Source organism: Falco cherrug, chromosome 3, assembly GCF_023634085.1.
Source record: "Falco cherrug isolate bFalChe1 chromosome 3, bFalChe1.pri, whole genome shotgun sequence".
Lineage (NCBI taxonomy): Eukaryota > Metazoa > Chordata > Aves > Falconiformes > Falconidae > Falco > Falco cherrug.
In genome coordinates this window covers 40,300,067-40,372,155 of record NC_073699.1, presented here as the reverse complement: position 1 = coordinate 40,372,155, position 72,089 = coordinate 40,300,067, and the positions used below count along the sequence as shown (strand labels likewise).

The window sequence follows — 72,089 nt, the reverse complement described above, 5'->3', positions numbered from 1 at the left end:
GGGCCACAGAAAACAACATGAGCTGTTACTGTTCAGGACTCCATTGCTGAACAAGAGCAGGTCAGGCTGTTTTCTGTGTAAATGAGAAATGAATAGTCTCACACGTGGAGGGCATTACCTGTCTGGCATGTAGGCACTAACTTACCTGTAGTTTAGTTCCCCTTTCTGCAAGGTGAAAAGAGTTTTACTTGATTATTCTCAGGACTGCTTTATGACTTAACAAATACAGCATTTTGAAATCATCACGTAAGAACATTCATGTATGTGTTAAATATTTTTTTACAAAGCAGCAATAATTAGTTACAGAATCATATCAGTAAAATTTCAGCACTGTGTAGCTCTCCAGTTTATCAGTTATTTAACTATGAATGTATCAGCAATAAATAGAATACTGAAGCCGATGGGTTTTGACATTTTGAGTAGAATTTTATTTAGCTATTCAAATAAAATCTAAATGTTGCTACTTTCAAAAAAAACCACAAAAAAAAAAAAAAAAAGGAAGCACAAGCAAACTGTTTCATCATACAAAACCAACTGAACTGCAAAGTATAAAAGTAGTTCATTAAATAGAGTGTTTAGTTAGCTGCACATTTTTTCTGGGCCTGGTAATATTGAGAAATGGCATATTCTCATCCTTAGATTCTCTTTTGTTTGCTTTGCTTTGAAACAACACATGAACAAAATGGCAGTGTGAGCTGATAAGGCAGGCTTTGTTTCACCAAACTAAGTCATATATGTGAACTCAAGGAAACAAGAAGTCTTCTCCGTTTCCCAGTATTTTTGTATACTTTCACAAGCACAACTTTGTGAGATTCAATAAAATAAACAGTTTGTTTTTAAACAGATGTTCTTGTGCTGGTCTGCTTGGGAACAGCTGATATATGAGGGAATCGTCTAAGACCCAGTACAAAAATAATATTTAAATTGGAACAAGCGCTCTTGTGATTTACACCTAACATTGCTCTCACTCTGACTGACAGCCAAATGTTAGAGAGAAAATATCCAATGTGTGTTCTCATTTTGAAGCAGCACAGACTTGTAGAGAGAAAAGCATGAAGGCTGAAAGACATCTTACAGAGTTATCTTTAAGATGCACTTCAATGAGTTGTAATGGGTTTGCTGACTACCAGCTTGCTACAAACAGCTGCTCTCAAACTTTTTAAAAAACATATATATTTTTGGTAATTAGTCTGGCTTTAAGACTAGGAGTTTCAAAGATGTCTAAGAGAGCTAAATATTAAATTCCTTTTGAGTTTCACTCCTGAGCTACCAAAGAACCTGATCCAACAGGGCCCCTGGGAGCTCAGAGCAGAGTACATTGGTGGATCAAATTTTATGTCAGCTTCTAAATCTCTCCCACACTGTGCTAACTGCTAAAGCTGCACCCCAAAGACAGACCAGCTTATCTGCTGAAAGCACTCTGAGTGTTCAAAAAGCAGAATGAGAATGTGGGGGACATCCTGTGGAGTAGTGAATCAGTGATGGGGGACGTGAGAAAGAAAAGTTTGTCTTACAGAGGACAGAAGTGCAGGTGAGCACAGGACACATATAGAGTTTTAGTGGGAAGACAGGGTAGCTGCTCCTGTGGGTCTTCTGTTCAATTTGAGGAAGAAAACGTGCCCCAGCTAGGGCCATGCTAAATAGAGGGATACACCAGTTCCCCACTGGCTCCAGTTCATAACATTGTGGGGCTGCCAGTCAGCATACAGGAAATCTTATTTCAGGCAGAAAGCATAATTCTCAGATTTGGGATGGGCTACAGACTAAATATGATACATGATTTGGCAGAATTATTCAGACTGGCCCACAGTGCGGAGGAGGAGTAGTAGAAAGGAGTTAAATTCCCCTAAAAAGAGGATTTCAGCAAGGGGCAATCTCTAAAATCCCATCGTACAGTTGGTCATTAAAGTACTAATAAATAAATGAAGGTGTAACCATGCAAGTATTTACAGCTTTTATTTTATTTCAGAAGACCCTGCCATGTGGTATATATATATATGCTTTGTCCACATATGAGCTTAAAGTTTGATGTGATGGGTGGTAGTATAAGTGCCTAGAATAATCAGAGAAAGAAATGGCCTGCATTGATGCAAAGGAGAAAATGTCTTAGATTTATTTTATGAAGCCAGACATTTCTTACAACTCTGCAAGGAGCTTTTATAGAGGTTGACTTAGTGATCAGGTCTGGTGGCCGGCCCTAGATTCATTCTCTAGCTGCTGCCAAATGCCTCAGTGGGTCACATCATACAGTGACGGCTACCCTGGACTCTAAAGGAAATATTTTAATAATGTTTCTGGAGTGGCTAGTGCAGTGCATGACGAAAATGCCTGTGCCCCTGCCAATATGGAGCCAAACCAAACATACATAAGCCTGGGATACCCTAGAGTTGATCCTATTACCAAACTTCCAAATAAAACTCAAAATATTACAACTTCCTTTTTCCTTACTTTTTTTAAAAATTGAATGAAATTTTTAGAAGTGACAAGGGAAAATTATAAGTAGAGAGAAAATGTTGCATGATCCCTTAGCTAGGCGTCTGGAAATCAGTCAGCCCTGGAGACAATCTTGGACTAGAGATCTGATTCCTTTATCTTCTTTATCCACAAGTCCAGTTCATATAAATACAAATCAAACCCCAAACTCTACCTCTGAAGACCCAGAAATATATTCCAAATATTTTCATTGCTTTTCTTGTTTGGCAGGAGATGGCAACCTGGGGTGAAATTATCTTTCCAGTTTGTGCTAGTCTGCAGTTTGCAACAGAACTGGGGTTTTGGTTGTTTTTTTTCCTTGGTGGTTTGTTTGGTTTTTTTTTTCTTTTTTCTTTTTAAAGTAGGGATTTTTCAGGAACATTGGTGATTTAAATGGCAAAGTGTTTGGGCTCATTCTGCTTCCTGCTTTCCCCTCCTTAGCCTATAATTCCATAAGATTGCCACCAGATGGCCAAAACGTCCAAGTACTTTCTGGACACAGTTCTCCAAAGTGCTCTCAAGAATGAGAGAGAAGGTAGAATGTGCCATTTGAGCTCTGTGTCATAGGCTTTCTCAGCGCCTAGGGAATAGTACAAAAGGTTTTTCAAACTTCTAGCATTCAGAAGTTAAATAATGATCCCATCTATGAACAGTGAGGGCAAAAATGTTATTGAAGAACTATATGTCATTCATATGGACATAATCTTTCCACAACATTACCCCAGAGGACAGAAAATGCTAGCAAATTCTTGTACTCATTCGGAATTCTTTCTCTGGACTAACTTGGTAATCCAAGTGTTGTATGTCATCTCAGGTCACATAGGTTTACGATATTTAACATGTTGGGTGCCAAAGAGATATTACATAACAGCAATACTTTAATGTAAAGTGATATACCAAAAAACTTACGTTTAAGTTCTCATACAAAAAGTGTAAGATCCTTTAGGTACAGTTATGAAATACAAAATAAACAGTATTTGAAGATAAATTTTATTTGTATATGCAAATACCTCTTCTTTTAGTACTGGCTAAAACAAGCCCTCCAGTGAGAATGCAGTTAACTGCTCTTTGGGGTTAATCTATAACAACAAAACTGTAGAAGAGCAAAGTAGCAGACTAGGAAGAAAATTGTCAATGCAAATAGGTCTTAAGATTCAGCTCTACTAATATTCTCAGATTGTCTTCATTTGGCATTGTGACCAGGAGTGTGAGTATATGCCATGCTTCATGATGGAGTCCAAGCTCCTGAGTCACCCCCACCTGAGACTTGGGCACAGTGTGCTGCAGGTTGCTTCCAGGCCACTTTCCCAGTGGTCCTGTGGAAACAAAGAAGCAAAGAATAGGGTTAGGGAGGGCTTGTGGGCTCCTGAGTCTCACCCTCACCTGGAATGAGCAGAAGGAGAGAACATGACTGCTGGTGAAAGTCTCATTAGGTGCAGCTTGAAGAATTTATGTTTCTCTGCTGAATACATTGGGAGTCTCAGGAGACTGAGAGGATGGGGAATTTTACAAAGGTTCCCTCTCAAGTCACTGGTAATAAATTAGATTCCTCTTCTGAAAAACTACTCTCTATTGACTAGCAAGGGAAGCCAGGGCAAGGAGTCTCACCAGACTATGTTACTTTATGTGAATTACCTTCTAAGCCCCTAGCTGACTGGGTGATACTTCAGTGACACTGAAACTGGGTGATATAACTATCCCATGTTGATATGGTATATGATACTCTTTTTCATTCATACATGGTAGAATAATATTTAGAGCTCTATGTTTTTAAGGTCAAGAGATGTGTCTTGCTCTCCTGGCAGATTTTAGTGAGCTACGTAAAAGACAGGGATGACTAGGTTAGTTCTCTGGGTGGGTATCACTCCCATGCTTTTGAACCAGGAAAACATTGCATCCGGTGCAGATGACAAATAGCAATAAAGCAATAAAGTTTCAATTAAAATACTATCTTTCTTTGAGTTTAAAAATGGTGCTTTAGTCATAGGTCTAATTCCTGTGTTTGCATTTTGAATCATTTCTACTTGGTTTACTGACAAAAATAACATTTTGCTACATTTTATTTTCTCCGGAGCCAGAAAAATACAAGATAGAGCTGCACATTTGGTTCTGCCTTTTCTTTCCAAATCTGAGATTGTAAGGACCCTATTTTTGTCATTAAAAGAAGCAGCAGTTTTAAAAGAAAACTCAAGATTTACCCCTTTCTTTCCTACAACAAAACTGAAGTACTACAAAAGTGCCTCTGATCACTTAATTTCACAGAAAAAGTTTCATTACCAGTGATGATGCTGGAAGAAAACCAGCATAAGCTGAAGATTCCATCTAGAATCTAGGGAGTATCTAGAGTGCCAGTTAGAGACAGTATTTCTGCTAGGAAAGTAGTATGCTGGCTTCAGAGGTCATTGATATTTAATAAGCCTGGAGTCTCATACTCTTTTGCAGCAAAGTTTTACCTTAAAAATTAGGGATGGTATAATTTTTACTATTTCATGATTACATTTCCTGCTACGCTGTATAGACTCAACATTTCTGCTACATAGACATGTAATTCATTACAAGTATGATCACTTTTCTGTTCCTGTATAATTTTTTTCTTAAGTTTAAAGACTTAAATCTTTAGGTCCTATATAAATAGATTTTCATCTGAAGAAAAATATTAAGAAATTAACATTGGCAGCATAAATCCTAGGGATTTATGCATCTTCTCTTAGTTGGTGTTCAAAAAGCTTCTCAACATATGCACTTTTCTTATAATATCAGAAAGCTATAATGTCAGAACATCTTAACTGAAAATCATTGTAAAAAGCAAACTTTTGAGGAAAGCATACTTGAAATGAAAACACAAATTGCAGAAGGAGTCCTTAGAAATAGGTCTCAGGTCCACTCAGAAGATTCATGAGCTGTTTAATAAATACAATCTCAGTTTCAGGATTCATTTCCCACAGGTTCATGATCATGCAATAGTGGTTTTTGTTATTGTCTACTACCTGTACACTCTTAAGTTGTTCACCTGACATGCAAACTCTGTCAGTGGCAGCGGCATCCAGTAGTTTCTTTTGTATGGAGCCAAAGGATACTGAAGTAGGATGTGGCAATTTTGTGATGATGTCACTATAGGAAAAGAACAACCAAATAGATGGACTAGTTAAAAATACCCAGATGTTGATGAAAAATGTTTCTTCCATAATAATTCCCTAGGTTTTAGTGGGTAATTTTAAATAAGGAGCTTTAGTCATTTAAAATATCATTCAGCATAAAATTAAATGTCATTTGTGTCACAGGAATACCCAGCTTTGGAAATCTTCACTTCAGACTGCTTTTGCCACTCAGTTTCTCCTTGTGGATGGTGTTTGAACATCTCAAAACTCCTTCCAATTGTCACTTGGCAATGTTAGTGTTAAATCATCATTTTCAAACTATTCACTCAATGCTGATGTAATTTACATATGAATATGGCCCCAAGTTCTGGTATTAGTTTGGGATAATTGTTTTTTCAGGTTTTAGTAAATACATGTGCTAAGCTCATTATAGAGTGTGTTTGAACTATCTTGTCAAGCATTGTTCATCTTTTGAAGCAGCAAAGTTGCAATTAAGCACCAAAACAAGAGCAAAAAGACCTGTTTCTTAGTGGTGCTAACCCAGTTGTAAAAGCAACAGCACTGAACTTCAATAAGGTAAACCGATGAACTTGCTGAAGGACTCAGGTTTTATCTGGTTCAAAGTGAAATGAAAACATGAAAGAACAGAAGAAATAATTTTCAGTGCAAAATTTGGTTTGACACAAATGATATTTCTCTGTTTTTCAGCTTGTTAATACCCTTTTATTATCTTAAAGTACTATTTAGAAATATTTTAGGATAAAATGACAAGGGGTATTTCCAGTTAATCTCAGTAAAAGGTTGGTGTTTCTCCTTAAGCCAGTTCATGCGTCATACTGCTTTCACTTGTCCAGCTACTAATATAAATGATGATCTGTTGAAGCGCATCTCTCTTGGCAATATATAAAGCTGGCAAGGATTTCTGGACAGTTGTGTGCATTTACTTTATGAACAAGTACACCATTCTGTGTACCAGCACTCACTGCATTGCATTAAATAGTCTTGCAAATATAGAGTGACTTTCTGAGAGTTTTAACTAACAAGTCTTTTGTTGCAGGGATCTAAGACTTGCAGGAATTGTGGCTTCTGTTTTGTCAGGGCTGGTAAATTTCTTTAAAGATTATGAGGGAGAGAAATTAAGCTAATCTGAGAATGAACAAGGGGATGAAAGGCCTCCATCTTCTTTGCCCTGTACCATATCTACACTTACCGTAAATACCTGGAATGAAACTATGGACACATTTAACGACAGACATCCTTTGACTTCAGTGTATCCCAGATGACACCATTAACATACGGTCTTCTCTGCTCTTACAGCAAAAAAAAAAAATAAAAATCTGCTATGACTGGTTACACTGAGATAGTAACCAGTTTCAGGATAATGTCTTGTGAGTATGGCTAAGGGACAGCAGTAGTATTTTTTTGTGGAAAATCTTCTGGAATTCCTAATTTACCTTGTCTGATAATCTGCTCTACAGGGTGGAGGTGGATGCAAGATCAAATCCTGACTAATAAAGATTGAGGCCTGTACCAGGAAAGCACTGGTATGCGGGCTGGAGTACCATGTTTGCACTCTTTTTAATCTTTGAGCTGATTGAAGACTATTCTGTGAAAGCTGGGCCTTTTTTCATGTGTTGGCAGCTAAAATGTTATAGCATATATTGGAGTAGTCTGTGTTTGCCTGTGCAGATTATTTTCTTAATGGACAACGCTAAAACTGTGAAGAAAATGCAAAAACGTAGTTTTGCATTCTTGCTATGTAAGTCTTTGCATTGTTGCCAGCCCATCCTGTTCTTCACCTATGCTGCAGCATTTTTATAGCCTTACAGAATCTGGCTGAAAGTCTAGACATGCTTTTTACAATATTGATATGTACAATAACATAATTTCATATGATGCTTTAGAATGTAAAGGTTTGTAAAAAAAAAATAGCCATAAAATCTCATTTGCTGTGTCACCATATTTATGGCACACAATTCGCTGATGGCACAGCGCAGGGATTATAAACACAGCAGTCAGAGTTTAATCATTCCCATCAGCAGTGATTTCACTCATCCTCAGACATCCTTAAATGTACCATCTTTAAGCTGACATAATACAATCTGTCAGCGTTGTGCCTTTTTGTTGAAAAATAAGGCCCTTGACTCTAAACTTGTAACCCTAGAATTTAAAATAACTAAAGGAACCTGCATGGTCACCATATAACTCCTGGTACAATGCTTTTTCACTGCTAGAGAGAGTGCACAGGCATGAAAAAAAGTTCAAAGTAAGATTAAGTGGAACATGAAATGGTGATTTAGCTAGCTGCATTGTTCTTGAAAGTCAGTAATGAATCACTGACCCTGCATCATTTTGCAGGATCAGATTTTCCGATAAAATTTGAAACTGAGCATTTGACTAAGTATAGTCATTAAAGTTCACATTGAGCTCTGCAGAACAGTGGAGGTATTTTCCTGGATGTTTTAGCTGTATTATAACTTGGATACTTGCATTCAGCCTTCTTATATTTCCCCTGCTGATTGACAGGAAATGCTCTAATTTTTAATCTATTGGGTTTTTTTGGGGGGTTGACTTTTTTTTTTCTGTCTGCTGTATTCTGCTGAATGTATTTTGTGCTGACAGGGGCACACCTGGCTTTTGCAGAGAGGAAAAAATCAGTTCAAGATAATGGTAGTGGATTGTCAGGTTTGTATTTGAGTTTAGCAGTCTAATGAAAATAAGATGCTCATCTTCCTATTTGCATCTGGAGTTTGCACCTGCAAGTAACTGTTGACCAATAGCTGACTTTCTGGCAGATCTGGCTGTTATGGTTTATACTGGTACCCAACTTAGGGGTTTTAGCCTCACTAATTTTCAGTGCAACTCAGGTGATGTAGACACCTTTGATGGTCAGTCAAGAGAAACTGCAAACAAAGTTGCAGGTGAAATAATTTGTCTGAAGGGTTAAAATATGTAACACACCCATTGAGATGACTTTGTAAGAATGAACAAGACGCATTATCCCTGTTCCTCTGAAAACTCTCCTTAATTCCTGTTGACCAGAACTGTTTCGTACTATTAGGGTAAGGCAACATAGTTAAGTTTGTGATATGTTATGTATTACTAAAAGTCCCTCTCAGATGCTGAAGAGTATGAAATTTGGCTAAATAAAGCCTCTGTCTTCTCTCTAGTGTATTGATGCTGACTGTGATCCATACCATTTGAAGAACTGGTAAAGCCCAGTCGTAAAATATTTTTAAGGTGAATTTTTCTGATCTGGGGCTCTCCTTTTCAAAGACTTCTGTTGAAATACAGATTGCAGTTCTTAACATATGTTGGGATAGATAGAATCACCCTAACTTCAGTGTTCCTTTCCAATCTTAAATATCTCTTGAGGGTGAAAGCAGATGAGAAGAAAATAATATTTGTTTTAGATAGGTAAAAATTCAGTTACAATTTCAGCTAGCCTTGGAGCTTTGTTAGAACATTTTGAGATTATGAATGGTGCCTATGGCTCTATGGTACCGTCGGTACAAGATGAGCAAGTGGTGTCTCTCAGCAGGTCACAGTACCACTGATTCTTTAACATCTGCACCAGAATTTCTGTTATTTTTTCTAGCATTCAGGAAACACTTGCTCTAATTTCTCTTTCAGAAGAGAAAAGATGTTCTGTAAGACATAAAAAGTGTATGAGTAGCTCATTAAAGAGTTATAAGTAACCAAGGAAATTCAGGTACAAATGGAAGCTGTTGTTACATGTGGATTAAACCACTTCCGTTATTTAATATGCCAGCATAACTTTCAGCCTTGCTTAGGTAGCCTAGATGTGCCTTTCCATGTTCTTTACAGCACTGTGTTCTCTAACATATGCACTGTTGGCTGTTAAAAGCCTAGAGTTTCACAGTCAATAGAAATGTCTGACTTTAGGGGCCAAAAATACCAACAGGAGGAGGACTGAAATAAGAGTGGCAGCTTTTCAGTGCTGAGAAAAACTATCCTGTATATAGCTTGTAAAACACTTTATAATCTTCCCAGATTAGGGTCATTATGCAGTATAAAATATTTATTAGCAAATTAATAAAAAGAACACACACAGTAACTAAGCAAACTTAGAGGCCAAAAGAAACCCCAGTGTAATCAGTGGAACTTAATTGATTTCATATGAGCTGTTTCTACCTCCACTTTCGTTGAACTTAGTCATTTATACAAGTGCTTAAAAAAATTCATGAAAACACCCTGATTAGCACTATGTCAAAAAGTCTGATGAAACAATGGCTTTGTTTTACTAAATTAAAGGGTTTTAAGATTAGGATTAATTGCATTTTATGAACTTGAACTCCAATCAAGAAAGGAATGTCATTTTCTTACCAAAAAATCAGCATTGTTGTATACAGCTGGAAAAAAACATTCAGAGGGGCATCAAAGAATAATATTGTGCTGTGTCTCTTGTTAATACAGAATGTGGAATTCCAATTTGCATTTGCATCACTTGGCAAACCTGCTGTAAAAACAAACTCAACACCACCATTCCCCTTTTTTAAAATATTTTGTCTAGTTGTATTACCAGAGATCTTTGTCAGAGATCTTTGCTTGAGGTCAAAGAGGCCATTGTATTGCCTGTATTCATAAAAGTGTAAATAATCTAACAGGACATAGAAGATTGACATGAGTTGAAGGTATCTCCCTTAGTCTTTTTCCAAATTGAATGCAGATGTTTTTAGGGGAAAACTACTGATGACAGGAGTGATCTCAAAATGAAGCAGTAAAAGAATTACCCTTCCAGTGACAGTATTTTTAATTCAGGTGATATAAATAATTGGAATGGATCTCTCTCCAAATCTTTTAGCCCCAAGGACTAAGTGTTACAAAATTAGTTGAAACAAAGCAACTATAAAAAAATACACCTTTCCCCAAGTCCAAGATTTTAATTCAGGATCAAGCGTGATAAAACCATTGCCACCACTTCTGTTTAGCAGTACGAAATCCTTTTGCCCATCCCGTCTACCTCATAAGGTACGGTTTCCCCAGAATATTTCCAGCCAGTGGCTCAATGGCAACTAAAAAATGCCATTTATCCTTCTTCCCTAATAAATGTACACATCAAGATACTGCTAATTGTCTAAGAGCCAGTGAGTCCCACATGCTTTGCCTAAAATTGAGCCAGTTTCTTGCAGTTTTCTAAGCAGATCACAGGACTGAGCTTCATTTCTTCTATCAATGTTAATAAGAAACATAGAAACAGATGTGAAATTTCTTTAACATGAAAGGACTCTTAGTTCAAATGCAGCACTACACATTGTTTGCTTTCTACACGGTGTGCTTTCCACCTCTTTGTTGAAAATAAGGCTTTTATGTATTTAAGAAAACATTTTGTGAACCACATTTGGTCCACTGGCTGCATGATTCAGTTCATACATAAAATATGAAACACATAAAAAAAGGTCATTTACCCAGGATCCGAAGTGATTGGGGTATCTGCACCAAAAATGTCAACACTTGGGAACAAATTCATGTAAGGCAAAAATTCCAGAGGGAACCAAAATCAAACATATGTCAGATACTAATGGCTTTCTCTTTCTCTCCATGTCATTAGGGTTGGACTTGCTTGAAATGCTTAAATCACCATTTCTTAACAGAAGGCTACATATAACCATAAGCACGTTTCTTCTGATGTAAATCTGATACTTTACTGAATGTTGCTGTATTTTTCACTTCACAATGACTGTTGAACCATAGGGAAGCAGAAGAAACGAAAGGGGAAAAGTAGAGTAAAAGCTGAAACAGCTGTCCTTCACACATCTACAATGGGGGATTCCTCACCTGAAAGGCCTGTGATTGCTTACCTTATCCTTACACAAGAGTAACTGAAGCAGGGACAATATCACTTCAGAAGCAGACAAAAAACTGAAAACTTTTTGATTACTAATCCTTCCTTGGAAAGAGGAAGAGTGAAGAAAAATTACCCAATTTATTTAGAGGGAAAAAAAAATAATACACAGTTTACATTAATCTGCTTTTTAGCATAGAGTATAGAGTATACGGTAAAAGTATACTTAAAAGTTCACATTTCTCACCATCTTTGTTGCAGGCTAAACTATAGTCACAGGAGTCAAACCGAACCTGCAGAGTTGCTTTCTCCTCTATAAAAAAATAGTCCTTTAGATGGCAACTTCACAGAATATAATTGTAGCTGGATAAGCAGTCTATATTTTCTCACTGTCAAGTAGTAAATGCGAGCAGTGTTTTAAATTCAGTGGTTTAAATGAATGGGTTTTAATGTCATTTCACTACTTTGCCTAAGGACAAAGCTAAAGTATACCATGTTGTGAACAAATAATTCTACTCAGTCTAAAGCACAGCCCTGAAAGCATAGCATAGCAGGCTCTTCAGAAGTTTTGGGAACCAAAACATTAAATCATGTCAGAAATCAGAGTAACTTGACCTAGGTACAAAGACAGTTAACAAGTTCTTCCTAAAATGGGAAGAAGCTTTCTGTAGATAGAGGGTTCTTTCCCCTGGGTTCTAGTGTCAGAGGGTTGAGATGAAGTTCAAAGTCAGATAAAGTCAGTATCTTTGACCTTATTTTAGAAAAACAAACACTAATACTGAGTGTCAGTAACAGCTCAATAGCAATGAAGTTTTTCTTAAAGGATAGCATAGGGGCCTCTGCTCTCCCTTCCTTTCTGAGGGTGATCTTGTTACACTGCTGGAAGACTGCACTTCAAGTCAGCTCAGAAACTGAAGGATGTCAATGTATTAGTGTGGTGAGAGCAGCTCCATGGACACGGACAAAGAAGGAAGGATTTGGATCTCATCAGTATTGTAGTTACTGAACACAAAAGCCAGGGACTTGCTTTATGACTGTACATCCTGAATGAGAAGAAACTTCCAAGAAGCTGTCATTCCACAATGATTCTTAGTCCACCTTTTCTTGATCATGTACTTAAACAAATGTTTCTTCATTTTGAACTTTTTTCCGAGTTTGTACAGAAGTTTAGCATTGACATTTTCTTCTATGGCATCTGTCCTTTTGGCTTTTCACTTGCTACCTTTAATCAGTTTTATCTGCCTTTAATGACACGTTTTGCTCCCTGTCTTCTTGACTTTTTATTATAAACCTTTCAGGTAGGTCTTCTGACACAATTCTAAGCCTTGCCTTTTTAAGATTTGATTTACTTTTATGTTTAGTAAGTAGGAATCATCTTCCCCACATATGACTACATTTTAACGGTGTTCCAGGATTTTGGATTTTTTCAAACTTTTTTTTTAAATTTCATATATAGTGGTGATCTGTGATTGTGCATCTCACTTATAATGTATAAGGGCTTCATCAAAGTGTTGTTTCAATCTTAGAAGGTAACTGTGCAATAATTCTTGACAGTTGCAGGAGAAATTATATTGGTTGCTGCTGCGTTCAGTTCTGTCCAGTATTGCAAATGCTGTCTTCATGTTTAGAGCATTTCTAATCTTATTTCTTCACAGCTGCAGTCTAGACTTTTCCAAAATAAAACCTCTGTCCAAAAGCAGGATACAGTTTAGGGCTATAACTTGCTTCTATACTATATGCAGTCTTTGCTGTGTCTCAAAAACAAGAGTTGTTTCCTGCTTCACTTTGATTTTGTCTTACAGTTTCTTTGGAGCTGTCACTTTTGACTTCATGTTAGATATTCCTGTGGGATATTGCTTTACAAGTCCATTCTACAGTACTATTGTCTTGCTTTTCTTCCAAGAAATTGATCTGGCTCTGCTCTGCAATCATAGAACAACACAGATTGGAAGGAGTCTCAAAGCAGGGGCAGCTCTGAGCTCAGACCAGGTTGCTTAGGGATTGTCCCTGTTGGGTCTTAAAAGTCCACAAGAGTGGAGATTGTCCAAACTCCCTGGGCAACCCATTCTGTTGCTGGACCAGCCACAGGAGGGAAAAGCTTCTTAATAAATTCCAACCAAACCTCTTGTTTCAATTTACATCCATCTTCTCTTGTTCTGCTGTGCACCACTGTGACTATACTGGCTCCATCTGCTCAGTTACCTCGTCATAGCTTCTGCCAGACTGCTGTCAGGTCTTGCCCAAAGCCATCTGTCCTCCAGGCTGAACCAGGCCTACTCTTAGCCTCTTCTCAGGGCAAATGCTCCAGCCCTTGATCATCTTGGTAGCCCTCTGCTGAAGTCACTCTATCCTATTGGTGTCTTTCTCATATTGGTGGGATGTGTCTGGGGAAACTGGATGCTCTACAGTATTCTAGATGGTGTCTAAAACTTCCAAGTAAAAGTGAATAATTGCTTCTCTTAATACATCCCAGAAATCTGTCAGCCTTTGATGTGAGGACACACTGCTGGCTTATATTCATTTTGTCTACCAAAGCCCCAGGTCTTTTTCCACAGAGCTGCTCCCTGCCAGTATCCCAGTAGGTCCAGCTTGTATCAAGGGTTTCTTCCCAGCTGAAGGATTTTACATTTGTCTTTGCTGAGTTCCTGTTGGCCCATTCCTCCAGCCTGTCTGTCATTTCTCCAACCTTTTTCACTTCTTTTCCAATCAGTCAAGCATAGTAGGACATTCCCTCCTTCTGTGAAGTTGGGTTCCAGCATCTCATCTCTGCTGGGTCTCTGTCATCTTCCCAGATGATGTGTAGTCTGTTCCTTGTCCCACATCTCCTTAATGCAGTGATCTGACTCCTCAGCCAGCGTACGGCTCCTGCAAGTGAGGACACAGTCCCCCGCCATGTCATCCTGCAGGCTAGGATGTGGATGGCCACAGCCTCCCTCCAGAGCTCTCTCCTGGGTCAAGGCCTCTGCTGTGCCAGAGTTAGCTGCTCCAGATAGGACAGGGGACAGTGCCCCATGGTTACCAGTGCCACTTTGTCCTCAGTTACCCATCTCCCTCCATACACCCAGCTGCACAAATAGCTGTTCTAGGAGCTGCAGGCAGGACCTGACAGTCAGTGTGGGTCTCTTCCTAGCACTAGCTGAACGGCTGCTTGACACTCCCAAATCAGGTGGCAGCTGAAGATAAAAGATGTATGCACTTTTGGCCATAAATAGCTGACAGAAGCATTTAGAAACTGCTAGATTTGGTAGAAGAAAAAAGTGTGGAGTAGCTACCTTTTCCCAGCGATATCAGTCACTCCAACGTTCCTAGAAGACTTTCTAGAAGTCCCCAAAGATATTAGAAGGCCTCAGAAGATCTAAAAGAAGAGCCTGGAGACTACTCTGCATACTATTGTGTCTGTTAGCTTCACTTTGGCATATTTTTGTAGCTATCATTTATGTTAAAGTCTCATTCTCCTAGCAATCTCATTCTCCATTTTGGGTCTCTGATTCTTACTACAATTTAGTCTTGAATTAGGGATTCCATAAAACCTCAAAATTACATGTTTAACTCAACAGTCTCAAATCTGTTGTAAATGTTTGAAGAGTTTCATCCTTTGCGTTTTGATAGGAAATTGATATATTTCTATCTAGGAGTTCTGTTTTCCTAAAATATCTGTAGTGGAGTCTGATAGCTGCCTTATGCCATTTCAATTTTCTGGAATAATAAATGGTCCTCCTACCTCTGGCCCAACACTGTGTTTGTGTGTGTGTGTGTGCATGTGCATGTGCATGTGTGTGTATATATATGTATAAAACATCTTTTGCTTACCTTTTTTATTTTTAAGTTGATTTGTTCATCCTTAAGAAGAGATGAAATCCATGCTCAACCTTTGTGCTGCATTTCTGAGGAATTTTTACTGCACTGAAACTTTAGCTTATTAGTTATTAGGCATTTAATAACTCAGCACTCAATCTTTCATGTTTTAAGAAAGTGTTCTTCCATTTCCTTAGATGGTGGTCTGTGGGAAACTTGTGTCAGAACGTCTAACAATACAATGCTGAGCAATTTAACAACATAAAAATAAAAATGTTGTGAAGGTGAGAGAGATCTAAGCACACCTCTATCACCATAAAAGAATGGTTAAAAATCACAATGCTCACACAATACTGTATTCTACCCCAGGCCTCAAAAGCTTATCTGTTTACTGCAAATAGATGAGATGGAAAGAAGACAGAAGGGCATTTAGAGACACAGGTTTAGACCCTTCCCTGAAGCTGTAAGCAGTAAAGTACATTGCCCAGAGTAACAGAGAAGGTCAACAAGTGGTCCAGAAATTGATGTTAGACTTTCTGTGTCCAGTACAGTGAACTGGTCACTAAACCATATTGCATTCAAAGTTAATACCTAGAAACTGTTTCAGGTTTAAATTTAATTTCCTTAAGCAAAGTTCATTTGGGTATATTCAGGTCAAACACCATTTAGAAGGTTCTTTTGCTCACAGAAGTTGCATATGAAGGAAGATGAATTCTCTAAAGGTCAGGAAAAATACTGCAGAATATACACACCCACTCCTCAAAACCGATGCCAAGTTTCTATGTATCTTTCCACTGAAAAAAAAAAAAAAAAGAAATATTTTAAGTGATGAAAATGACACAATGCTAGAATCAGAAACTGATTTGCAGTTGACAGATGTTGAGCACCCACCCAAATATTCTTTTTCACTTCAGTACTCTTCAAGTGAATTCTTCAATCCAGTGGAAATGAAACATGAACTTCTGCACTTGGAATGAGAAATGTTGCCTTTTTTAGTATTGGTATACACTGGATTTTTCAACTGCATTTTCAATTATAAAGATGCTTAAAGCACCATATAAAGGAACTACATTACCAAGGAACTATGAGATAACACAAAATAGTGCTTAGGTTTGGTCACGATGAGCCCACAAGGCAAGCACTGCAGACACTACACTGATGGTTAGGGAGATTTTGTTTTACAATTTATGTATCCAAAGAAGTTAAGCACTGATGCATTTATGCTAGTTATGATAAGATTCCTAAGCAATGCCCAGAGTAGTGAAATATGACACAATATCCAAAAGAAAGTCTGGAAAATGTATCCTTAATATGACAAGTACACAGCCTAGAAAATTCTTAACCCTTCTACTTCTCTGTGGCCAGTGGTTTCTGCTGAAGTATTAGTGAAAAGAATACTGATTTTATCAGTGCCTCGAAGTGTGCTAATTACCTCATTTCTAAGAAATGTTATATTATGCCTGGAACAGCTCTTTAGCATCCACTCTACTCAGCAGTAATTTCTTGGCAAAGCAGAGTTCTTGCTACATGTAATTAGCATTTCCTCCCATTATAAATAATTGTTCCTCCTTTTCTACTAATTCTTTTCTAGGCCGTTGATATACTTCCAGTAACAATAGACAAACTGTTTCATGAGCCTTCCATATGCCAATTTTATTACTGTTGTGACCCAGTCCTGTGCCATTGGCTCCACAGTATATTAAGAATAATAATGATTGTGCTTGATGGAAGTTATATTCTAAACTTGTTTGGAAATTCAGGAAAAAAAATTAATACTGAGAATATGGTTGCCCATATTGTACTTGTTCTATCTTCTTTGTTTAAAGCTTTGATTTCTGGGTGGAATTTGGATCTAGTACATGTCGATATATTGGATAGCATTCAGCTGAAGATGGAGAGAACAAAAGTGGTGTTTCTGTATAAGCTGAGTGCTTAAGCCTCCATTGTAGTTAACAAAGATACAGTCAATACAGTCACTGATGTTCAAGCAGCCTGCCAGGGTGGGTGACTGATGCAACTTGAGATGTCCTCATCTGGTCACCTGCCGTACTTCAAAAAGGCACAGATCTTCTTAAGTCCCACGTCATATCTGTGAAGCAGGTATCTCAAATGTCTGTGCATCTTAAATGAAACTAGAAGTCTATGTCTGGGCAATGAAAAATCTACCTTGGTGAGCTGAAATCGTTACTAGGCTCCACTGTTCATCAGCCACCAAACTGAAAACTACTACTACAAGCCTGATTGTCTTGTGGTTCAGACTTCATCTACGATACTGCTGTAGTCGATGACATTCCTGTCACTGTACTGCCAGAAGGAGGTAGATATTGCCAAAGCATTCTTGAATGAAGGATTTCTTTCCTATTCTCATTTCACTTTGTGATAAAAAGGTCATCCTTTTTTTTGTTTGTTTGTTTTTTGGGTTTTTTTTTTTGTTTGGTTTGGTTTTGGTCCTTGAGGTACAGTAGAAAACTTAGCTTCTTTCCCAGGATGATCCAGAGGCAGAAGCAGATCTATAGTCTAGGACCTGGCAGAGCTCAGATCAAAGTACCACCCCCTACGTGATTCTTGAGTAACTACAGGTATGCTACTTCTCAATGAACCATTGTCTCTGTGTGATGGCTATCAGTATGATGAAGTATCAAAAGTAAGGTTTTTTGAGAAATTTGAATGTGTGAGACTTTTTGAACTTCACTATGCCTGGAGATACAGAACAGGAAAAAATACACACTTTGTGCTTTGATTTTATGAATGAATTCTCTGAGAGTAAAGTTATAATATCAAAAGTATCTGGAATCCCACAGGTATTTCTAAGGTAGTTAAAAATAAAAGAAATTATACTAAATGTTTCAAGCTTAACTTGCTTAACAAGCAACCAGCATAAAATTAATTTGGTGTAAGTATGCTATTCTTAAATGATGACAACTCTGCTTCTATACAGTCATAACTCATTTACTAAAATAAATGTCAGTCAAAATGATAAAGTGCGTACTACTTTGTTGAGTAATGGAAGATTAGAAGATCAGAATTTATGTTTTTAATCCAAGGAATACACTGCAGAAGAACCGTAAGTGTTGTAAGTCATCACTTTTATTGTGCAATGAAGGTAAAGATGGTGTATTTCATAAACTTATATCCTATTCTTTCTGACCCAAGCCTATCTTCCAGATAAAATCTTGATCTTCTGCTGATATAGTGTATTGCCATTTTTGCTTTTTGCCTATTTGTGAACACTGTTTCTGTTAAAAGTAGGTATTTTCCAGTGAAACCTTAAAATCTAGTCCATTTCCTAGAATTGAGAGAGTCTTTCAGAAGATAAACAGAGTTATTTTTCTTTCTTAGTTTCTTCTACATTCTTTCTCATTCTTGATTGTATAACTTTTTTCATTGGTAACATTTGCCGACATTAAATACAAGAATTATTGCCCCCTTTTTTTTTTTTTCCAGGCTGCTCAGTAACAGTGTTGTGGCTGCCTCAGCTGGCACATTCTGTTCTTAATTAGGTTTACAGATATTTTGACTCATTCCACAGTCTCACTAATGTCTCTCTCGGGCCTGCAATAATCTTTTGTCACTAGTCTGATTGTTCTTTTTTTGTATTTTTTGAGTGGGCTGAAGACTCGGGAAATAGTTCTTTTTGTGTATGTTGCAGACAGTTCCATCCACTCCTCACTTTTCTCCTTATGAGCCTGCAGACATCTTAGATCCTTCTTTGCTTCATTCTTCCTCATTTTATCCATTCCTCTCCTTGGTGTGGACCTTCATGAAGACTTTAGTGTGGCTTCATTGGTCTTGCTTGCCAATTTTCACTGCATGTCAGGCCATTGACTCATTTTTCAGAAGAAAACTGAACACACACATGCACGTGATTGTCTAGGGTTCCTAAGTTGTCAAGTTTGAGAGTTACTATTGCTCTTTCACTATTTGCCACTGCTTCTTATTTGAGAACTTCAATATAATAGGCTTGGGTCGAGGCACTCTCACGCCCTAAGGCCTCTCCCGCTCATCATGTACTTTTTGCTCTTGTGCTTGTTAGTATTGCTTATAACCTTTTTTCCTACATTTAGGTGAGTAGTTACACCGACTGCCTGTTAGACATGGAAACAAATAATTAGGCAACGACCACAAGCAATGGAAATCAAGGAAATTTCATAAGCTGGCGTGTTCTTAGGGAAGTACAGCTCAATTTTACAGCTGTGAATGTTACAGCTATTTTACATTTGCTTGTCTATCCTAGCTGTTCCGTGTACAGCCCTATGTCATAACAGCCTCCAAGTACTGCCACAGTGTGAGTATGAGGAAGTAATTATAGCAATCTAAAATGTGACTAAGTAATAAAATCTACCCTCTGAACTTCCTGAGATGTTAAGCTCGAGTCTTCCCTTTGATAACTTATTGCAGCTCAGATGAAATCAAAGGACCTGCGGCAATTCAAAGGAGCAGAGAATTCTTCCCATTGTATTCAAACAATGGGGGAACAGTTTTTAACTGTTTATTAACATTAACAAATAAGCACTTCATTTTCGAAGGAGGAAAATTGGATTAAATGAATCATCCAACATCTAGTCCTGTAGAGATAAATGACATTACATGATTCTTGTACAATCATGTAAAGCAATACCTGTAGCTGCGTTGCAAGGAGCAGTTTTGGACAGGCTGGGTTTACATATGGTAATATAACTAGTGATGATACTTTATACTTACTTAACACCTTTCATCACAAAGCACATTATCAAACATTAGTGATTTGAGCCTTATAACATGTCTGTAGAAGGCTGGTATACCATTGTAGAGATTGCACAAAGAGATTAAATGGCTTGGGTTAGGCCACACAGCGAGTGAGCAGCAGAGCCAAAAGGAAAGCGTGAGTGTTGGCTTCCAGCCCCGTGCTCCAACTACTGGACTTCGCTTCCTTAATACTTAATTCCCATATTGCTTCTCTAACAGAGCTACTGAAACTTGTGGGTGTAGTATCAAACCGGTTGTGTTTCTCCCTCCTAGCTCCTTTATGATGTCACAAAATCCTGTAATTACATTTCTACGTGTCTCATTTTACGGGTTGCCCCAGGTCGCCGAGCCCTGGTGGGGGATCAGCCTGATATTGTGTTGCTCCTATCCCGTCTTCAGTACACAATTGCTGGCGGCGGCAGCGGCGGCTGCTGCTGCTGCTGCTCTCTGCTCGCTTTCGTCATGGCCTCAGTGTTATGCCCTCAGCTCTGCTGTGTGAGTGGCTGGGCCATTCTGTGCTTAAATAATCCCAGCTATATGCTAGCTAATGTGAAACAGATGTCTCCCACGCACCGGCGAGAGCTTTCTGTCCTGCTGCTCCCGTAGTTTCTCACGGGCAGCCAGACGCCCAGGTAACCGACACCGGCTACCCACGGCCTGCCTCCGGCGCCGTTCGCCCGGTGCCTCCGCGGGTGCGCAGCCGAGGCGGGGTGTGTGTGGGGGGTGGGCAGCGGGCCGTCCCGGCGGAGCGGCTCCCCGCGCATCTCGGCGACGGGTGGCGCGGGGGCCCTCCCGCTGCCCGGCGTGGCCCAGGGGGAGCCCCCCACGCCGCAGCAGGGCAGGCTGCCCCGCGGGCCTGGCGAGCCGAGCCGGGCCGGGCCGGGCCGGGCGCCGCGGGTTCCGTTTCCTGTGAGTGGGGCAACCGCGGCGTGCGAGCCCCGCGCCGCTCGGCGGGCGCTGGGGGAGCTGTGTGAGACAGCGTTCGCCAGGCCAGCACGCCGCTAGTGAAATGAGGGGCGAAAATCAAACGCGGGGAAGGGGAAAAGGTAGGAAGTGCCGAAGAAAGAAAGTCCTGCATGTTGCCCCTTTGTACTATAGAAACCGGGGGTGTGACTGACTCCCCAAACCACCTCCGCGGCGGGGATGCCACCCAATGGCCGCCCCCGCGCTGCGCAGAGCTCCTCCCTCTGCCGGTGGCTGAGCGAGACCTTCAGGGAAACTGCCCGGGCTGCTGCCGGCTGTGACATATAAAGGCTGTTAGCAGCTCCTGTGGCCAGAAGCTTCAAAACCAGCAGAGTTTTGTTCTTTGGGGGTTTATAATAAGAGACACTCCTTCAGAAAGGCTCATATCATCATATAGGAGAGTGCTATATGTACTGGGAGAACAATAGACTGTATTTTTTTTTTTCTTTGCTTTCCTTTTTTTCTTGGTATTGTCCAGAGGTAAGCCATTCAGCTCAGTAAGTTTGCTTTGCATGCAGTTTTATCAATGTTCATCACATTTTGCTGAAGTTAAGATTTGAATGCTATTTCTAAGATGTCCTGCTTTCATGCTTCATGTGTTGTCTTTTGCCTACTAGTTTATCTGTGCCACATTGTGTCAAAACAATCCATGCATATGGGATAGGCATAGCCTAGGGTGTCTTTTTAATTTTCAGTGGAAAACACGCTGTGAGGTTTTTTTGCAGTCTCGTGGTTCAAGATTTAATAGTGTGGTTTATGGACTGATCTGGTGTGATAGCACTGTCACTATTTCAGGAATACTCCTAGCTCTAATCATGTAATTAATGGTATAATGATACTTCTTTTAGTGTGTTTGTAGTAAGACCATAACATTTCATGTGGTTATTGAAAATTGCTTAGAAACATGTGTTCTGACTGTATTGGTTTTATGACTGAGCTGATAGAATAATTTTTCTGATCACAGCCTGCCAGTTCACTTTGTCTTCCTACCCAGATGTACAGAATCACATCTTTGACATCTTCTCTTCTACAGATTGGTTTCCTACTGCCCTAACTTAAAGCAGAGTACTTCTGTGGCCTGTCTTTCTCCTTTGGCCTCAAAATGACAGTAATCACTGCAATCAGTTGTGCTTTCTTATTTTCCATTCTCTGTGAAACAAGTGCATTAGTGTTACCCAACTCCAGTGACCTACTCCTGTCAGACAATAATTTTACTGACATTGAGACGGCTTTGGCAGCTCATCTGGACTCTGCAAAAATTCCCAAAGCTAGGCGGAAGCGCTACATTTCGCAGAATGACATGATTGCCATTCTTGATTATCATAATCAAGTCAGAGGCAAAGTCTTCCCACCTGCTTCAAACATGGAATACATGGTAAGTGAACTTTGTTTATCTCAGAATAAAACAAACTGTAAGTCAGTGATTTCATTTTCTTAAACAAATTGTGAGTGTTTAGTTAAGTAGATAAGTGATTTTAAATTATTATTGATTACTAGGATGTTCTTTCCTGAATTTTTTAAAGTTGCATTAACTTAAGCAAGCAAAAGCTAAATACTGAACTCTCAACCTTTTACTTGCCCTGTTGAATTTTAATTTCCATGAGTAGTCCCAATGAAGCTTCTGGGACCCAAGAAACGAAGCTGTGAGTTAACGCTTGTGGGCCTGAGGAATAGTATGTGATCACCTGTGTTTAAAGTGCTAAGCATTAGTAGCCCTGTTGCTTTTATGGAGTACACTGAAAGTCATTGATGAAATGTATGCAAAAGGGTAGCCAATGACCATTTCTAGTTTTTTTCATATATACTGCTTTTGGAGACTGTATGGTAAAGTGGTGTTTGCAAAGTAATTCATCTGGTGCACTGTTTTTCTCATGCTCATGTGTTTTACTTGTGGCATATTGTTTGTGCGCACCTGATACGTTTATTTTTCCATCAAATACAATGCTGCTTTTAAATGTTTCTCTAGTGTGTAGGATTTTGTTGTGCTCAAAATGTTTTGTTTGTGGCAGGCACCTTTTCCCCTCATTGGCAAATACTCATTATGTGAATTATCTGTTCCTGCAGGTATGAGAGATGTTATTCATTCACTGTGATTTCATACTTGGCACTACTAGCTAAAGCAGTGTGGTTGCTATTTTGTGTTCCAACTTTGAATGCATGCATGCTGAGGACCTCTAATGTTAAACATAGGTTGGCCAAACAGATTTTTTTTTTTTTGCCTCCTAAGTAAGGTACTCACACTGTTTTGAAAGCACAGACAAGTTGTGTCAGCACCATAATATCTGCTTACAGTCACAGAGTTTCTTATATGACAAGAGATTTAAGAGGTTTGAGAAACAGGACACCGTCAACTTGACATAAAAAGGGGGGTAACAGTAATTAAAAACTCCTCTTTTTTTAGCAGCTAATGGCTAACAAGTCAGTCATCTTTCTGTCGCAGATGTTACCTAAATCTGGATTTGATCATATAATCTGTTTAGCACATCCCAGCAGCACCTCAAAATGCTGAGTGCTCTCAAAACACTGCAGGATGAAGACCTGTTGCCATACCATAGGCTGAGTTTGAAGTTTGGTTAAGTGGAAAGGTCAGAGACAGAAAAAACAGAGAGGTCAGAAGTCAAGCTCACTCATCGTTTTCATTGCTGGGCTCTCCACTGAAGTTTCCTTTGATTCTGCATAAATAAACTTTATTTTAATGTCTGAGGGAATGGCAGCCTACCATGCCCATCCTTGACTTGTGTGTTTTAGAAATGTGCTCCTGCAGTTTGCTTAAGTGAAGCCAGCACCCTGTCATATTCTCAAGAGTGTTGTAAGTGCAATGTTCTTAGCCTGTTCAATAAAAAACAACTTCAATAGAGAAAGCAAGCTTCCTTGATTAAATCTAATTTAATGCACTCGTATGCATAAACTGCCAAGATTTTACCTATATTGGTCAGGTATTCAGTGTTGCTCTGCAACAGCACTATGCAAGAGTTGGTACAAAATCAAGACTGAAGCCATGCTCTTTACAGCTTAGATGCTATTCTTTTCCTTGCCCTTCTTACTATTGCTTTTACCAGTACCAACCAGCCATAGGATGTAGCTGTGTTCCTGTCAGCATCTGTCCCATCAGTAATCTCAAGGGCAAGGTCTAAGGCTTTCTTTCATGTTTTGTTTCCCAGTCTGAAAGTACTTTGGGACTTCATACTGCAGAATTCAGAGCAGCACCTGAAGCTACATAGGTAATGATCCAAAGCACCACTTGAACTTGGATGCCCAAGTGGCAGGCAACCCCTTTGCCACCTTTGCAACTCTTTCAGAGTTTAGTCAGTCTGTGCGCGTCCCATGTAACTTTACAGAGCAAAAAAACCAACAACCAGTAAGCAACATCGTACATAGCTTGCTCTGACATCTGCTTTGTAGCCATGGCAGCATCTATTTAAAGTTTTACCTGTGTGGCTACAGAAAGGTTTTGGTAGGAAGGTCTTGAAGTTAACATGGTGCTGTAAGCCATACCAGAACTGGGGACCCCTGTATCAGTAATGCCCACTTGAATTTACTTAGTCCGTTCTTCAGTCTCTGTGTAGCTTCAGTGTATGGCACCGTATCCGTTGTGTCTTACGGGGACATAAGTTTGCTGCTGTTATATATAAAAGATGTGTCACTCTACTCATTTTCATAAATAAGACAATCGCATTGTTACCAGCAGACAACATGCACTGTGCCTGAAAAAAAACTTACAGAGTATGTGTGTCTGTCTTGAATACTATGGAAAGCTGCAGTGGTAGTGGTGAAAGTGGCCTTTCCCATTTCTCCTAATGATGACTAAAAAGGATGTCACATGTAGAGAGCTGGAATTACTTACAGATGCAGTAGATTGTGGAAATCTCTTGTAAGTGTGTTGAAGCAGAGAAGGACTAAGCAGTTTGGAAGTAGAAGAAAAAGATGTTTTCTCATCTTTGTCCACAGTCCTATTAAATTGTGTTTTATTCTTTTTTCGTAATTCTGTTGGGAACTCTGTTCTTCTCATGAATTGCTGTATCACATTCTCACTTCTATACAGTTCCATTTGCTTTTTCTTCTCTACTGGTAAGAACTCAGGTTCCTGTGATTCCAGTTTCCCACACCTAACCTTTTGGGGGGCTTTTCTCCTGGACATACTCTGTTACTTCCCCTGATGCAGTCTGCTTCTCACGCATTTAGTGCTTTGAACTCCTTGGACTATTCTGTCTGCTCTTACTGTCTGGAGTTTGGGTGGTATAGAACTTTGGATGAGGGGTCTCAAAGAATGGCTTTGAATGCACATGTGTTAGGCAGGGGAGGTTCAGATCAACACTGCAGTAACAGAGCCCGGGGAGTGTTTTAATTCTCTTTGAGAGAGGTGGGTCGAAGTGCTGCTCCAGCCTGTTGTATGCAGTCCCCAGTGAGTGTGGATAGCTGGGGAGCCAAAAGCACTGCCGAGAGGCATTGTTTTGCTGTCAGTCCCTAGTGAAAGAACTGGTGTGTCTTACGTCAGACTTTGGGAAATTTTTCTCTTGGCACATTAGCACCCTATGTGTCAGACTTTAAAGCAGTCCTCCTTTTGGTTCTGGTTCTGGTACTGATGATGGCTTCAGTTGGAAGTTTTTCTGCAAGTACAAAACTACAGTCAGTGTGTGTGTGAAGGACAGTGAAAGAGAAACAAGAACTTTCAGGCCTATAATGCAGAGGTAATGACGACTTTAAATTTGAGTCTTAGGACATCCTTCATTCTTTCTCATTCTAAGACTGTCATTCTCCTGTCTTTACTTGTGCTCTAAAACCTGATACCTTACCTGCAGAAAGAAAGATGACACCATACTTTTGACCTGGCAGAGGGTGAAAATCATCCATTTGGCTTTGTATATTTTTTTTCTGGAGAACACAGAAAGATTCCATAAAATGAATGATTTAGAAAAAGTGAGGTGTAGAATTGCCTGCAGCTCTCTAGTTTGAAAGGTATGAAATCTGCAAATGCAGTTGAAGTCTGTGAACAAACAAATCCCTTTCTCTGAATACTAATTCTGTACTACAGAGGCCTGTGGTGCCTTTCTGGAACATCTCATCTACTTGGTAGGCCAGTAAAGATTTGCAGTATGTTGTCAATTGAAATTTGAGTCTCATAAAACATGCCATTTAGTATGCATTGGTACTATCTTTAGGCTCCCAAAAACATTCATTAATGAAATATCTTTTTGTATGAGAATCAAATGTTATTTTTACCTTCCCTACAATCATTCCTATTTGAGGCCAGTTCCTTAAAAGTTTGTGTTGTAGCCTTTGTTGTAACCCACATCACTGTGTGCGTGCAAAACCTGGTGGAGTAGGTACTTACGTACAGGCATGCTTTTTGCAGTTTGCACGTACCAAAAAGGAGTAACTCTGATATAGCTGGGCCTTAATGAGCATTTAACATTGTCTCCATGGCATTCCTCTAGGCAAAGAGGGAAAATCCATTCCAGTTAAGAGCACTCTAAGGTGATCTGAAAACTTGTTAAAGAGCTAGACTGAAAGAGGAGCTGTGAGCAGTTCACAGCTGGCTCTGCAAGGATGCACCTGAGCCCAGTGCTGATCAACGTAGTCATGAGCAGACTGGCATGTCTGAAGTATAATAGATGGGGCAGGACTGCACACTCAAAAACATGAAGCTGAATGTTTGTGGAATGCTGCCTGAAGATTTTAAGAGCAGAAAAACGCTCTAGATAAACTTGACCCTGCTTATGTATAGAAAATGTTCTGATACAGGTTCAGGTCTTTTTTGTTCAGATTGCATAAATGCGCTTTTATATTTGGGAAAATCTGCCCCTTGTTGAACATGTCACTTTGTAGGACTCAGAATAAAAGATTGCCAGACTAGCCTGAAATGGGTTAGTTTGGATACCCAGTTATTTCATGGCAACGTAAAGGTAGTTTCTCATGAGCCGCTAGCAGAGGAACTGGGAGGGAATGGAGAAACAGAGCCTATTAATTTGTAGTAAATCCTCATGAAAGACTGTGATAAAATGGACAAAGGAAATGAACTATTGTTCTAAAAGAAAAGTAATTGTGTTGCAAAAGAAGCTCTTGGTAGTTGTATGAGGGAGTCCATGTGAGTCATGGGGGAGATCTGCGCACTCCGTATGGCCCAGGAGTGACCCTCTGCTGAGGTGATGACTTTGGAGACTTTGCTTCCTGTGCATGAACATCTGCAGACAACTTACAAAGTCAGGTCAGAGAAGCAAGAAAATAGCCCACTTGGTTGTCACAAATGTAAACAACGGCATTATTATTTCACTCCTAAATTTGAAAATCTTGATAAAACTTACTTGCTGTCAAGGTGATCTTAAAAACACTGTGCAATGTGTGACGTGTAAGACAAAATGAAAAAAAACCAACCAACCTACTTCAAGTTATCCAAAGTCCTATTTAATACCTAAAGCCTTTTATATGGACATGGAAAAAGTGAGTTAGTTTGGTTTCCTCTTAAATGCAAAAGCATTTCTGATAAATAAGCTTCTCAACTTGTTTACCTATTTTTTGCTGTTGTCAGTGTGGTTTCTTACAGACCGTTCTAAATCTTAGAGAATATTTTGTTCTTGCGTTGTTTGCCCTGGCTCATCTACATGGTCCCACTGAAATCATCCATGTCTGTGAGTAAGGATTGCAGGGCTAGTTCCTTCAAGATTTATGTCTAATGAGTTGGATAGGATCTCTTAATTCATGTAATTTATCCCTGTCTTGTTGCAGGACTTCCTTCTGCTTTAAATACATATGGTTTTCATCTTGTCTACTCCTGAACACATATAGTGATGCTGTCTCAGTCACATCTCTTGGCAAATATTTTACCTTAGGAATAGAAATTATTTCCAAATGTCTAACCTAAATATTTCCCTCTAAAATTCAGATAATTAATCTTTTTATACACTTTTTCACTGCCCAATAGAATTTATCTCCTTTTTCATTTCAAACATTACCCTTTGCATATTTACTGACAGTTTTTTTGGCATTAATTGAGATGCATGCTTGCATATAATCTTTCCGTAATTTCCATGTGCATGTCTTACAATACTTCTGCAGATTGGAGCAGATTACAGTTGCACTCAATTTACAGCTCCTTTGTTAAATCAGTGAACAGCACCCTTAAATGTCAAAGCAGATTAGGCCCATCATTTTAACTGTGCATGTTTAAAGACACAAGTGCCATAATGCAATGGAGAATTTACTCTAGAAGTTACTGGCAGCCTTCTTTTTCCATTGAATAGCCCTGTTATCTTAAATCCTGCATACACAGAGAAGGTTGCAGTAAAGTAATCAGATGATGAGTCAGGGTACAGAGATCTTAATCTGCTTTTCATAACGCCAGAGCACAAAGTAAATCTAAGTACAGTCCACGCCAGACTTCTGAGGGGAGAGAGATGGAGGAGTCTGGAGCTTTCTCAGTGTCGTCCACTTATCGCATTCTGCCATAGCTTCCAGATTGCTCTGTGCTGGGAATTCAGAAGGGAGGTGACAACAAATGAGAAGCGTTGCAATGGTGAAAGGTGTCCAGTGGTTCCAGTTTCTCCCTGCTACCACTTGTGTTTCTGTTCAGCCAACTGAGTATGTCCCTTCTGCCTGGTGCGCCTGCCAGCACCAGGAGTGTCTGAATATCACGGGCTAATGAATTCTGGACTATCAATCCTTTCAGAAAACGAGAAGGGTACAGAAACAACGGATATGGTTTATATGGTTACAGTTAGGGGTGTCTGCAGGACAGCTTTGAAAGGCAGCAGTCGTTTCACAGCATAGTCGGCCTTTTTCTGCAGTGGGAGCAAAACATGGCAACCAGCAGTAGGCTGAGAGAAAGCAAAAGCAGATGGAGCTTACATTCTCTTAATTTTGGCACAATAGTTACCTAGCTCTCTTGCCTCACAGGTGAGATTATCCACTTATCTATTTCATACTGTCAGTAATGCAGCACTGTACTAATCATTGGCTATCGGTGAGATGCAGGATGCTGCCCGCTGTTCTAGCAGTTTCATCTACAAAAGGCCAGGAAACTCCATTCTGTCTCAGTAACTAAACTGGTGTTCATCTACGGTCAAATCAAAGTGGATGCTAGCTATAAGAAGTATATCTCTTAAAAAGCCATCAGTTGTGTTCAGAGTGAACGACAGAAGACCTGTTCAAAAGTTGAACAGAAAGGACCTTTGCTGGAAAGCACTCCTTGAAAAATATGGAGAACTTCCCCCAAAAAGCTATTGTTGATAAATATACGTTGATAAAGCATGACTGTGATAAACTTGCTTTGGTATTAGAGCTCCTTTCCAAAGTTTTATGCATAAGAATTTTAAAACTTCCATCTTGATAGTGTTTTAGAAGAGAATATTTACATTATTTAAATTTAGTATTAGCAGAAAGCCTTCTAGGAGTTTAAGCAAACAAAAAACAACCTAGTAAAGTCTCAGATAGAAAAGCAACTTGCCCAGAGCCCTCAGAATTAGACATTCCTTTATTATTAAATGTAGCACCTCTTGAACTTCTTGGCTAAAAACAGAGACAGGGCATTTTTCACAAGAATCTTGATCCAAAGTACACAGTACTTCATTTCATACATGAATGGAGATGATAGTAATCTTAAGCCTCTAATCATTTTTATCCTCTTTCCATACCTGAAAAGAAAATCTGAAAAGAAGAATAGTCTGTCCAGGTCTGTGGAAATGTGTGACCTAAAGGCAGCAAAAGATGGAAACCCCAGGATAACCACTTGATAGGGTTTAGTACACAGAATGCTGTCTTCAGCACAGGCACCTCCACCTATGAACGTGTCTGCAGGTGCCCTGGGATGCGGTTTGAAGTCTATTTTAACTCAGCCAAGAATGAACTGGGTTTGCACCTCTATCTGTGCAGTGATATATGCTAATCTGCATCAAGAGAAAGAATCTTAAACTGAGCTTTCTTCTTCTGAGAATAAAGAACTATTGTTCTTATTCTTTATCCTGCAGAAAGAAGAAGCTATGTGTTTTCTTTTGTGTCATGCTGCCATGTCTTTCAGTTAGAGCTACTTGGAAAATAATAAGTATTTTCTTTGAAAACTTTTAAAGAAATTAAGAACATTTTTTGTTTTAAGGAAAAACTTCAGTGGTTAGTAACAAAAAAAAAGTTAAAAGTGTAGATTTTTTTTCATATAGAAGAGAAACAAAACACCACAAAAGAAATACATTTTTCATTCACATTTTGTGGTTGTGAGAAAAAGCAATTTGTTCTGATCACATTTAAAATGATAGAGGTCAGACACCTTCCTCTTTAGACTCATGACGAATTGTCAGGGTAACGTGGAGCTAGACAAAGTTTGGTCCTTTTTGTTACCACTTCTGAGATAAGCTCTTGCCAACTAAAATATGTCTTGCAGTAGGTTAGGAAAGCACTGAATATTTTAAGATACGTAGTTCTGATATTTAACTTTTCAAAAAGCTAAACAAATAATAGCATATCAGGGAAGCTTATTGTTATTAAATCTGACAGCTTACCAATTTTCTTTTTTTCTTATTGTTTAAAAGCCTGGTGCCAAACATGAAAAGAAGCGCGGACAACATTTAGAAGAAACAAATTGACTATTAGCAGCAGTCAAGCTTCAAATGTTAGCACTTTGAATTTGGACCAAATAGGCACCTAGGAATATAAATTTCTGTATAAAATATAGACTTGAATTTTCATAGGAATTTCTGGCAATGAGGTTTCTTGGACATCTGTCTGGTGATGCCCTGATTACTACAAGACAGACTTTCTAATACTGAGCCCTTCAGAAGTGCGAATCAGATGTTTGGAGGTTTGGTTTTATGAGAGTAAATTGACTATGAAACATTGCACAGTTTTACTTTGAGTTGCAGTGGAGTATTGGACAAGCAGCTTGATGTATTAACCCTGTATTTATTTGCAAAAGAATGAGGTACAGAACTGCGATGCCCATCAAGATTTTTTTTCTCTGCAGGGCAGACTTCAGCAATTGTATGTGTAAACTTTCTACTTATTACCTAATGCATTTAAGAAAGGTCTTGCGCATGTGGTAGGCATGAATTACAGTGTGCACAGTAAAATTTCTAACAGGTGGCAGCTGAGAGCAAAAAGTATTCATATTCAGAGAGAGAGAGAGACAGCCTAGAGTCCAAATGATCTCAGAGCCCAAATAAATACATGATGTTTGCCAAATCTGTCTATAAATTCCAATGAGCTCATATGTTTTCATCACACAGTATGTATTGAAAAAAGTGAAGGCAAAGAGACGAGGCTCTTTCAGTCACTCTGCTGAAAAAGCATGCAGGTGAAAGGGCTGGTGGGTTGTTTTATTAAGCTTTGTGCCAGGTTTGGGATAGTGGATGTGGTGGGGGGTCCTACAGAAAGTATCTGAACCTGAAAATGCTACAGGTTTGGCTATACAGAAAAGAAGGGGAGAAGTTGCACAAGGGACTCCTGCATGGGATTTCTGAGACACGGCCACCACATGTGCAAGTGACACGGCCGGTGCAAGGCTGCATGGCTGAATGACCCGTGAGGACAAGACCTGCATGTTGGAGGGCAGCAGCCTACATCTGCTAATCCACTCTGGGGCTTGCACGAGCAGCTGTGGAGTGCAGCTGTGCAGATGGGCTGGACAAGTCAAATTTCATCCCTCAGCTTCCCAACGTTTTTTTCACAGGAAGAAACTGCTTGAATCAAAGTTTTCTTCTTTCCCGCTTGCTTCCATTCTGGAAGTAAGAGCTTCTGATCTTCAGCTGGGCAAACATGCGGAATTACAGGGCTAATGGAGAACAAAATCAGAAGTCTGAGGTAGAAAGGTGAATTTTTTGATTGGTCACTGCTAAAAGAAGGTCCTACTGGCCACCTTTCTGAGGTGTGCAGGAACGCACCATGGATTTGTTCTGAAGACACTAGTGTGAGTCCACAGTAAGCATATATGAATAACAAATAAGATGCCAAAACTGGAATACAGATTGCCACTTTCTATTACTGCAAAATGTAACTGTGTTGCCATGGAACTATATTCTTATTACGTATCCCCACATTTCATTTGCAATCTCATCACATAACTGCAGTTGTGTAAAGAAGGTGTGGAAAAGGAGAGTGCTTAAACCAGCATACTTCACTTGTTAGCTCTGGATTTGTGCTCAGACCTGTACCCGGTGCTTGTCACTCCAGCTGTATAGCTGCTGGCAGCCAGCTGAGGGGCTGGTCACACCATGGCTGTTGTGGCATTACTGGCAGCAGCCCTCACCTGATGGGCACTCAGGGAATTCTTAGGAGGGTACTGAGTGACCAGGATGTGTATGCTTTGCTTAAAGTACTTGTTTTACCACTAAGAAATATGCAGAATATTATCCTAGCTGATACATCATAGTAAAACCAAACCAGTAAAATACTGAGGGCTGCTACTGGTGTTTAATATTATAGAGCAATGCTCTGCTGAAGTTCTCTTGTACTCATGCAAGTGAGGGGAGCTTTCTTGCTACTGGCAATAAGACTAAGCCAGTAAAGATCAGGGATTACGATGGCGAAAGAAGAATTGAAGCATGGTTGTGTGTTGCTTGAATGCTTTAAAATGATCATTAGCAGACCCCCTAGGCTACCGGGTTAAAAACATGTTCGATTCCCCAGTTAGCCCCTATCTTCTATCTAGCAATCTGTCTGCTGGCAATCTCAGAGAAGGAGCGCTCCTACTGCTCACATTTTTTTCATATTCTCTTTGTGACAATGAGGGCTGTAAAATTAAGTGCTTCTAAAAAACCTCCAGTTCACACACAGATATCCACATGGAATGAGAAAAGCATTTATATGGTGCATCACTGTGTATTCTTCTCCCTTTGTATTTAGATCACAAGTTCTTGCTATGTGTTGCTACTAACAACCATTTCGGAGTACTTGCAGAGAAGAGGAGAGTTCATTGCCGTTTGCTTTGGTAATGATGTCTCAGAGCTCATGCAACAAGGCACAATACAGATATAACAATACTAAGTCACATATTTTATTTTGTCACTGGAAATACGCATTCTGAAATTCAGGGAAGGTATCTGATTAATCTGAAAACAGATTAATTTTTGTCTCTGAAAATCAGGAAATCAGGAAAATTAAATTAAAAATGTTTCAGCTTTCTCATGGAAAGTCATCATCCTTGCATAATGAAGAACTAGACTAGCAAAGCATAGATTGATGTTTGGTTTTTTTCTCACTTCCCATATTTGCCAGGAATAATGGATCTTAACTTCCACTTCTTCCAAGTTCTGAACTTTAATAACAACTTATAAAGGGGTGCAATTCCAGGTCAGTCATTCTTTCTCTGGTGTAGCATCTCTAGTTGGGGCAACTAAAACGTTAGTTATCAAACTACCTTTCAGGTCTAAAGATATTACTGATTTAAGTATCTGTTTTACTTGGGAGGTATTTGACTTGCTTGAATCAGCCCTTTTTGTCTACCTGTAAGAAAGCTGAAATAAACATTTTATCTGCATGTACTTTATTTTTACTTTTGAGGCAGTGACTCAACAGAAAAAGACAATGCAACATCACTTTTAAGGAAAGTAAATGCAGTGAAGTGTTGACAGTTTTTACTGATGACTTTGGAAGAAGACAGAAATTGAGTGCTGTGGGAAAAAAATAATAATAGCATGTTTTGAAGAATTTGCCAATCAGATCATAAATCTGTGGATAGGTATCAGCAACATAAAAAGTGAAAATTGTCATTTGTCTTTTTTTTTTTTTTGTTTCTTTGACAGTGTGTTGAAGGGTTGTAATAGAAATGGATGCCCATTTTTAGATTTATAGAGCAGCCAGGTTTTTTTTTTCCATTTTAAATACTGAGGAGATGTCTTCTTGCAGAAATGGGAAACAATCATTAACATATTCTAGTATGCATGAAAGCAATTTACGAATGTAACATTTTTATACTTGCAGGGATAGGGATTGTCTGTTTGTTAAGAAAAACGGCCATTAAGGGTCTATGTGAAATTCCAAGACATTCATCCTTTCCTTTCTTAGTTAGTGATGCTTTGGATGATAGATAACGTCCCAGAACTTATTTGCATCTTTCAAAATATGAAAGAAAGCCTTGACAGAGTAAGGATACCTTCCTTCTCCCCTCTTTTCACTAAATGTTAAAATAATTCTCTTTAAAAAAATGAGAAATCTTAAGACGTGATCAAGAAGGTAAAGTAATAGCCATACATGGCCACTTCTGTGATTGACCTTTTCCTCCTATTTCAGCAAATTATGCAATTAATATGCATTAAATGTGCTTATGCAGTATGTTTCAAACTCTTCCAGCTATGGAAAACACATCAGAAAATTACCTGATGTACATTTTCTCCAGGTATTGGCATCCTTTGGATGGCCAAGCCAAACTCTGAGAGACATGAACTACTTCCTAGAGCTCTGTGGACTGCAAACTGACATCTCACAATGTCAGCTTGAAACCCAGTGTTTTAATACTGGTTCCAGGCAGAAATGTTGTGGTGAGTGTTTGGACCATCTTACTGAGACAGGCTAATGAAAGGGAAAAACAGTCATGTCATGCGCTTCACTGATATCCAGAGGTCCTGAATCAGCCTTTACACAAGAGAAAGATTTGGTTTCCTAATCTTTATGTAATTACACAGTACAAATACTATTAAGCCAGACTAAAAGGACTCCAGCCTGTTGTGCACCGAAACTGAGAGGTGCTCTAAGAAAAGAGAAGGTCCTTAAGGAGGTTCTGACATCAACTACTTCACCTAGTCATTGTGGAGGCCTATAGCGAACATATGCTCCTGCTTTAATAAAGGTACAGATCCCAAATGATGCGGTTCCTTGATACCATCAAAATCCTAAAGCCTTAGGATGTTTCGTTAGCACCAGTGATGGGCTCTAGATTGTGAGAACGCTGCTTTGAATCCCTGCTCTGTTTTAGTCAGTGTAATTTAACCATGACTTCATATATTCACCATTCACAGATGTTCTCAGCAAAGTTTGCATGTTCAGACTGTTCTACTAGATGTTGCAGTAATGCATTTAAAACTAGGAATATGAAACTTTACTTTTCAAGTAAAATTACCACACGGTAAATGTATCCAGGGTAGCAGTATGGTTCCAATAATACAACAGACATACAACAGCCCTTTAGAAAGTTTGAAGTAAGAAAATGTGAATTGTATTAAGAGTGCTCCGTTTAATTGGTTTTGGTAAACTTGTTCAATGTTTTCTACCTACAGATATAGTAGTACGGTTGCTATCTGAAATGCCTTGTTGCTTTCAGCTTTACCCCCTGTTCTGCAGCAGGGTTTGCCCCCTAAGACATGTTTGAGCATGCTGTCAAGAGAAAGCTACTCCATTTAAGCAATTGGTATTAGGAGTATAATTCTGGCTGTAATGAGAATGAGCAGAACAACTGTGTTTTTAAGTTCAAATTGTAGTTAAAAATGGTTATATGCACCATTCCTCAAATTAAAGCATAGCTATCAGTGTAGGAAGGGAACAGCCAATTACTTTTCAACAAATGTGGACAGATCTTTGTGATATTGTAGTTGCTTCTCTTCTTTTTCTTCATCATAATATTTATTCAGCTTCACCACCATTTTAATTTCTAAGTGAGTAGTTGTGACCAGGACCACCTATTTCAGAAAAGAAAAGGACAACTCCATCCCTTCTACGTATAAATTATCTAAGAACAACCAAGAGACAGCTATAGGAACAGCTATAGAAAGGGAGGGTATGAGGAAACTGTGACCCACAACACTAAAAGGCTTCTCTTGGGGAAAGAAGCTCACTTTTTGGGCTTCATGAAATATCATTCAACGTTAAAGAGATTTTGCTTTACACTCTGTTGCTCATTATACCTTATGAGAATAAAAGAATTTATGTTAATATTTGTTTGCCTAGTGAAACAAACAAAAAACCCATCTTGGGTGAAATTCTGGCCTCACTGGCAAAATTCCTGCTAACTTTATTGATGCTAAGATTTTAATCCTAAATTTCAACCAGCGTGTGCTGTGTGAGTGCAGAGAACACCCCAGAGCTGCCTCACAAAGTGGTCTCTGGTGTTGAAACTCCCCGTGTAGCAGCAGTGGCTTGTTCCCTGTGTTTGATCTGCTTGACAATTTTCAAGTGTAGTATAGTTTTGCAGGGAGCAGTGCAGAGAGCACAGTCAGACAGCTTTCTAGGAAAATAAGCTTTGGCTTAGGAAAGAAAAATAAATTGGCCAAAGGATGTTCGCTTCAAGTTGCCAGTGGATGTGTGGTGAGATGCTTTAACTCTGTCACAGCTCGGTCAGACCCAGCTGAGGAGTGGGGAGGGTTTCCATGCTGGACCAAACTCTGGAGAGTTTGGGGTGGGGTCTTTATAGTGGGTGGAAGGAAGGTGACTGCTTCCCCAACTACTAACAAACCTAGAAAATGAAGATTTGCTGTCCCCAGGGAGAGACTGAGCATAGTTTATTGTGGGACTGCAGCCAGGTCAATTGGGACTTTGCATGATAGCATTTGAGGATGAATCACCTCCTTGGATCTTGACCCACTGAGTATGCAAATCTTTCTTCTTTTTCTCTTTTGCAATTTTGTGTCCATGTCAGGCAGCTTTCCCTAACATGTTAGGACTGGCCATAATTTCAGATTTTATCATTTTGTTTATCACACTGTTTTTGTAAAGTCTTTGCTAATTACCACAAGCTTTTTAATTTCTCCTCATACGGAAACTGGCCTGGCTTTCAAGTTAACTTCACTTTCTCTTTCTAGGATATTTTTCTATTTCTTTATATGCTTATTATCTATGTACAACAATGAAGCATCATGGATTCAAATATCTAAATGTCTTTGCACTGTACTCTCACATGCCCAAACCAGGGGACTGAGCTGAGATACAAGTTAAACCAAGTGTGGACTCCGAGTCAGACTTCTTTTGAAAGGGGTGAACTAACAGTACAGTCTCGTACAGTTTAGAAGATTGTAAGTCATTATGAGATATTTTTTCTGCTTCAGTCTGTATTAATTATTTGCCTTTTCTCATGGAGATGATCTAGAGCTAGTCCTAGAGGGACTGAGACCACTTTTTCTTCTGGTAAATTAAAACAAAATAAGGAGGGTAAAGTACTTCATCTTTTCCCATGGAATACAAATTATTTACATAGCAGGAGGGGACCCTGTGCAAAGGCTTTCCACCAGCCTGCTAAGGAAGGAATGGAGGGAATTAAAAGATGCTGCACATGCTCCCCTCTACTTTATTTCTTATTCAGTGGTTATTTTCTTTCTCTCTTTCTCTCTCTTTTTTTATGTTTGCCAAATCTTTCCCATGTCCAGAAAGTGGTCAAGAGTGAAAAGATAATGGAAAGCAGAACGCACTATGTATCACAGTAATGCTTACCTGCCAAACCCACAACTTTTTAAATGAGTTCGAAACAACCCCCTGACACTTTACCAACCAAATACTGCAGATGATTCCCAAGAAGTGAAAATGAAGCTGAGGAGCCATGAAAGTGAAATAGCAATGTTCTCACTGTCCACGGTAGGGGAGCCGTGCCTAGTTTAGAGGACATGAATAGTGAAAACCTAATCCAGTCTTCACATTGCTTTCAAACACCTAACGTGCTATTTTGCGAGGCAGTTTAGTACACGAAAATATGCTGGGTGGAAATCAGGAGCTCAGTGCTATTTGTGCAAATACAGTACACATTTAGATATTGTGGGACTGCAGCCAGGTCAATTGGGAGCAAGCATGCAAACCTTATGTGCAGCCTCCTGGCAGGGAGCAGTCGTGCCAGAAGCATGATTAATCCCAGCAAAGGAGGGTGTTTATGGGGTGTCACAGTCCTGGAGGAGCTGCCCCTAATGGATGCACACCAGGCAGCTGTGTTTGGACCCACACGCTGGATCCATGTGCTGCTGTTCCCCTGGGTCTGGGCAGGCTCCAGATGCCAGCCGTGGCCCAACCTCTCAGGAACACTCTCCAGGCACACTTTTATGCTCGCACTTACTGTTGCCCACTCTTGAAGCCCTCTTTTGGGAACCACTGATGTGCCGCAGAGATTGTAAAGGTTCTTTTGTACACCATCCACATGCAGCTAGTCAACGTCGGCAGAGGTACAAAGCAGAAGAAATGTCTGTACACAGTTTTCTTCCCCTTGGGCCCTGGAGCATTTCCTGGGTTTTGGATGGTGCCATAGCAATCCTGGGTTCCTTCTCTTGTACCCTAGTGCTCCAGTTTAGCCTTCTCTTCCCAAGTTCCAGACTTATCCCTAGTTCCCCTGAGAAACTCCCTTCATTTTTTCAGAGCTGAAGTCCAAGTGTGCCCTGGCTTGAAGACCATTCCTCGTTAGCATACTTCTTCCTAACACTTGTCTGTTTTGTCCTTTTACTGGTAATTTGCTTTGACATTGTTCTGGGACCTTTTACGAACAGGTGTAAAGTAAATCTGCTCTGCTTTAAGCACTATCCATCTTAACTTTCCCTAAGGTGGTTCTGCTTGAATGAAGATCGTTTGTGTCAAGGGTTCGTATTGATCTCTGTTGTGCTGCTCAGGGTTCAGTCTAGGATGTGCCTCACCCACTCCGTGTTAGCAGCAAAAGCTTGGTTCAGTGATATAGCAGTTTCATGAAATTTACTAGTTTTTGTCCTTTTCGCTGTAACACATTTCACAAGCTACCAGACAAAGCCAGGGCATGGATTACTGACCTAGTCCAGTCTTTTCACTCTGCAAGTTTGCAAAATTAAAACTATGAATTCAGTGTTAGAAATCAGTATTAGCTCATAGTACATAAAATATTTGTCATGTTGGCCACCTTATCCTTTGATAAGTTTATTTCTGACTTTGCTTCTTATTTCATGCCTCAGAGAGCATATTCTTTATTTCATAGCCACTCAAGATTTATGAGTTTGGGTTTGTGTTTAAAACGCTGCAATGGGCTGGGTGGACAATTTTACTGTATTCTGTTCCTGCCTTTCTACCTGCAATTCACTAAAGCTGTCCTGCAGCAGAACACTCCACTGAGGGTATTCAAAATGTGCATCTACTTCCAGGATATACAGCCTGCTTGGGTATCACTTAAGCACCAAGATATACTAGGATTTGTACATACTTGTAATACAACGGTGAGATAGATATTCTTTATCTGGAGCTCCGGTGGTGCAGTAGGTTCTATTGCTGATATCTCCGTTATCACTGAGGCAAACCTGTTTGCTGTGGAGAAAACAGCCGAATTAGAAATCAAGTATGTAAGTGAGCAGACAAAGCATATAAAGGAGACAGTATTTAAGTTCACTTGCCATGTTCCTATCATTGGAGAACTTAACAAGTAAAATGGTCTCTTCTTACAGAGAAGCTGTTATCTTTTTATTCCAGGCAGGGAGCAACGTTAGCTCCCATGCAGAATAAAGTGGTGAAACTCATACCGTACCTGGAAACTATCTGTAGTCTTTGCCTTTGTGGAATCCCTTTTCTTGACCTTGTGGCCTCAAATATAAAAAGCTGCCACATACAGTCTCTCTCTGGCTATGGATACTCTTGAGATCCTATTTCAAAAGTGTTGGGGTTTTGTGGGGTACGTAATACCTGTGTTGGATTGTTCTTCCCTGTGTGCCTCTCCTTCACTTTAACCTTCTGAGTCCCATCCAATGTTTCACTCCTCTTCACACATGGATCTCATCAACGCAGAAGGGAAAATGGTAGGAGAATGCCTGTTCAGTAAAGGGCTGTTCCAGAAAAAAAGGGAGAGATCTGAATACTTGGCTTCCTCTGATAATATGGGCTGGAATTTGTTCCAGGGATAGGGCAAATCCTGCTAGATCCTGTCCATGCTGCCCCACAGTTTTCTGAATTCAAGAGCTCTCTGCCTAGTTACAGCTCTGTGTTATGATAGTGTATTTGTGACTTAAGATACTTGTTTCTTGTGTTCTTGCACTGTGATTGCTATTTCTTTTTCTGTTTTGCTGCTAAGGATATTTTATTTTGTCAGGTTTGGGATGAAACTCTTGCGAAATCTGCAGAGGCTTGGGCTGCTACTTGCATTTGGGACCATGGACCTTCCTACTTACTGAGATTCTTGGGCCAGAACCTCTCTGTAAGAACTGGAAGGTAGGCACACACCCTACAAAACAGTTATTTTGTAAGCCTTCAAACAGCCTTTGAGATCCAGGTCTTAGACTGATGCAAGTGTCATCCAGTATTATAGTAATAATTCATATCCATCTATGTTCATTTAGCTTAAGAGTATTATTGCTTAATACTGTGCCCCTAGTAATGCATGAAGAAAGGTGTATTTAGGTGACTTGCATCAAAGGGATTAGCAGCAGAAAGTTCCAAAATGCCTAAATCTAAAATGACATGTTTTTCTTTCTGTATTTCAAATAAACCCAGGTATCGATCTATTCTCCAGCTGGTCAAGCCATGGTATGATGAGGTGAAGGATTATGCTTTCCCTTATCCTCAAGATTGCAACCCCAGGTGCCCCATGCGATGTTACGGACCCATGTGCACCCATTACACACAGGTTATATAAATTACATTCTTCTATTCAAAACCTACCGTGCAAAACTGGACTTTTCTGTGATGTATTTATATCTCTCTCTCTCAAATAAATGTGTACATATATATATATATACTTATATTTCTTTTCAATTTGGACTTCACCAATAATAAATATTTATTCAGATGGTTTGGGCCACTTCCAATCGTATAGGCTGCGCAATCCACACATGCCACAATATGAACGTCTGGGGATCTGTTTGGCGACGAGCTGTTTACTTGGTATGCAACTATGCCCCAAAGTGAGTTGCTTTCTTTTAATATTTTTATTTTTTTACTTCATTATTTATTTTTATACTTCATGCATGTTTTGGTCCTCTCATAGGACTGCTTACTCCTTTTTCTGCAGCTTGGCCTCTATTTGTGCTTTTTCTGTGGGCTGCTCCTTCATTCTAACTTTACATCTGAAAATACAGAAAATGCATGACTTGGTGTACAAAGAAGAAAAGGCAGTAACTTGATGTGTGTGGAACAAACCCTAAAACTGTTATTGTTGTTATTATTGTTATTATAATTCTTCTCGTTTTCTGCCTTTGTGTTGACTCCAATTTACTTAGTTCCTTATTTCTTTGCTCTTATATAAACTCATGGTGAGCTAGACTTCCTCAGGTAAGCCATCCCACTGTAGATCAAGCCCTTGATTTACTATGAACGCATGTTGCTGCCCACAAGATACCTTTGCTTATGACCATGCTGCATAAGGGCATCCATAGCATAGGTTTCCCACAAAGTCCATCTACCTAAGCTCAGTGTCTACAAATCTCATCTTGCCTTCTGTATTTGGGTCCTTCAAAGTACAGACCATAAGCACCCATAGGTGGCCCTATATCAGGTAGCTTTGCAGAGATCTGTATTATGTTGAAATGAAGAAATTAATTTTCTGCCAGCATTTCCTAGATATCATCTCGAGCTTACATCAGGGTGCAGAATGAATCAATAAAGTGTGGCTCTGGGAGAGCTTCAATTTAAGGTCTGGTTTGGACCAGTGCTGCAAAAGCAGCATGAGCAGGGTAAATGTCTGGTTTCTCTGACTGTATTAGACAAAGCCATAGTTCTGTATAGGAATCTAAGTATAATTAATTGAACATGTTTTCCATAAACTATCAGTGGCACAGGTCCATCTGTGGTAAAGAATATGTCATTACTCTAGCTGTTACATGAGTAAAAGAATTTTAAAGACCTTGCAACTTAAAAAAATATAGGATTTAGTAAGACAACTGACTTGGGGAAAAATACACCTTTGGAAATCAAGATTTATCTGTCTTTTTGTCTTTAGTATCTACTGGAAAAGGATGGTAAGAAATGAACGTGAGGGAGCAAAGATCAGGCGGCAAAAAATGTATCTGACTTTTAGCTCCGTAACATGGACAAAGTGAAATAAAAGTTTATAAGAGAAACCCACATATTATTTTTCATATATCTCCTGAAAAAATAAAATAAAATTATAAACTTCCAAGAATACATCTCTCGTGTTCATATATAGGAAAAGAATGATTTTATACATTAGGCATTACTGAAAACTGATGCATTGTTTATGTATCAGTTAACAATGAATTAATGACATTTTATATTTTCTGGATCTAAACCCCCCACTGTTTCTCAAACAGCAAAGCAAAGCCTGGAGTTACAAGCTGCTTCTCTGGATGAGATTTTGAGTAGACCTTTGATTTGTAGGTCATAGAATTGGATTTTCACATCTACTTATTGTGCAGTCACATAGAGGATATTGAGTGGTCTTGCCTGGCTTAAGTTTATATTCCTAAGAATTATTTGAATTAAGGACATTGGGCTTAGAGTCCTTGGGCACCCATGTAGAAGTCTCTTTGCTAACCCATAAAGGCTAGTTACTCCTTCTGAGTAACTAGCACATCAGAAATGCCCCTAAAGAAGGGGGTGAATATTAGAGCACTGACCTGAGGTGCTAAGATTGGTGTTTGGCAAAGATTTAGGATTTAGAACTCCTTTTCACTGATGCTATGCTGTAATGCTGGAAAATATCTATGCTTCTGAAATTAGGGAAAAAATAGTTGAGGGTAATAACAAAGTTTAGAAATGCCTTGTCCCTATGTAACAGATTCACACAAATCAGCCATGTGTTGTGTAGAAAATTAAGCAGAAATCGGCTTTCAGCAAACTCTTTCTGGATTTCCATATCTGTTATCAAACTAAATGTATTTCCTGAGCACTCAGTCTGCTGTACCCATTTGGAAAAGATATAGAAATGAGCGAAGTATTTGAGAGATTCCTACTGTCTTCTAAGGCACAGCCCAGACCAGGGCTTTTGATCCAATGTTATTGGCTGGGAGGTGTGGGATGAGAAAATGTTTCATAAATAATTGCATTACTCACCGCTATACCACGTCACATGCAAACTAGAGAAATTTCTCTGCTCAGTGAGACATAACATTTAAATAAAAATCTAATTTTAACTTTCTTTCTGCCTACATCACTAGTGTTACATGAATCAGTAAAAGCCTGGGGTTTATATAAGCACCTAGAAGTCTGGATGTGTTTTTCAGATGTTCCTGGATCTTTCAGAGTTACCTTTTTTCACATGATCACTCTCCAGACTGGTACCCCTTTCCCCCTGGGCTCTATTACACAGCTGTATTCACCAGATAGGAGCCCACCTTCTCCTCTCATTAACATCTATGACACCCCTAAAAATGCCCAGTTCTTTTTAATACAGTACTGGTGCAAACGTTTTTATCTTCCCCTTTCTCTAACCATGAATTCAGCCTCAGAGCTTGAAAATGTGGGTCTAGAGTAGTGCAACAGAAGAATAAGATTTTGCTCAGTTTGTTTTTCTACTTTCCAAACCTAAGCTTATTTAAGATAACTGCCAGGAAAAAAAAATGCTCAAGGAAAACCTTACACCAATGCTTAATTTCTCATAAACATAGCCCTCTAGTAAAAAAGTCCCAGGCTCGATGAATCAAAAATCACTTGCTGTAGCAAAAGCAAGACGACTGGGACTTCAGCACAGAAACTAAAGGAGATGGAATGGGCCGCTGGCCTGAGGTGACATGGTCATTCTCCTGCTGTTTTTTGGAATCTGCGGATCAATGTTTGTCAGTAATCTACAGGAATATGGTAATGTATGTTTTCAGTAACAGGGCATTTATAGGATATCAGTGAAGACATAAACTTTAGTCACGTATGGTTAATTATTTTTTTTTCTTCCTTTCTGAAATTACTAAGCATTCTTTTTCCTTTTTTATTTTCAGGGGGAATTGGATTGGAGAAGCACCATATAAAGTAGGAGTCCCATGTTCGGCTTGTCCTCCAAGCTATGGAGGTTCTTGTACCGACAATCTTTGTTTCCCAGGAGTAACATCAAACTACTTATACTGGTTTAAATAAGTTAAGTTTTACATTATTTTGAAAAAAACCCACCAAAACCCAAACAAACATGGATGAGGAACAAGAAGCTTGTATATTGAATTTTGCACATATTTTATATATAGAGATATTGTAATAATACTCTGATGTTTTCTTTTTGTATGCTTTTGTATAATTAGCTTTCAAAGTATAGTATAATTTGGTTTTAACACTTTGGGATTTAAGATTCACATTAACCCTTTTAGATTAACATTTTTTTAAAGGAGAACAAACTAATTTTCACCTTTGCAAGTCTAGCTTCCTGAAGATTAGGTTCTATTAAAAGCACATTAGAAGATAAAATGTGACTTCCTTTTAAAGATAATAGCTCCAGAAAGAGAAGGGTCATTGATTAATACTGTGCTTTAAAAATGGAGTGTGATGTGCAAAGCAACAAATTGTCCTCACATTCCAAATGGTTCCTTCCATTTCCACCTGTGCTTTCACCTGCAATGTCAATGGGACTCTGAGCAAAGGAAAACATATGTGCAAGAGAAACTGCAGGATATTACCTACCTCATGCACAACATCAATTTGTTTATGGTGTTTCAAGAGTTCAGCACACGGCTGCTGCTATCATCAATGATGCCTGTGTGCAGACAGGAGAATTAAGAGAGAATGAGGAACCACACTGGCCAAGATGCAGTGGCTGTTAACTTACATGCCTGAAGTCTTGTCTAGATACAGAAAGCTGCATCATTTTAAATATGCTGGTATAATAGCACAGTCTAGCTCTACCTTCCATGTATCTGAACGCAGCCATAATGGTATAATGGTGCTTTGCAGCAGTATATTTATACTTGTACAAGAAGGCAAAGAAATACATTGCTACAAAGCAACATAAGTGACATCAATACATGACATCCATACTGTTTTTTACACTACAAGTTTGCCAGTTTATGAGTTATCCCCCTGACTGAAACTCAGCCAGGTGAAACTTTCAAGGTAAGATCAGACCTAAAAGTAGATAAGAGGATTTCCAAATAAAAGACATCAGGCAACTTTAGCACTTCATGCAGATTTGATACAAAAATTCCCAATGTCTAAAGCAATTGGTAGGGCCCTTTAAAATATATTGCACTGTTTCCTAAAAATATCTCTATGGATTAATTAGAACCAAATCTGTTTATTATACCTTCCCTGCCAAAACCTGAATGCCTTATGGGTGCTTACTAGAACATTTATAATGAGCCCCTACACTTTGAGCTAGAATATTATACAGGTATTTTTCTTGAAAAACAGATTATAAAAATGAGGAAACAGAATGTCTGCCACAACTACTACATCACTGAAATAGCCTCGAGTTTTGGCTTTATATTACGGGGCAGAATGTACTCCACTTTAAATATACATGTTTAGTCTGCTTGCACTGCTACATTTAGACCTCTGAAATTTATGAACTTTGAAAAGCAATACTGAGTAGGGCAAGCAGAGCAACAGAGGATAATTGCACTAGTACTACATATGTGTGTCTTTAGGTCACTAATTCATTTCTTTTGAGGGTGTTTGAGACAGTCTGTTACCAAAATATGAAGTATCATATTGGTGATATATATAAAAAAAAGATCAGTTTGAATTCTTTGCGTTAGTTATGCCTTTTCTCCGGCAAAATAGCTGGGGGTGGGTGGGGATGGGGGGTGTGTGCGCAGCATAGTGAGACACATGCCACGGGCTTTACAGCATAAAGCATGAAACTTAGCAGCCCCTCTCCATCTGTCCATAATGTGATCCCTCAGAGAACATCAGCAATGGATCTATGACTCTTCACACATTTCTGGTTAGTGACACTTCTGCATCTGACAGGACAATAACTAGACAAGTATATTGTCTTAAATGTGTCCATGTTTTAAAAGAACAACGTTTGTAATATTCTCCTAACTTTTATCCTAACAGTTACAATATAAATGGTTTTCCTTTTGGTTTCAAAGGGACTTGGACTTGGACAGTGCTCAATCAGTCAAACACTTTCGCTGAGTAAAATCCAGTCCTGTTTTGAGAGTGAAACACAACCTCTTTGCATCATCTTTGTACACACTGAAAGCATTCAGTGAGAAAAAACTAGGTGTGTTGCTAGCCCTCAGCCAGCTCAGTTTTTGACAGAGATGCATGTGACATACTTTTTTGGGTTTTGTTCTGCGTAAGAAATCTTCTCTAGAGGTCAAGACAGCACAGTTAAAACAGTGCATCTAGCCATTTTCAGTATTTTTTTTTAATTTTATATTTTTTAATACCAGATAGGAAGCAGAGCATAAGCAAAAGTTCAGGTCAAACCGTGGAACCTACAACAGTAGGTCTAGCAATAAATGACTATGCACTTTGGAACTTGCAACTTGTATGTTGTATGGTACACTTTCCAAACAGGACTAGACATTGTAAATTAATTTATAATTCTTTAATTCAGCTGAAATTTTTATAACGGGTATATATGTTATCGTATCTGTTACTTTTTAAATTGCTACAAATACCTTGATTTTATGGAATATTTTGTTTTCTGTGGATATAGAAAACTTTGCTTTTAACAAACAGGTATGCAGGTTTCTTAACAACATCCCATAATGGTGCTAGGGATTAAGTATTGTAATCACACTGTAACTGACAGCAGCAAAAAGTGATCTGGGTATAAGCTATTTCATACGAGCAGCTCCTGATAAAACCAGCCACAAGCACTCAAGCTCAGTTGAGTATTTTTCACTGAACAGAGAGGATTACAGCTCATCAGATACTTGATTACCACATGGAATTTGCCCTTCCACTTTGTTTAATAAGTAGTTTACTGAAGGCCGTTCTGTGTTGCCTATTTGAATCGCCCCAGTTTCTCTCATCTCGTTCTCTTGGGCCAGGTAATGATGAAGCCAGTAAAGCTGTGCTTTGATTGCCTGTGTTGGTTCTGCCTGACTGATTACCTGACACCGAGTGCTGCTAGAACAAAAGTACTGAAATGTGTGGAAGACTTCAGATGTCTTTGGCAGCATATCTGCTCTGATACATGCCGAGGAGAATTCTTGATGAGTTCAAGGCTATGCCGAGGCAAACTACCCCCAGTTGTTATTCTGATAGCCTTTAAGATTTGTACTAATTCCTTCAGAGCAGCATGGTGTGCCTTTAAAGACAGAGAAATTAGCTCAGACTTCTGTTCTAAATAATAAAATTATGAAAGTATACACAAACTAAAATAAGGCTAGAATTTTTTTGTCAAAGTAATGTGAGAGGCATAAGAGTAAAAATGAAGTAACTGATACCATTAGTTCTTGAGTGCGGCTGTTCATAGTATCTGCTTGTGATTTTTTGCCTCATTATATGTCGAAGATGATGGGTAGCAGTTGATACCTTTTGGTGCTAGCCTCTATGTTCTGGTGCTGAAGTTATTGATTATTTTTTGTGGAAGATGAGGTATACTTCCAATATTACCATATACACTCCAGTTTTTGTGAGATCTTTTTCAGCTAAGCATATAATTAACCACTGGGCCAGATTTGCTTTCAAAGTTCCTTTTTATGGTTGTTTCAGGCTATAATGAGAGTCTTCTGTGCATCAGAGAGGAAAATGTATTCCAGTTCAAACCCAAAACAAACAGCACCCTCCCGTCATCACAACAGTGAAGTGATTGTGGAACAAATTATGGGGAGAGTAAGACCTCTGATAGTCATGAGTTCAGATTGATGCTGAGCAGGTTTTAGTGATCGCAGATCCTCTCTCTGGGGTAATACATGACTTCAGAAAACCTGGGCTTGACCTCGCACAATTATCCTTGGGATCTCTTCTCTGAGATCACCTCGCTCCCCTCTGAACTGGGGTTGAGTTGGATCAAGCCTCAGTGAAAACCATGGGAGATTTAACATAACTTTTAACTTTTGCGTAAGTGAGAAAGTTAGATTCCATGAGAGCTTTATGGACAGCAAAATTAGACTAAATGTGCCGTCCCTTGACAACACTGGGAAATATCATGGGGCTCTGAAAGAAGAAACCTCCCAGAGCAAAAGTGCGCTATACCACAGCTGGGATCTAACAGATAGAAATATATCTGTATCTGTATCCATTTCTAAGTCTCTAGATACATGAATAGATAGGTAGGTAGTTCTACATGTTTATGTATTATCTGCAAGGACCAGGTTGCAGACATGGATGCCCTCTTGTGGTTGAGAATACCAGTATGTTGGTTTGATTTCATAGGAAGCCACAAAGTTTAAGGATTTTTCAAAAATACACACACACACAAATTTAGTTTGTTTCCCTTAAAATTTTTGGCCTTTATTTTAAAGACACATGAAATTGTTTTATTTGAGAAATGAGGTCCACTGTGTAACTTCTCCATTCCTTAGTTTTACATGCTTTGTAAGTACAGAACTCAACCAGAGTTGTATTGGCTGTTGGTTACCCATCATACAAAGTTTTATGAGTATGAGGTAAAACGGAGGTATTCAGATGTCAGAAGAGTTTTTAGAGGTGTAAATCAGATATAGTTCTTAAAAAGAAGAGAGTGGGAAGCCTCATTACTCAGATACTAAATTCCTAAACTATCCCTAAAGAAACAGGAGTTTTAAAGGCCCAAATTACTGTTGAAATTTGCCCAATATTCCTAAGTTTTCAAGAAAAAAAAAAAGTTGCTTTTCTCTTCTAGAATGAAGATCTCATAGAATCCAAGCACGCAGCATTTTTATGGTGCTTTTTAAAACTGCAAAACAGAAAATTTGTATGGTTTGGTTGTCAGACCATAATTGGTCTGATGGCCTCAAAGTGCACAAAATTTCCCATTTGGATTCATAAGGAGAACACTGAACTTCTGAAGTAGCCACAGCCTTCTCAAAATGCTTTCTTTCAAAAGAAAATAAATTGAAAATCAAGACAAAAATAGCAACGACCCACCTGGTTAATTCAATAAAAGAAAAAAAACCCCAAGGTTACTATAGGTAATTCCAAGACTCTCTTGCAGCTGAACCTTCATTTACTGAGTTTCCCTCAAGATTAGTTATTTTCTGTTAGAGAAGATTTTTTTGTTCGTATTACAAGACAATGAATTTTTAAATTCACACAAGTCAGTGGAACAGACATAAACTTTTGATAGTTATCCCCATTCTTCTGATCTTCCCTGAGAGTGAAGTGTGAGAAAACCAGACTGAAATGGTTGCAATTCAGTGTTATCTCTTTGTCTTCCACCAAAAGACAAAATTCAGAGTGCAAAAAGATTTTGGCAGCTTACCATTTGGCAATCAGGTTGCAAATTCTTTAAAAATCCCTTGTACTGACAATCCTTGTAAATTATGCTCGGGGGTTTCTTGGCCAGCAGCAGAAGAGAGGGAATATCCCGCAGGTTATATGTTTAGCTCACAACAGCAATCATTATTTAAATCACATCATGCTGCAAGCTCCTTACAGCTTCAGTAGATCATCATGTAAGTCAGGAATTATCTTAGATGCAATATTTAAGTTAATAAACTTGTTCCTTAGGAGTGAATGGTAATATTGGAATCTAATAGCTCTGAGGGGTTAAACAGCTTTGTTTCATGTAGGGTGCTCTTACATAATTGAAATGGTGCTTAAAGGCAGGGTTCATTTAAGAAGTAAACCATCGACAGTTGCTTTATTTTCATATGCAATAAGGAAAGATATTTTTGAGGACTGAAGATGTTGAGGATTGGAAATGATGACATTTCTATGCTTTCTATCTGAACCCAAGCCAAAAAAAAAAAAAAAAGTTCAGTGTTTATACAGTGAAACGTCCTTTCCCTCCCCTCATTATATATTTTCATCATTTCTTGTTTAGATCTTTTTGAAAATTGTGTGGGTGGGGTTGTATCTTGTTCTTCAGAGAAGAAAGCTTGTTGTGTAACACGTCTTGCAGTGGACTTTTCAGTATAACAATTCTTTCATATGATGCTATATACATGTTATACCTGAGATATAAATTTGTATTCCTGTTTCAACTTCTAATGCTATGAAACTATAAAGAAGTGTACATCACTTTGATCTATTTTGTAACATCTGTGCATTTAAATAAATAAGTAAAATTATCAGTATTTACACCTGATGTTCTTTTGAGGATTCTTTTGTTGTTTCTTTTGTTGATTTGCTCCCTGAAGGAGGCAAATTTTCAGAGAGATAGTAAAAGACATATCTAAACTGAATTTCAATTCAGTTTGAATATCTTTATACAAGTGCATACGCCTTACACCTGGGCTCCATTATGTACTTGGAATCTGTCTTTGTGTATCTACCTGTATGGATAGGAAGGAGCCTACCTTTTAGTATTGAGCACCTAAACTCTTCATCAAAATTAGTGGTCAGGGGATGTTTTCTTATGTGCCTCTGGCCAAGAAGAAAAATCTGAACTGTGACCAAAGGAGATATCCACAGAAAATTGGGGAGGTACCATTGTCAATTTGGTCATGTTCTCTTCCATGGAAGGAACCATGCTGCAGTCAGGAAAAGGTAATTTTTCAGTACCTGAGTAAATCATGAGGGAAAGGGAGAAGGAGGAAGAAGGCATATATAAAATAATAGTTGGTGTCACAAAAGCTATTCAAACTCTGTGAAAATCCCTGGTTCCTTCGGTTCATCCTTCACAAGCTGGACACCACAAAACCCCTTTCTTTTATAATTCAGCATGACACAAAGTTATTTTATGCATCATTAATTTACAGATTCAGCTGGAAGGACACAATCTCACAGAATATGGGAAATAATAGAAGAAAGAGCAGATTCTTTCAGAATGCCAAAATGCATTTTCTCTAGTATGCTCTTTTTTGATTAATGACATTGTATGCTTTTTATCACACCTGTTTGTGATGTAGAAATCCACTGAAATTTGGGTTTAATATTATGTGTAATTATGAATAAATACAGCCCAAGCTGTTGGTACCCTCTGGGCAATTGTAATAGGATTATGGCAAATGTCAGTAGCTGGCCAACAATATTCAGTGTTGTTGCTCATCTCTCCCTGATCTGAGCCCAGTCCTGTTTGGACTACAACAAAAAGAACAATGGTTTTGCCTAATTTCTCACTTCTGGATGGACTTGATTTCTCTCTTCCTGTCTTGCTTCTCTCCTTTCTCTTGACCTATGAATTGGTCTGCAGTTTTTTGAAAGACAATGCTAAGGTACATAAATCCACTGTATTTTTTTTCCATTTTCTCTCTATTGCCCTTTTATCTGGATCTGAGACTGAAACAGAACTGACCACTGCAGATTTCCACTAGTTCCCTGTCTTAGTCTCACAGTTTTCTAATCATGGTTTCCATCAGCCCTTCACACCTTGATTTTTCACCTGCAGAAACCAGGACATGGAGGAGCTGATGTGTATGTAACTCACCCTGATACGGAGAGTGGATGTAGTTGGGGTGTGTGATCTCAGGTGTGGGAGCTTCAAAGCAGTCACAAAGTCCACGGCTCAGGCATGGCACAAGGTGCTCTAAACTGTGACTGCAACAGGAGGAATGGCACCACTGCCGTCAGGAGGCAGCAAGGCCACTTGTTACAGTAGTACCATGGTTTGGAGTGCTTTCATGTAGTAGCACAGTGGTTATTGTCAGTCTGGGAACCTCTCATATAAACTAGGAGATTCAATGTTCTTTGTTTTTTTTGAGAAGATGGCTACTATGCCAACAGGGTATACAGTCACAGGGTGACAACGCCATATATCTGCAGACAGGCAGTGTGGCATCCCACCCATTTACTACCTAGGACAGAGGCAGACAGCTCCCTTCTCATGAAATCACACAGTGCCTTAGAGCCCAGTTACACCAAGTGTTTGGGTTTGTCTTAATCTCTAATTCTCCAAGTCCCCAGTGACTTTGACATCAGAGACATTAATTTGACATTCTTTGACTTTCAATTTTTTTTTATGCTTGTTTTCTTTCATGTTAGTAACACAATAACCTGAATATTACTTGGTAGCCTTTTCATATGTCTTTAACACAGTCCTTTATGTTTGACTGGGGGACCATTATAGTAGTAGCATTCATTACACATATGACAGGTCTTTACAGCAACATCATGAAAACAACTAATGGAAAATAATATAAAGAGTTCTCCTTAACAGATAATAGGTTAAGAATATATTTTCTCAACCTGGCAGTACTTATAGCTTTTTTTCGCTTTCTGTGGGATTTCATCCTGAGCTCTCTAGCTCCATCATTTTGAATCCCCTTTTCATCTCAGAGAAGACAAGTTTATTTGATTTTGCCTCTGAAATCTAGTAGTGGACTTGCTCCACTGCATTTTTTGTCAAAAAAAGTTTGAAAGTATGTCTGTAAACCCAAAACTGTCTAAGGTCTTGCTCATTTTGCAGTCCATACATCTGCAGCTACAGCCTCACAGTACTGTTTTGCAGTTTTTGGAGACATTGGCCACACTGAGGTGACGGTAGTTTCAACCAACAAGGACTTTGCATAATGATGTGAGTTTTTTCCATCCATCACATCCAAAGTCTTGTCTGTAACAACTTACTGAAATTCAGTTATTAGCAGCCATGGCAGATTTTGACCGTATTGTTGTACTACAGTGTAGAACAGAGCACAGAGAGAGGGATGTATTCCATTTTGTCTTCTCTAAACTTGCAATATCCCTGTGTCCGTTTAGGCATTGTAGGACCCTTGGCTTGCTGCTTTATGTTGGATTTCATTTTGGCACCACTTTTTCTGCATCATTCTTCAAAGAGTTTGTATTTCTTCCTTTTTTACTGGATTGGAGGTCATGAATTCTTCATACTTACTGTGATCTACCTGCAGATCTTGCTATATAAATTTCTCCCCATGTCTGCCATTTTCATTACACAGAATTGGTGGTTATACTTTTTTAGATTTTCTGAAAATCTACAGCTCTTTGCATAGCTGCATGAGCTTCTAGTCATTCTCTTCTTCACTCCTCCCCAGAAAAAAGTGTACTTTCTGTTTAGTATGCTGTACACCACCAACATTTTCTATTTTCCAGTGAAAAACATATGTGCCAAAAATAACTGAGATGGCAGTCTGCAAAAAAAGTGTCTCCCTATGGGTGTTTTGAATGTGCATAGACATGTGGTCTGTTTTCCTATGGGCAATGCCAAAATCCTGCTGATATATCAGACATGGAAAAATATTTGGCATTAGCCATCTCCTGAAGGATTTTTCCTCTCACAGGTAGTGGAAAATACTCCTCTTTTACATATCTGTTTGATTATTCTAAGTATGTCCATAAGCAAAAATAAACACTCTGGGTTTTAGTGAGTATCTATTTTATCTATTAACACCAGTGTCATCACCTGGAGCTGTATATGAAAATGTAATGCTTGGGAACAGTATAGTTCAGTGAGCTGGGGCATGGGATGCTCCAAGAGTGGCTCAAACCCAGAGGATGTCTTTGGTGGTCCCAGAATACTTTTGTTTCCTTGCTGATTAAGGCCACGTGGGCCCTGCAGGTGGACCTCATGATGATGGTGTGGTGTTTTCATCTCCAGATTATGTTTCACTTCCTTCCAGAGCCATACCATGAAACTTTCACACGAAAGTAGCCTTCATGATTGTATGACAAAGCTCCAGAAAAAGGTCTGAATGTAATACCTTTCAAGCTGTATCACAACTCAAGACCCATAGGTGGGAAATATCTGTTCCACTCCTGGGACCCTATCTAGCACCTTTGGAAACTCAGTTTATGATGAAGGCACTTGTCATGGGTACCCAGATTGTGGCACAGCCTTACGGGATGAGGCACAACAGTGGAAGATCCTCCACTCCTTGAAAACGGTGTCAGTTTCCTTATGTTTTGCTTCTCTTCTTTCCAAAGCGTGAACTTTCTTCATAAGATCAATGGAATGACATGTTTTTATAAAAAAATAAAAGCTCTTCATCCATGTTCCATTAAAGTTTCAATAATTTCCATTATTTATTCACCCAGCTATGCAACTGATCTACTCTTTTGTGGGAATAATCTCAACCTCAATTGTATCCACTTATCTTCTACTACTTGCTTCTCTGAAAAAGTTGTGAGAAGTGTTTCAGGAAAAATCGAAGCTAACTTTTTTGACTACCTTACTTTTTATTTGTATCCATTTATTATCTTTCCATGTAAAAAAAAAAAAAATGTTTTAACTGCAGTCTGCAATCTTTGGTATATACATAGATTTTAACCTTCTTGGTTCTTTTCAGATTTTTATTCCTTCATATAAGGTATTCTAATTTCCTTTTACCTTTATGCCATTCTTTTGTTCAGGTGTTTCCCAGAAGGGAATGGTGATCATTGCAACTTTTGTTGCAGATAATTCCCTTCTCCCCCAGCCTACTTAACCTCAGACATTATCTCTCTATTATGTCATCTTTACAGCCTGTCACTCATTTTCTGTGGATATCGATGTCATTGGATCATCTTAATATTTGACAAGTTTGTCCCTGCTGGTTGCAAGAGATCACTTTTTCTTTTCTTTCTTTCTTTTTTTTTTTTTTTTTTTTTTTTTGTGTGTTTGTTTGGTTTGTTTGTTTGTTCCTTTTTCTTCTCCTGAGTTGGTATCTCAGTGTCTGTTGGATGCTAATAACAGCTTCACAGAGCCCCACGTAGTGGTACCTTCTGGGAAACTCTCCTCTTAAATACTGTTATTTAGGTGCATGCTCTGCTGTATAGACATAGCTACAGAGTCAAACAGCAATGCTTTGAAGTCAGTGAAAGTTTTGTTGGAGCTTGAATTTCTCCTCTACTAAGCTGAGGACTTCTGCTTTTCCAGATCTTTTTAAGTGTGTCACTTTTCCTCAGATAAAGAGAGAAGGAACTTTGAAGTCACCTGCAAGCTCTATCCACTTTTCCAAAAGGTGTATAGGTATTTAATAGACAGGGGTTATAAAAAGGAGAAAATATGTTAGAAGAATCAAAAATGCCAGCTGAACCGAACTAAGCAAATGGAAAATATAATTCTGAGTCTTCGGAAATGTCTGCTTTAGCACATGCTGTTTATTCAAGTTTTTGTTCAATGAAGACATCGTACTGTGAAGCTTCCTTTAAATGTAGACTTTTTCTGACAGCTACATTTATCAAATGTATCAAAAACCATAAAGTCTTAAAACTGAAAAGGACGAAATAAGTGAAATATCTGATTTGGGGAGAAAATTAACTGCATTAAAGGTCCTTATTTTCTACAGATAAACAATGCTGTTTGTGTACACAAAACCTTTTGGTCCTGACTGGTGGTATAAGAAATGTGTCTCTACTCTAAATTCCTATGGTCATATTTGAATTTTTCAACATATTTTCTCCAAGCACACTTTAACTTTTGTCACTTCAAAAATATTTTCTGCCAATTCAGCTAGTGTTATGGTGTAACTTTGTTAATGTTAAAACAGTCTTTTGGAGTCTTTTCCAATCTGAAAATGCTGGTTCTTAAAACTGCAACACATATTTTACTACTTATTGTCATATAAATTATATGTTTTCAAAACAATATGAATTAAATTAGGTTTAACTTGTAGTTCATAATATTGTTTATGATATGTTTTTTCAAAATTGCTCACCATTATATTAATGAAAATCTTATTCCTCCTCACAATAAGTGAGAGATATTGAAATAATAGTCCATGCATCATGTGGTAGAGCAACTGGGTAAAAAGGCAAGATCCAAAAAAATCACTTAAAAAGCTACTTAGAATATAAGTTCCTAAATCAAGGAAAGTGATAAATAAGCCTTTCTTCCTACCAGTAATGTCTGCATAATTGTAGAAGACCCTGTTCACCTCTTTTCAATGGTAAAAGCAAAACTGAATTTCGACATGCCATGCATGAAGGGCTGAAGCCTTCTTCCCAGGAAGAAACAGAGGGCTCAGAAGAGCTACAAAGCATGGAGTTTGCTCTTTCTGCTGGTCAGGGAGAAGAAAAGAAGTTAAAATTGTGGCAGCAAGTTCTGCTTCTATAAATGTTTAGATTTTTCCATACTGTCTATTTGTCAGATAACCCACATGTGAAGCAGGAGCCTTAGAGTTAGTTTCTTCATTGTCCTGGGGGGGGATTCAACCCCTCTGTCACAGTTTCAGTAGACTCCCAAATAAAACAGCTTATACATGCGGAAAAGCTTTGTTAAAAGACAGGTAGGCAAGCAATAAGAATCCACTGCTGCACCAAGTATGCAAGTCATACCAGAAGCCCAAGGGAACACACAAGTGGTGGTTTGGATACCTAACTAGGAGAGCTACAAACCCCAGCCTCTGCTCTTAGGACTGTGGCTGCTGTAGAGAATGATTTTGGTATGCAACATTTGTAACTTTATTCATTTATTTTTAAACATAGAATGTGAAATGAAACATTCCACAGAAGACTGACCAGAACCTACAACTCGCTGTGGAACAGTATGTGTCTCACCTGAGAGAAGGGGTATCGCTTTCTCTCTAACCCTTACATGGGCTGGGTGAGCCCCCAAAAGAGCTAGGTAGAAGCTAGCTCTGAAATGTGTGTTCACCTTATTCGTTCATACAGAAAAATTCCAAAAAAAAAGGAAGTAGAAATAAACCCAAATGCTTTTTAAATATAATGAGTATGCTGTCTTGGGTGTTCTGTACATTTAGAATGATGAAGGAATTCTTTGTCAGATAAGCATGGGTCTTACCCTACATATGGGGGCAGGGAGGGAGGAAGTGAACTTCACTAGTGCTAGGATCATGGAAGGCCAGATATTGTTACTTTTATTCCAGCCGTGTAGTTGAAAGGGTTACTGACTGTATTTAATGGAATTAATGGCAAAGTAAGATAATACAATGGTAAAGTAATAGTGGCAAAACAAAGACTGTGCTATTTGTACGTGTAAAATTATGTTCAGATCTGCATATATTCCTAAGCTTTCACATTCTTCATCCATGAGAAGTCTGGCAAACCTTAACATTACTACAAAGAATATATATCAATCCATAGAATTTACTTCATAACTTTTTTCCCCTGTGCCTTAGCCAAGCCTCACCATGTGTGTGCATAAGAAACCCTTGACAAAAGCCAGCTGAGGGCTGAAATGTTGGGAATTTGCCCTCTTCACCCTTATGAATAAATCTTTCTCTAAAAGCAAGGAAAAAATCCTCTTGGCTTGGAATATCTCAGCATGCTGACTGTGCACAAACCAAGGCTGGAATAATCATGCATTACTGTGATTTGTTTTTGCATTGCCTCCTTGTCATGTTTTTTAAAAAGAATACAGGCATTATAATTTCTTATTGCTGTGCACCAGGTGCTTGCCAGATAGTTAAGGAGGGCCAGCTGTTAGCTTTCAGGAGATGTGAGTGGAAGGACTGATAGACTTTTTTTTAACTGATGCATTCAGAAACCTGTAACATTCCTGCAAGTAGTACAGCGTTTGCTTGCCTTGAGGAGCAGTACTAGGAAAGCACTGAATCCAGTTTTAGTTGTCTTTATAGAGAACAAGAAAAAGGCAACGAAATACACACGATGTGATGAGCTAATGCTTCATGGACCACCAGTGAATGCTCTGCAAGCCACACTTTGGGAACTGTTTCTGTACGTGATGCCAAATGAAAGCATGGTCTGATAAAAGCAAACAAAATGGTTCTGTCTGTCTCTACCTACCCATAAGCTGTGCAGTGAAAGCACTGATGCCTGTTCCACTGCTAGTCTTGGCACCTAGGTTTATGAAAGCTGCAGGTCTATGAAGACAGTTTGGAGCAAAAAGAACCTGCCATCAGAAAATCTAAGTGCAAGTCCTATCAGTGTTGTTAAAGTGACTGTTGCAAGACGATTTTAGTTTTCCTGCAGTTAAAACACTAATTCTCATTATTTGCCACTTGATTTATAACACCAGCTAAACTTTCTCCTGTTCATGCAGATGTTTTAGTAACTAGATGTGTTCTTTCTTGTTCTATCCCATCACGTAAATTAAAAGACTTTCAATTAGGCACAACTCCATTGATCTGATCTGGCACTAGCCCAGACAGCAAACTTTGCCAATGACTCCAGTGGAAGCTGGTTCAGCTCTGCCCAGCCATGTGTGTCATGGGAGCAGCACTGCAGGTTTCTCCCGTTCCTGTCATGCCACCACGGCTAGGGTCTGTGCGAGCTGATCAGGAGGAACACGAGTAGAGAAGGCCACAACTTCAGCAACAAAACATTTGTGCTATCTGAGGAAGTCCAGAGCAAGGCTACAGTGCTTCTACTGTGTAATCACAAAGCAGCTTTTCCACAGTCACTGACACCCTGATTCTTCTCTCTCCTCTTCTGTAGAAAAGGTAATGAAATAGAGCCCTCACACGGTAACACCTTGGGACTTGTGCTTCTTTAGGTTTAAGGTCCACTAGCAAAGTCCCAATATTCTTTTGCTCCTGGTACTTGGGTCTTTTATTTTTCTGTGCAAGATGCCACTTGGAATAACTTCAGATGTTCTTACAGAAATGACCAGCATTCAGGTCCAAGTCCTCCACCAGTTTGGCTTGTCCTGACATTGTGAAGACGAAAAGCTTGCCAGTTTATCTCCAACAACAAAATCAACTGCTGGCCACAAAAATTAATCACTAGGCAGAATCTAAGTTGTTTTGAACTATATTGTACAAAAAGTCATAGACTCTAAACCCCGAGAAAACAATTTTATTAAGGGAATAAAGAAGAAAGAAGTAGTTGCTCTCTGTCTCAACTGTGGGAGGCAGAGATATGCTAGAAGAGATGGGATCCGAACTAAGGCCTGTGCCTTGCTTCCTCTGTTCCTTCTAGACGTAGTCATGGGATGGTATATTTGTTCCACTTAAAAATCAAGTCTGTAGTAGTCATTTCACTGAGTTAGGAGGTAAGCTAACTGTAAGTATAGTCAATGACATAATGGCAGTATTAGCAGCTGAAATACTTAGCAAAGATACGTGTTCATAAAGCGTCAGAAAAAAACTTGCTTAAATACAGCTGGATAAATAGTTTACATAGATAAAAAAGGAAAGAGATTATAGATCCTAGCATCTGGGCCAGTCTCATTCTTGGCATGGTCCACTGAAGAGTAAATAGACAAATCTATACCAAATAATCTTCAGCTACCTTTTTTTCCTGAATAGTTTCCTGCTCGTTCAGCAAGGTAGAAAAATCTTTTTGAGATGCACATTTTTTGAGAAGATAAACTAGTTCAGTTCTTAGAAGAAATCTTATTGTTCGCATTTTTTTAATTAGTTCTGAGACTCCACATGCAAAGACTCAGATATGTTTTAAAAAACCCACCTGTCACTTATTTCAGCAAGTGGCTTCCCCTTATATTTCAGAAGTTTAAGGTCTGCATACATCTGAACTGTGCGTCTGGACTCTATGTATTTTAAAAAGGGGAAAGTAAGATCCTACCAATTTTTTCTGTGATTTCTTTCACTTTCTGAACCAGAGGGTGGTTTATTAAAAATAAAGGAAAAGATACAAATCTGACTGGATATAGGAATTCAAATTTGATGAAGAAATAAAAAATACTGTTTGGGAATTGTTTGCACATAAACAAGCTTGCTGATAGATTTTTCATAACAAATTAATTTGGTAGATCAACAAGAGTAAGGAGGAGTATGAAGTAAGGATACAGCCACAGGGTTTGGTCAACAAAGCACAAAGAGAAAGAGGCATACATATAGCCTGGAAGCCAAGAGAAGGCTGAAATCAGAGAAAGGGAGAGGAAGAGGAATTGCATAAAAGGTAAGCAGAATAAACATCAAGATGATAGAAACATGCCCATTAGATTTAATTGAAGTAGCAGTTAAAAGAAACCTCTATCTTAGATTATCTGCTGGCAAATAAAAAACATTTTTGGTAAAATCATCTTTAATCCCTGTAACTTATAATTCTATGGCCCGCTTTTACATACCAAAATAAACTTTCTCCCACATTCTATATCACTCTGTCATTAGGACTGTTATTTCAACTTTTTGTTTTGAAAAATATTCAGCCCTCTAATAGCCAGTCAGGGACAGATTTATTTTACCCCTTTTTAAAAAGAAAATGGTTTTAGAAGCTAAAATTTACAGAAGAAAGGTACAGCAGAGTAGTTCCAATACACACCACTTTTGTCCAAATGCAGTGAAGATACAAGTCAGTCACATGAAGCACAAGACAGCACTGAACAAAAAAAAAAAGTGATTCAGTGCTATGACTGGTCTTGCCTGGGCTGGGAGACAGTTCTAACTTCTACCGTATAATAGCTCTTCTGACTGTAAGCAAGTAAAGAAAAAAGTTTAAAAATTAAGACAATGTCAGACTAGCATGTGTACCCCAGCGGGGCAAAGGGTAAGACATGGCTTCTCCTTCCCTCCAGTATGTGTGTTGGACAACATGCATTGCTGCTGAATTCATCTTTAAGACATCTCACCTCTTCTCTGGGCAGCTGGCTTGCTTCCTTCCCCTAAACCGAGCTCTTGTTAAAAGTAATGTAGGAGAGTTTTAGCATTCTCATTTCAGGTTTTCACCATCTTTATGGCAGTAGCAATTTTGTACCACTGAGCTTTACTCCATTTCTGTCAGCACTGAGGCCCCTGGTTTCCACACCTGTAGGAGAAGAAAGCAGAGGATCTATATATTCTGTCTGCCTCTCTACTTACTGACCTTCTTGCTGTCCTGCTGCAGAATTCAGAGCCAGCACCTATTTCTGGTGGCTGAGGATATTCAGCATCTTGGTCAAGCCTCATACACCCATCTTCCCTTCTACAGGAAGCAGCTGCCATTCACTGCTGCATCTAGAGCATTGCCTCAGGTACACCTGCATCCTGCCATTGATCCTGACTGATCATCTCCTGCATCACTTACAGGCATGGACAATGCCTCTCATCTCTTACTCATTATTGAAAAATGAAGTACCTTAAAAGAACCAAACCCACTATTTTTTACTAGTTTGGGCTATCTTGCTCATCCCAGTATTTCTTCTCATCACTATCTTGTTACATTTTCCATTTCTCACCTGTTTATCAGTACTGGAGTGGGCTTGTCGTTGGCCTTGGTGAGACAAAGAGACCTCTTATGGCCAACCTCAGAAACTGAGAATGACAAATTGGAACAAGTTTCAGCTTGTATTCAACGCTGTATATGAATTATAGCAATTTGCAGCTAATGGAGTTTTATTGAAGAGTTCATTCTCTCTCTCAAGCATGAATTCAATCAATCAGTTCTTATTCTGGAAAACAAAGTATGGGTCAAACTTGAACTTTCAGATGTTTAGCCTACCAAGGAAGATTTTTGGGGAAGGAGGAAGAGTCATAATCCTCCAGTTTTACCATATGATGTTCCTGTGTTTTGTTTTGAGCAGAGGGAGGAAGCTGACAGCTTTTTCATCAATATTACAGTGACATCCAGGCATGATCTGCCATGGATAACCTTCCATCCACTGTCTGCATTCATGTATAGAAAAGGGAATGGGATATGCTGCATTTTGTATAGACAGAAGGACTTATATTTAGAAAGGGGAGGAGAGTTAGTCCCTATAGACCACTGCAATCTAAATTCAGTCAGTTAATGAAAAACCACATTCAAATGTTTTGGGGAACTGTAGAGATGAGAAAGAGAGAACCATAATGTTGGATAAGGGGATATAGACACATTTGAAACAAGTGTCTGCACAGCTCATTACAATATCATAATTTTTTATACATATGCTGCTTTTTAACAAAAGATCTATCTATTAATTAGCTTAAATTTAAAAAGTTATTCAAGCTGATTTTGTATGTTCTGGCTGTGGCCTCATGTTCTATTACTAACATGAGTCCATCTGTGGGAGCGCTAATGTATCTTTATCTTTAATGGAAGAGCATATCACATTCATACGAGTTGAAAAAGTGAAGACAAACCCCCGAAGTGTCTAAACTAAGGTTTCACCACATAATAAGCCTTCTTGTTCTCTGTCTACTTAATGAGGCATGAGTATCTTGAAGATCATGTGAAAATCAACATGACTAAACAAAGGTAATTTCACCACCCACTCTTTTTCCTTAAAATGAAGTGTTCTAGACAACTATGTGTAAATCCATGGGATACAATACTACAGCTGTCATCACATCAAATCAGACAATATAAGAATCATCTTTTCAGAAGCTGTATTAGCCAAGATATATGTTATATGTTTTTTATTGCTGCTTAATTGTGAGATATTTGTGTTGGACTAACATTACAAAGCGTTGACATTATGCAATACCTCTTACTTTATGCTACTCCTGGAGCGTTAATGATTGAGTTTCTTCCAATTATGTCATTCTAGTTGTGCAATCTTCAAATTTCACCAATTTATGCTTCCTCCCATTATTTATTAACATATCTTCTAATCAGATATTACAAAATCCTATAAAACATCAGACTGTACAAAACCTAATACTTATTTTTTAAGTAGAATGTCATTCTTCAAAAACTAAATCCTGAATATGTGTTAATATGGTAGAAGAGTAAAGAGCTATGTTAGTAGCTTTAGCAGACCAGCTTGAGCTTCCCTGCCAGCATCTTATAACCATCTGTCTGACGGCTGCCTGTGAAAGCCAGGGTCATCTGACAGAAAGAGTGAGCATTAATAGGTTTCATAAGGTACAGAGAAAAAACAGTTAGATCTAATTTTCACAAAACTTTCATCCATAAATTTGATACTCCTGAAAAAAAGAATTTCTGTTGGAGCATCTTACTCTTTTTCTTCCTTTTTGGAAGTAAAGGCATTTTGGGAATTTTAACATAAGGTTTTTCTTATGGTGTTATTTTGTAAAATAAATATATTGTCATAATATAAGAAGTTAAAATCAGAACAATATATTTTGACTGACTCAAAGATAATTACTTTTTTAAAAAACATCTTTGATTTTTAAAAAAATGTTTTTATTACATTGAAATTTTTAAAATATCAGGGTTGCATTTCAATTTAATCCCTATTACCGTAAGTGTCCTCAAAATAGTTTAAAAATCACAGTTTGTAATCTTTACATGCTGAATGTGTGAATTGCCATTCTGTTTGCCAATACAGATGACACTGAATTTCTTCAAATGTAAATTACCTTTTTCAAGATCCTTCATACGAGAGAATTTTATTAAATTAAATTAAAGAGTGGGCTTTTTCAGTTTCTGTTTCTATAGCACTGTTTTTATTAGGATGAAAGATGATAGGAACAACTGTTAGTTTATCAATATCTGTGGCATGCTGTAGATGGTATAATTTTATCCATGCTGGACAACTGATCCATGTCAAACCTTCAGAAGAGAGAATAGCTGCAACCCGTTAGCATGTACAAACCTACAATTGTAACACTGCTAGTTGGCACGTTGGCTGTCACCTGAAAAGGCCATGTGCTCTGGAAGACACAAAACTGTGGTCTTCTGGAAGAGGATGGTGTGGCCTTCTGAAGGCGCAGGACCTTGGCTCCAGCTCCCTTCTGCAGCATGGAAGCACACTGAGGCCGGCAGTGAGCAAGTGTGAGGAGTGTAGCAGAGTGTAATGGTTGCTGCTGCATACTGCTAGACCTACCTATGTGCCAGTGTGGGAAGGGACTTTCTGGGTGTTTCTCTCCTCTCTTCCCGCATAATCGCTGCTGGAATACTTCAGGTCCTTGGTTTGTGGCCCTCGCATTCCCACTTGCTGAGGACCCACTAAGAGAGGTGAGCAAAAGGGCTTAGCTACATTGAGGATGGGCACTGCAGCGTTTTTAACTTCCTGCCAGGAGGAATTTATGGCCATAGTTTCAGTCAGTTGAGGGAGTGTATGGGGAGTATGATCAGCTAGTACAGGGTGAGAAACTGTTTAAAGTATCCATTAGGAAATGGTGGCATAAGAGGGAAGAGGGCCATTCTAGAATATTCAGGAACAGAAATGCTTACTCGGGGTGCAGATTTCTTTTAGAAAGCAGGGTAAATGAAGCCCTTACCGATCACATTCCAGTTGACTATTTATGGGACCTTTGGGACAAAATGAAAGTAAGGATATTTCTACCTGTGACATCATTGCTTTGTGATAAACCTTATCCTGGAGGTTTGTCTCTCATAGTTAGTTGCTCATAATGTGAGTGGCTTGATTAAGCCCTTCACAAGGAAATTGTAGTAAGAGCATCATAGGGACACTTAAAGCATCTGCTCAACTCTGTCAAGGGATGACTGCATTGGAGCGCATCTGGATTTATAGGGAAAATGAGCTGTATCATTGTGGTTACAGTAGGAGTCTGAAGCTCCGTGGTTTTGGTGTAGCTTTTAAAGAGCTCCATTTTTTGTGGATCAGTTGCAGGCCTAGGGAAAGCTTGGACATGAAGCACTCCGAAGGAGTAGTTTGAAAACCGTGAGTAAGCTCAAAGCAAGTCCCCTACTGAGAAATGCAAAGAGAAGTTTATTTTCAAAGGAAAATAACAGTTGGTTTCAAAACAATCTTGTCTTTCCAGCAGAGTTATTTGTAGGGAAAAAAGTATGAAAATATTGGAATGAAGTGCAATCACAAGAATGTGGGGTGAAGTTAACAACAGCAACATTGTCATGAAAAATTCTAGAATTCAGTCTCCCTTGCCAAAACATACATAAATATATACAGTGCTGTTAATGACACATACACCTCTAACACTAGACAGTATAATTATGTCTGAGCATTATTATAAAAGCTAAATAGGTGTTAATTGAACATTTCCTTTTTTTTTTTTTTTTCTTTCCCGTGGCCCCTCCCCTTGTCTCCGAGGTCATTAGCTCCTTGGCAATTTGCCTTGTCCCCTCACCACAAGACGGGAGGGAGCTCCAGGCAGCCAAGAGATGGAAAAGTCCCAGCAGTTCCACCATGTGACTCCATTTGTAGTGCTGAATAGAAAACAGCCTCCAGCACCTCTGTTTGAAATAATACTCCAGCACCTCTGTTTGCGATCGTGCCACTCATCTGTAACTGTTACATTCCCTGGAGCTGGCAGAAGGACATCATAAACACACTGTCCATTAAAGGGGAAAAAAAAACCCTCCATCAACTGAAAAAACTATCCTTCATGAAGGGACGGGAAGCCATCAGTGGAATTGAACCTTCCATGGTGCTGACCTAACTGCATCTCATTACAGAGGCATTAGTGAAGAGATGTGTAATCAAGGTTTTATAGCTTAACAGGTAGAAAAGCAGGATTTAGTACAATTAATTGCCTCTTGGGAATAGCTAGTGACCAGTCCTGAGTGACAAACACTTTTGATCTCAGATTTATGTTACTAATTTCTTTCAGAAATACTGAATCTGTTTGATAATGAATTCCTGGAACTTCTCAGGTGTCATTCAAAACTTCCAAAGGAATGTTATTGTTGTTATTTCCTCTGCTAACCCAGAAGCAAAGTATGACCCAAACTATTTCACTAGGAAAACTTTCTTCATAAAAATAATTCTTCCTTTGCTCCTGTGTCCAACGTTTTGAGAAACTGTTTTGTTACAGCATACACACATTAAGTATATTGCCCTATGTATACAAAACATTAGTACATATTTTTCAGTCAATGATTTAGAAGCTTTTATTCAAAAACAAAATCCAAAATAAATGAATATATGGACTATTTTTATAAAGGTACAAATCAGCAAAAATAGCCTTTTTAACTCCATAAGCCAGGAAAAAAAATATCATTACTGGAATAAATAACTTGACTGCTAAATATAAACTGGAAGCAATATCATAAATTCTCAAAACTTTTGTGGTTGATATTCAATCCCAGTGGATAATATGAACAGATCAGTCCTTTCCAAAACACCAGATAGGATGTAGTTTTAGTAATGGGTAGCTATATCCCTTCTCAGTGTCTTGTTTTTTATATGATGACTGATTTCAAAGTCTAGTCCCCTTCCTTGCCTGCAGGGAACTTAAAATCTCATCTCTAGGATGCTGCAGTAACGCAATGACTTAGTGCAAGCCTTTACCATAGCCTAGGTGAAGCTGCTCCGCTTTACAGAAATAATTTACTTGAATAAAGGGTCCCAGTCTGCCCTTCCCAGGGAGTACCTTAACTTACTAGACAATCATTCTCACTTTTTCATTACTTTTCTCCTTCAACATAAAATTAAATATTCTATGGGAACTACAAGAGACAGTGACACAGAAACCATCCCAGAATATACCACAACCTGGCAGTTTATGTTGTCTTCTGGGAGTGGAAAAGAAACTGGTGAAGAAGGGATCAAAAATGTTCCAGAGCTTTAATGACTGGCCTATTGAGTAAAACAGGAATTACACTTTCAGCTACCTTGGGAATGTGTGGGAAGGGGGGACATGGGGAGGTGTTGATAAGCACCATCATCTACCAAATCAAACTGTATTTTGAGAGAAGTGGAGGAATGCACGCTTTATGAGCCCTGAAGGAGTTGAGCTATGAGAAAGGAACTCTGCAGTTTGCTGCTGTCAGATTAGAGGCAGATATGTACATACCTAGTAAAAAGGTTTTGGTACCATAGCAACATAGCGTAATGGAAATATAGACTCTGAAAGACCTAAGTTTTGATAGATGGCAGTTTTGTGACTGCCAGTGCTGTCTTGAAACTAAGTTTTTCTGGCATTTGGGTGCTTAAGTAGCTATTGGATGTCTAATAGATAATTTAACAGGCAGTCAAAAGACTGGGACAGGAGGAGAAAAAAAATTACAGTTGTTTTTATTTTTTTTCCCAGTAGCTCCACCTGAGATAACCCTATTTCCCCCTGATCCAGAAGGACAGGTTCAATAGAGTTCTGATATTTTATATCCATTGAAGATCTGACTTTTACTTGTTAATTTTATAAGGTTTTCACTGAAATTACTTGACAGCTTTCTGAAAAATGTCTGAGGAACACAGACCTTGCTTAACAAAACTCAGCTCAGAGCTAACTGAACAAGATGAACAGACTCATTTCAAATCCTTTGTGATTACAGATTTAATGGAAACATTTGGGGAGAATGTAAGTACATTTTTTGATGATTTTTATTTCCAGTAGTTTTTTAACCCAGTTATTTCCAGCTAGTCACATTTCTATAATATGATGGCATAATCTGCTTTAAAAAAAAAAATGTTGTCTGTAAATACACAGAAAAATGGCAGAGAGAATCCTAAATCCTACATGGGTTTCATCAGATGAAGCATTTAAGTACTTGAAGGCCAGTTTGCAAAGTTCTGTTTAGCTGTTGAGAGTCTTTCAGAGTTTCCACCAAAGAAGACTTGTTTTTCACCTCCCTCCTCACCTCATTTTTAACCTTGCTGTTGACGATTTGTAAATATTGTCCCTGGGTAAATGTATTATAATAGCAGCACAAGTGAATTGAGAAGTGTGACAAAGGCTTCTGATGAAGGCTAGCCAGATGAAGCATTTTGTTTTCTCCAATTTTAATATGCTTTTAGGGAAACCTGGCAAAGGAGGAGTTCACTGTTGGAGCTGATAATGCTGAATGACATCTCTTGGTTTGTGAAAATCATACCTTCTCTGTCTTTACGTTTTGCTCTTCCCCCCTTCAGATAAAAGTCATGGGTTTACCAACTTTGCTGCTTTGCCTTTTGAACCTTTAATTTTCTCTAGTACATCCATTACTTTCCTGTTTATTTGGCTCTATCACAGCACTCCATCTCTACTTATGAAGACCAAAACCACTGAATCATTATGAACTAGGCAGGGCTGAGAAGAGACTCCAAAGGGGACCCTAGCCAGGGAGAATGCTCATTTATTTAAAAAGGGACCAAGGCTGCTGTCAAATATAGATCTTCCTCTGTACAGCCTCTGTCTGTGTGTGAGAAGCTTTTATTTTGCTTAACCTTCTGGTACCTGCTAATGATGTGATCACTGAAGTACACGAATGCTGCAATGAAAACACGATGCACCTCCTCATGTGTGTGTTCATCTGTCCTCTCTGCTAGCTGATCTAGTGGAGTTGCTGTTTTAGGTCAGTGGGTGGAGGTTTGTGGTTTTGGAAGCCACATTTAAACCCCAGTGCTGTGTTTGTGGTTGGCTGATGATCCTGGGGTCAGTTTGTCTGTGGTCGCAGATCATTACACCCTGTAGACAACAACTCTCATACCACATCACCAAAAATTATACCCTGTGAACACAATTGTGTCTTCTGAACCATCTGTATATTTTAAACTACTAATCTTTTGAAGATTGTACATGCTAATTGGCTCAGAAAAGACACTTTTAATGAATTTTACTTTTTTTTGACACATTTTAAGGATTTTGTTTCTACATATAGTAATTTTCTCAAGTTTGCTGATGAACAAAAGAGAAAGTATTTTATATTAATGCATCACAAATAAAGTAATTTGAGAGCATCTATTATGGAAAAGAACACAACGCTTTCACTACGTCAGTAGGTGTTGGATCAATCCCTGAGTACAAGAATATGACAAATTCAGAATATGTGAAATTCAGATCAGGCACAAAAATAAAAAACAGGCCAAATCTTGCCCTTTTTCCTCATACTAAATATTAGAAAAGTTAACAATGTTCTTAAATATATATCATAAAATTCTCCACATAACTGATTGCTATATCTCTACCTAAAAGAGACATAGAATCAGGTCATAGAACTTCTGCTTTTGGAGTAAAGCAAAACAGCACACACAACAGACTGCTGTAGTTGGTAAATACAAACCAGTTGGGCTTTGCAGGCTTGAAGATGAAGCTGTAACCTGAAGTTGCACATCTATGACTCACAGATCTGAGTAAATATTTGTTTGTTGGAGTCCATTTCTGCTTTACCAGAAGAGGCAGAGGCTTTCTTATGAGGCTCTGGATGTCCTGCAACTTTCTGTAATTGCTGGCTATGCATGTACAAATGTTGGTTAAAATGACCTGGCATGTGAGAGTACACTAACCATCTTCTCTCATAGATGCAGAAATAAGACAGAATAGTGGGACTTACTTTTGGTGGTTTTTTTTTTTTTTTCCCCCCATACAGGTACTTCTAAAAATACAGATCAGTTTTTAACATGCAGTTTAACCCCTGGATGCAAATATACGTGTTGGAGCTCAAAGCACTTAATTAGAGCTTGTTTTGCTGGTCTTTTGTTTATCTGAGCTCCTCAAAAAGCAGAAAAAATGTGATGCAAAGTTCTAAACTAGTTAATTTCTTTCCCAATCTATCAGGATTCTCAAAGTGCCATCCTATAAATATATTTTGTGGAAGACAAATCAGTAACAGCACTCAAAACTAATTTTCTAAATCAATGCCACTCCCTCCAGCTATGATCTTCCAAGGGGCATATGTTGTACGTGGTATGGATCTATTAATAAAGTAACCACACTAAAGCAACCAAGCATCCAAGTAACCAACAGAAAAACTGAGGTACTTTACTGGCAACGTATTTTGGACTGTGTACTTGCAGATTGTTAGACACTGCAAAAACATGTCTCAATCCCAAAAAGCCAAATCGGAAAAGTTTAATTAGTTCATTGTTAAGTGGCTCATTTCCACACATAAGTTTTTTTCAAACGTAACTGCTTTTAATAACAAAGCAATTAAGATGTCTAACCTTGTCTGGAATAGAAGCAACTCCATTTTGCAGTAAGTTTATTCATTTTAAGGTTAAGAAGTTGTATTTGTAGCTTCTCTGTTTACAAGCTGGACTTTTTAGGTAGGAGCCATCAGGTTAGCAGCAATGAGTCCCTTGCTGAAAAGAAGCTTGTTAGGATTTGCATCTTTTTATATTTGAACACAGGTTATTAGCCCAGTCATTTCGCTGTTGCCTGCTGTGCTACTCATTTCCTACTTGACCCAATGTACACAATTCCCTGGCAACACTCAGAAGGAAATAAATTCCTCTTCGGTATTAGAAGGCTATGTGTCTCTCCATCTGGTTCTGTCTAAACCCACTCTTACTTCTGAATGCTCCTGTTATCCCCCATTTCTTAGTGTTTTGGTTGGTCTTGTTCAGGCACCTGCCTATTCTGAGCTCTTCCAGATGCTCCCCTTCGCCATGCAGCCAAGGAGCAGCTCAGGAAGCTGTAGTCTAAAAGCAGAGGCAGATAATTATAACATCACTCACAGAGTGTCCCTGCATCTGGGTATGCCAGCTCTGAGTTGCTGGACTCAATTGCCCTGGCTGGAGCATGTTCAGTGCTGGAGCATGTTCAATACTGTCTGGAGAACTGACAGGACACAGGCATCCTTATACAGATATTACAGGGTGAGGTAGAAAATAAAGGATTTATGGATCTTATACTGTCCAAATGATAAAGAAATGGATTGCAAGTTCGTTCTACCATTGAATAATGAAACAATGTAATTACTGTAAAGTTTGGTTAAAAAATCCCATAGATTATTATGGGGTGCCCTTTACTTAACAGGTCCACCCTTCCCAACACCTGAGGAGCTCTTCCTGTAAGACATGGCCCCAAGCACAAAACATTTAATCAGAGCAGCCCAAACCTCAGTGACTTTGTAGATACAGACATTATTTTGCTTAATCAGGGAGACAGGCAAACTATCACTGTGGCCATCAGGAGTTTTTTTCTTGAACAAACCTGGAAATAATTCACTATGCTTGCAGGTATTTTGCATGCCACTAAACAAACATAAGAGTTTTCACAGATTTCTGGATATGGGCTAAATAAAGCAGAATTAACAATTCTCTCATGGTATTGTACAAGTAACTTTCTTCTCTCCCCATTCTCCTCTTCCTTGCTCTTTCTCAGTATGTTAAAAAAATACTGCACTTGTCAAACTTCAAACTTAATTTCCCTGCATAAGCAATTCTTCCAGCGTTCAGTTCCACCAGTCCCTTCCCATTCCATTTTCTGCTTACTGTCCTTCAACTATCTTAACCCATTACATCCTCCGACCCCCTTATTCTCTCTTGCCATCTCTGACTGATAGGATTATGAAAATCGTAGAATCATAGAATCATTTAGGTTGGAGAAGACCCCTAAGATCATTGAGTCCAACTGTTAACATAGCACTGGCAAGTCCATCACTAAAACATGTCCCTAAGTGCCAATATGTATCGGTCTAAAAATAATAATAACCGCATTGTGAGGCAATGTACTGATAAACAAAAAAGACAAAATAACAAACAATGTACTGGCTCAGTTCTGAGTTACAGTGTATTGTTAAGCAGACTGCAAGCAAAATAGTCCATATAGGTTGAGTTTCTCTTTTATTTCTATGCTGCCTCAGTGGATATTTTTATGGGAAACAGCAGCACAGTATCTGCCTTTGGTTTGCTTATTTCCTTTTCTAAAAGAGTCCTTCCAGTGGCTCTTGAATATTTATATCCAGTGATATAGTTGCCTGTAAAGTACAGCCTAGGACACATATAGACTTACTATGTTGCCACATAGCCACTTAAGCCATCCCATGCATAAAGCCCAAATGCATGTCCATTTTGTAACTTCAAAACTGATCACAACCTCACAGCTATTAACCTTTTGTTACAAAGGCTGGTTTTCAGGGAAAACATTTGGCCTAGGCAAAAGAAGAATCCTTCTGTGAAAGTAGAGGACAGAAATGTCAAAAGTGGAGGCAAGAGAATAAGGAAGAGTTTCACAGAAAATGAGCTCTGTTACCACTGAGATCAGTGCCATGGCTGGTTGTCCCATGTTTGTATCACTAATCTAGTCCACTAGTCACTGCTAGCAGTCAGTGTCCAGGAAACATTTCACCACTGGTGAAGTTGCTTCAGATTAATGCTGTATTTCATATAGCTGTTCCTTTTCCTTCTCCATTGCCTTACTGCCATGGCATAGAAAGCTCATAGACTGCAAACGCAAGTCCAGTGGCTATAGAGAAAATAGAATATAATCCCCTTAGTTCCACCTAAGAAAGTGAAGTGGACATTTCTAAGAGTTATATTCTATACTTAAGTGAACAGATACACTATGCAGACAAGCCTAAAATGATAAGCAAGGGCTGAATGATAAAAAAAGAAGATGGTCAGATGTGTTCAAAGGTTACGGATCATGGGCATCTTTGGATAAGGGTAAGTGAAGGAAGTTTATACTCTGGTCTCATTTCACTGGACTGATCTCAGTTTACTGCTAGTCTTTTGTTGAAATAGCATTGCATTTTCTTGCAGCACACTAAACTCAGATTTGTTCATAGCAAGAATACTCATTATTTTAACATTCTAATTAATATCCTCATGGAAGATGCTTATTATTATTGGCTCTACCTTGTCTGTAATTCTGACAAATTAACAGATTGAGGGAGACTGTGTTGATGTTGCCTATAGCTGTTTGTGGCTTTCCCATTTGAAAGAGCATATTAAAGTTGGATCCAGATTACAAATGTTTAATCTGGCAAAGATATCTGGTGGCCTCTAAAACAAATATTGTGTCATTAATATAGCAGTATCCATAAATGGGACTGGCGACATATAATGCTGTGTCTGTGGGTATTTTCAAACTCTGTTTAGGATCCTTAGCTAACCCCGTTCTGTGTAGGTATTGCAGTTCAACCTCTTCAATACCTAAATGCAACAAAATAAGTTAAGACTGTATTTTTAGCCTTAACTCCAAATTCTCAGGAGTTTGTGGTTTAAATAAGACCCTTAC

General features: G+C 38.8%; 1 protein-coding gene across 2 annotated transcripts; it reads left to right on the top strand.

Moving 5' to 3' along the window:
- The first annotated feature begins 20,462 nt into the window (after positions 1-20,462).
- On the top strand, positions 20,463-49,749 carry PI15 (peptidase inhibitor 15). 2 transcript variants are annotated; one of them, XM_027811159.2, is made up of 6 exons: positions 20,463-20,528; positions 21,893-22,234; positions 39,782-39,900; positions 40,183-40,315; positions 40,477-40,592; positions 43,578-49,749. In XM_027811159.2, exons 2-6 carry the CDS (start codon positions 21,962-21,964, stop codon positions 43,711-43,713), a joined length of 777 nt encoding a protein of 258 aa, XP_027666960.1. In that variant the 5' UTR covers positions 20,463-20,528; positions 21,893-21,961; the 3' UTR covers positions 43,714-49,749. The 2 variants fall into 2 exon arrangements, with proteins under 2 accessions (XP_027666960.1, XP_005443240.1); XM_005443183.3 differs by lacking the exon at positions 20,463-20,528 and adding an exon at positions 21,137-21,339.
- Positions 49,750-72,089: the final 22,340 nt, after the last annotated feature.

What these genes read in the sequence shown, in the direction of transcription:
- PI15 (XM_027811159.2), top strand. Translation starts at nt 21,962, where the DNA reads ATGACAGTAATCACTGCAATCAGTTGTGCTTTCTTATTTTCCATTCTC. An exon ending in CTTCAAACATGGAATACATG is followed by an intron (nt 22,235 to 39,781) that starts GTAAGTGAACTT and finishes TTATTTTGTCAG; the next exon opens with GTTTGGGATGAAACTCTTGC. An exon ending in CTCTCTGTAAGAACTGGAAG is followed by an intron (nt 39,901 to 40,182) that starts GTAGGCACACAC and finishes AAATAAACCCAG; the next exon opens with GTATCGATCTATTCTCCAGC.